Here is a 51284-nt window from a genome sequence, read left to right as displayed (position 1 = left end):
TGGAGTGCAGGTTCATAATTCCTTGAAAGTGGAGTTGCAGGTTGACAGAACAGTAAAGAAGGTGTTTGGTATGCTTGCCTTTATTGAGCAGTGTACTGAGTATAAGAGTTGGGAGGTCATGATGCGGCTCTACAGGACATTGGTTAGGCTACTTTTGGAATACTGTGTTCAATTCTGGTCTCCCTGCTATAGAAACCTGAAAGGGTTCAGAAAAGATCTACAAGGATAATGCCAGGGTTGGAGGGTTTGAGCTATAGGGAGAGGTTGAATAAGCTGGGACTGTTTTCCCTGTAGCATCAGAGGCTGAGGGGTGACCTTATAGAGGTTTATAAAATCATGAGGGGCCTGGATAGGGTCAATAAACAAAGTCGTTTTCCCAGGATAGGGGAATTCAAAGCTAGAGGGCATAGGTTTAAGGTGAAAGGGGCAAGATTTAAAAGGTACCTAAGGGGCAACTTTTCACACAGAGGGTGGTGCGTATATGGAATGAGCTGCCAGAGGAAGTGGTGGAGGCTGCTCCAATTACAACATTTAAAAGGCATTTGGATGGGTACACGAATAGGAAGGGTTTGGAGGGATATGGGCCAAATGCTGGCACATGGGACCAGATTAGTTTTAGGATACCTGGTTGGCAAGGATGAGTTTGGCGTGCTGTACAACTCTATGACTATACATGGTTACATTCAATCTGATGTCCGTACATCAAGTACAAAATGGCATGGATGACAGTGGTGTCATGGTAATGCACTGGTATTGGTAATTCAGAGATCCAGTGTAATGTTCTGGAATCACTGGTTGGAATTCCAGCATGGCAGCTGATGGAATTTAAATTTAATTAATAAATGTGGAATACAAAACAATGGGTCACCATGACAACCATTGCAATTGTAAAAACCCCATCAGTAATGTCCCTTAGGGAAGAAAACTCTGCTATTCTGGCTGATATTTGAGTCACATTCCTAATGAGGGGCTTATGCCCAAAACGTTGACTGCCCTGCTCCTCGGATGCTGCCTGACCTGCTGTGCTTTTCCAGCACACATGTTTAACTCTGACTCTCCAGCATCTGCAATCCTCTCTGTATTTGAGTCTGACTGGCCTAATGAAACATTCACTTCACACTCCATGAAAGAAGAATAACAAACAAAAGGAACTGTCAAATTATACATGTGTTAAGTATTTGGTGCAACCAGTTCATAAAACAATCATCTTTACTCAGTCATCTCTGCTGACAGTGTTTGGACCTGATGTTGACTATAGTGTTGCTTGAAAAGAAGATTGAGAGATGCCAGGAGAAGGGAGGGAGGATAAGTTAATGAGCTCCAGCAGATGGCATCGTTTAGTGCCCCGAAATCACAATTTTGGAGATCTGAAGTTTCAGGTGTAGCTGAAGCAGAGTATACACATCATCATTGAGGCAGTCAGCAGGTCTGGCAGCAACTGTGGACAGAGAAAACGTGTCGAGAAACTAAAGGACATTCATTGGACTCAAAACTCTGCTCCTCTCTCCTGTAGAGTTTGACCTTGCGTTTTATTTCAGATTTCCACCATCCGCAGTGTTGTGTTTTTATCATTGAGACAATCTTCATTTCAAGTTGGGTGAAGGATATACCCATGGCTGATAGATTCAACTGTCGATGCAAGGAGAAAGTTAAGTAATGACTGCTGAGAACCTTGCATAGCATTTGCTGAATTTCACGTGAAACATATGAGACGTGGAAGATATTACAGCTTTGTAAATCTTTCTCTTTAATTATGACATCCTTTAAAACCTAAGGTGAATGCCATCATTGGTGCTCCATTCCAAGATGTTCAGTTATTTTATCAGGAACATGCTACTCCATCTAACCAGACAGAACAAGAACTGCTTGTACTAATGTGGCACCGTTAAACACCCAAAGCATTTCCCAAAGATGTGATTAGACACGAAATGTTCAAAGGGAGACTAACAGCTCAGTCAGAGTGATAGATGTTAAGTGTCTCAGTGGAGGTGAGAGAATCAAAGTGAATTCAAAGGAGAGAGGGCAAGGGTGGTAAAATAGAAATAAATAAGCTATTGTTACAGGAGCATATAATCATCAAATGGTTACAGCACTAAAGGAGGCCATTCAGCCTATAGTATCTGTGCTGGCCCTCTGTAAGAGTAGCATGGCAGCTCCACTCCCCTGCAAATGCATTATTTTGAGATAATTATCCAATTTTCTTTCAAAAGCCTCACTTCAGGGGGTGGGAATCAGAACTACAGATCTGAGGATGGAGTAGCTAGTGAACAGCCAAATACAGCATTCAGAAGGTCTGTCAGGAGGGATAGACAGTTAATAGGGCAAAGTTACAGTCAGTGAGATGGGTTAAAGTCTGTCTATTTTAATGCAAGAAGTATCAGGAATAAGGGTGAGGAACTTAGAGCATGGATCAGTACTTGGTACTATGATGTTATGGTCATTATGGAGACTTGGATATCACAGAGGCAGGAATGGCTGTTGGATGTTTCGGGGTTTAGATGTTTCAAAAGGAATAGAGAGGGAGGGAAAAGAGGTGGGGGAGTGGCATTGCTAATCAGTTGTAGTATCACAGCTACAGAAAGGGAGGTCATTGAGGAGAGTTTGTCTACAGAGGGCAGTATAGGTCAAAGTCAAAAACAGGAAAGGAGCAGTCACACTATTTGGAGTTTTCTACAGGCCCCCCTAATAGCAACAGAGACATGGAGGAGCAGATTGGGAGGCAGATTTTAAAAAGATGCAGAAGAAACAGGGTTGTTGGCATGGGTGGCTTTAACTTCCCTATTATTGATTGGAACCTCCTCAGATCAAATAGTTGGATGGAGCAGTATTTGTCAGGCGTGTCTAGGAAGAATTCCTGACTCGATATGTAGATAGACTGACTAGAGGGGAGGCCAAATTGGATTTGATGATTGGCAATGAACCAGGCCGGGTCTCAGATCTCTCGGTGGGAGAGCATTTCAGTGATGGTGATCACAACTTCATGATTGTTACTATAGTCATGGAGAGGGACAGGAGCAGACAGCATGGGAAAGTATTTAATTGGAGGAAGTGGAATTACAATGCTATTAGGCAGGAACTGAGGGGCGTAAATTGGGAACAGTTGTTCTCAGGGAAATGCACAACAGAAATGTGGAGGTTGTTTCAGGAGCACTTGCTGGTAGTGCTGGACAGGTTTGTCCCACTGAGGCAAAGAAGGGATGATAGGGTGAAGGAACCTTGGGTGATAAGGGATGTGGAACAAGTAGTCAAGAGGAAGAAGGAAGCTTACTTAAAGATGAAGAGGCAAAGATCAGACAGGGCTCTAGAGGGTTACAAGGTAACCAGGATGGAACTGAAGAATGAACTCAGGAAAACCAGAAGGCAGCATGAAAAACTTTAGTGAGCAGGATTAAGGAAAAATCTAAGGCATTCTACACTTATGTGAGGAACAAGAGAATGGCCACAATGAGGGTAGGGCCAATCCAGGATAGTGGAGGGAACTTGTGCCTGGAGTCGGAAGAGGTAGGGGAAGTCCTTAATGAATACCTTGCTTCAGTATTCACTACTGAGATGAACCTTGTCATTTGTGAGGACAATGTGAAACAGGCTGATATGCTTGAACAGTTTGATGTTTAGAAGGACGATGTGCTGAAAATTAAAAAAAAATAAGGATAGATAGTCCCCTGGGCCAGACTGGATATACCCAAGGTTACTACGGGAATCGAGGGAAGAGATTGCCGCACCTTTGGCGATGATCTTTGCATCCTCACTGTCCACTGGAGTAGTGCCAGATGATTGGAGGGTGGAAAATGTTATTTCCTTGTTCAAGAAAGGGAATAAGGATAATCCTGGGAACTACAGACCAGTCAGTCTTATGTATGTGGTGGGCAAATTATTAGAGAGGATTCTGAGAGACAGGATTAATGATTACTTGGAAAACTATAGTTTGATTAGAAATAGTCAGTATGGCTTTGTGAGAGGCAGGTCATGCCTCACAACCTTTATTGAATTCTTTGAGGATATGACAAAACACATTGATAAAGGTAGATCTATGGATGTGGTGTATATGGATTTTAGCAAGGTGTTTGATAAGGTTCCCCATGATAGGCTTATTAGGAAATTAAAGAGGCATGGGATACAGGGAAATGTGGCTGTTTCAATACAGAATTGGCTGGCCCATAGAAGACAGAGGGTGGTAGTAGATGAATAGTATTTAGACTGGAGCTTGGTGACCAGTGGTGTCCTAGGACCACTGCTCTTTGTGATTTTTATAAATGACTTGGATAAGGGAGTGGAAGGGTTAGTAAGTTTTCCGGTGACATGAAGGTTAGTGGAGTTGTGATAGTGTGGAGGACTGTTATAGGTTGCAACAGGACATTGACAGGATACAGAACTGGGCTGATTGGTGGCAGATGGAATTCAACCTGGAAAAGTGTGAAGTGATAATTTTGGAACATTGAATTACAGGGTTAAAGGCAGGATTCTTGGCAGTGTGGAAGAACAGAGGGATCTTGGGGTCCATGTCCATAGATCCATGAAAGTTGCCACCCATATTGATAGGATTGTTAAGATGGCATATGGTGTGTTGGCTTTTGTGAGCAAGGGGATTGAGTTTAAGAGCCACGAGGTTAGGCTGCAGCTCTGCAATGCCCTGGTTACACCACATTTGGAATATTGTGTTCAGTTCTGGTCATCTCCTTATAGGAAGGATGTGGAAGCTTTATAGAAGGTGCAGAAGAGATTTACAAGGATGCTGCCTGGACTGGAGGACATGTCTTATGAAGAAAGGTTGAGGGAACTCAGCCTTTTCTCATTGGAGCGAAGAAGGATGAGAGGTGACTTGATAGACGTGCACGAGATGTTGAGAGGTATAGATAAATAGCCAGAGACTTTTTCCCAGGGCAGAAATGTCTATCACAAGGGTGCATAATTTTAAGATGATTGGAGGAAGGGTTAGGGGAGATATCATACTGGCACTGGAACGTGTCCAGCGGAGATTCACACGGATGATCCCTGGAATGGTAGGTCTAACATATGAGGAACGGCTGAGGATCCTGGGATTGTATTCATTGGAGTTTAGAAGATTAAGGGGAGACTTTATAGTGACGTACAAGATAATACATGGCTTGGAAAGGGTGGATGCTAGGAAATTGTTTCCGTTAGGTGAGGAGACTAGGACCCGTGGACACAGCCTTAGAATTAGAGGGGGTCAATTCAGAACAGAAATGCAGAGACATTTCTTCAGCCAGAGAGTGGTGGGCCTGTGGAATTCATTGCCGCAGAGTGCAGTGGAGGCCGGGACGCTAAATGTCTTCAAGGCAGAGATTGATAGATTCTTGTTGTCTCGGGAAATTAAGTGCTACGGGGAGAATGCGGGTAAGTGGAGTTGAAATGCCCATCAGCCATGATTGAATGGTGGAGTGGACTCAATGGGCCGAATGGCCTTACTTCCACTCCTATGTCTTATGGTCTTATGATCTCATGGTCAGAGGTAGGTTCTTTACACAGGGAGGGGTGGGTGTGTGGAATAAACAGCCAGCAGTGGTTGTAGAGTCACATACATTAGGGACATTTAAGCGACTCTTGGATAGGCACATGGATGATAGTAAAATGTGTGGTATGTAGGTTAGTTTGATCTTAGAGTAGGATAAAAGGTCAGCACAACATTGAGGGCCGAAGGGCCTGTACTGTGCTGTACTGTTCTATGTTCTATGTTCAAGCTGCCTCAGGCAGTGCATTCTAGACTTTAACTATTTGTTGTGTAAGAAGGATTTTCTAAATTTGCTTTTACTTCCTTTACAGGTCACCTTTAATGAACTTCCTCTGGTTCTTAACCGTGCCGCCAATGAGAATGATGTGTCCCTGCACTCCCTTGTGGTTTTGAATACCTCTGCCTTATTCCTTTTCTCTAAGGGGAACTGTTCCAGCCTCCCCAGTTTATCCACGCAAATGAGGTCTGACACCACTCTTATGAACCTTTTCAACATCCTTTTAAAGCCATCATACCCTTTCTAAAGATAAAAACCTAAACATTTTCAACACTGTGATTGAGTTCACACATTGAAACTTGGGTAATTCATCGTGGCCTGTGCCTTTGCAGAATGCAATTGTCCTCTCACTGACTCAGGGAAACACAGTGATGTCAATGTTTTAAGTCAGTGGCCTTTCATCAGACACACTGTCAACTCTTTTGCCCTCTCCACAGATGCTTCCTGATCTGTTGAGTATTTCCAGTACTTTCAGATCTACAGAAATTTCCTTTTTTTTGGAATTTGCCTTTCTGTCCTTATTCACCATATTCCCACTGACCTCCTAAGCCATGTGGGAAATTTGTCGTTAATATAAATGATTTAGATGAGAATATAGACGCCATGTAAGTTTCAAACTTTAGTAAGTTTACGTATGACACCAAGGTTGGTGGTGTAGTGGACAGTGAGGAAGGTTTTCTAAGTTTACAAAGAGATCTTGATCAGTTGGGTTAATGGGCTGAAGAGTGGCAGATGACTTTTAATTTGGATAAATGCAACATGTTTCATTTTGGTAAAACAAACAAGAGCAGACTTATACAGTTAAAAGTAAGGCCTTGGGTGTTGTTGTGGAACAGAGAAACTGTGAGGTTTAGGTATATAATTCTTTGAAGTTTCATCACATATAGATAGTGTGTTTAAGAAGGTGACTAGCTTCATTACTCAGGCCTTTGAGTTTAGGAGTTGGGATGTTGGTGAAGCTTCTTCTGGAGTATTGTGTCCAGTTCTGGTCACCCTGTTATAGGAAGGATATTATTAAGGTGGAGAGGGTTCAGAAGAGATTTATCAGGATATTGCCAGGAACGGAGGGTTTGAGTTATGGGGAGAGGCTGAATAGGGTGGAACTGTTTCCCCTGGAGTGTAGGCAATTATGTACCTTATGTAGTTTTATAAACTCACGATGGGTACAGATAAGGTGAATGGCAGATGTCTTTTCCCTGGGGTGAGGGATTCAAGATCAGGGGCACATTTTTAAGGTCAAAGGAGAGAGATTTAAAACAGATATGACGGGCAATTTCTTTATGTAGAGAGTACTTCATATGTGAAATGGACTTCCAGAGGAAGTAATGGAATGTGGGTACAGTTACAATGTTTAAAGACATTTAGACAAGTACATGATTAAGAAATGTTTGCAGGGCCGAGTGCCAGCAGGTGGGAGTAACTTAGTTTGGGATTCTGTTCAGGATGGACTGGTTGGACCAAAGGGTCTGTTTCCATGCTGTATGACTCTTTGACTCAATAACACAAAACAATTAAATAAGTAACAACAGATGACACCTACACAGCATCGATAACAGCTCAGGATGCTTCATAGGAGCACTATCAGAAATGAAACTTTACATTGAGCCACAAAAAGAGATATTAGGCCAGATGGTCAACAAACCCTGTTCAGTAAAAGCTTTAAAAGATCTTAAAGAGATCTGAGATGGAGAAAGAGTCGAAGGGAATTTCTCGAAATGGAGAAAGGTGACCAGTGGTGTTCCACAGAGGCCATTATTGGGGCCATTGTTGTTTGTAATATACATAAATGATCAGGAAGAGGGCACTGTCAGTATGGTCAGCAAGTTTGTAGATGACGCAAAGATTGGTGGAGTAGCAGAAAGCATAAGAGACTGTCAGAGAATACAAGAGAATATAGATAGACTGGAGAGTTGGGCGGAATATTGGCAGATGGCTTTCAATCCAGACAAATGTGAGGTGATGCATTTAGGCAAGTCTAATTCTAGAACGAATTATACAATGAATGGAAGCGCCTTGGGAAAAGTTGATGGGCAGAGAGATCTGGGAGTGCAGGTCCATTGTACCTTGAAGGTTGCTACACAGGTGGATAGAGTGGTCAAGAAGGCATATAGTATGCTTGCCTTCATTGGCCCGGGTATTGAGTATAAGAGCTGGCAAGTCATGTTAAAATTGTACAAGACATTGGTTCGGCCGCATTTAGAATACTATGTACAGTTCTGGGCGCCACATTACCAAAAGGATGTAGATGCTTTGGAGAGGTGCAGAGGAGGTTTATGAGGATGTTGCCTGGTATGGAAGGTGCTAGCTATGAAGAGAGGTTGAGTAGGTTATTTTCACTAGAAAAAAGGAGATTGACGGGGGACCTGATTGAGATTTACAAAATCATGAAGGGTATAGACAGGGTGGATAGAGACAAGCTTTTTCCCAGGGTGAAGGATTCAATAATGAGAGGTCACACTTTCAAGGTGAGAGGTGGAAAGTTTAAGGGGGTTACACGTGGCAAGTACTTCACAAAGAGGATGGTGGGTGTTTGGAATGCGTTGCCAGCAGAGGTGGTAGAGGCAGGCACGGTAGATTCATTTAAGCATGAGTAGGTGGGGAGCAGAGGAAAACAAATGCTTAGGAATTGACCGACAGATTTAGACAGTACATTTGGATAAGCTCAGGCTTGGAGGGCCGAAGGGCCTGTTCCTGGGCTGTAAAGTTTCTTTGTTTTTTGAAAAGTTTTGGGAGGATACAATTAAAAATGGAGATGTGCAGAGGACCAGAATCGGAGGTAGGTGGACCCCTTGTTGTTATTATAATCAAAGTGTTTAGACATGTTATGTGACATACACCTAGCGACTTTGACCAGACCCTTGGAAGGTTGCAAGGCTACAAGAAGTTACAGAGACAGGGAGGAGACAGAGAATGCAATTGCTCAGGCTGTCGTTTAGAATTCAGTCTGTGAAACTTTCTGCTTTCTACAAGCTGTTACACAGGCTCCTTGGGATATTGAGTTGAGAGTGTGTTGCTGGAAAACGTACAGCAGGTCAGGCAGCATCTGAGCAGCAGGAAATCGATGTTTTGGGCCAGTGCCCTTCATCAGGATATTGAGCCTTGTTGATCATAAGCTGCAGGCAATAGCTGCAGATTCAGAGCAAAGTGGCTGACTCTTAACTGCCCTCTGAGCAATTAGGTTTGGGGAATAAATGCAGGCCCAACCAATGATGCCCACATCCCATAGATGAATAAAAAAAGGCACAGGTTCATAGCCAGGGGAAAATCTTGGAAAGCAGTTCAGTGGTTCTTGTTTACAACAGATGCTGAACTGATTCCTGTGATTCTTGCGTTGGTCTGAATACTGTTTCTCAATTATCCTTCTCTGAATGCTTTTGCTGGTTTACAAGAGGTTGCTCTCTGACTGTTAATTAAAAGTCACAGCTGACAGTAACTCGTGATGGAAAGATAAACTTATTTCCTTCAGGCTTGAAATGGCTTTAACTGCAGAGAATAAGAAGAGCTCCCTACTTGCTGCTGGGTTGAAGGCTTCTCGCTATCTTGTCCTTCGCTTCAAGAAGTTCAGCTACCTGAGAATTAATCATGTAGTTGTTGTTAGACAGAAAACCTTTGTCATTGGTAATTGGTCCCGAGTCCACAACCCAATGCTCCATTTGAACAACTCTTTGGCTCCAGTTTATTTACAACCACTGCTGTGATCCACAGCTGTACAAACCATCTTCACAATAAATACCAGCTCATTTGCTTTCAAGCCTTTCAGTAATCCTGGAAATCCTTGTTTTAAAACAGTTCTTTTCTCATTTCACCACACAATTAAACATATAGAGAAAAGTACAATATTTACACTTGTCATAACCTCAAGATCTGTTAATGTACTTTATGGCCAGTTAAATCATTTTGAGATGTGGTCATGATTGCAATGTAGGAAATATGGCAGCCTATCTACACACAAGTCCCATAAACAACAAGGTGGTAATGCCCAGATAATCTGCTTCTGTGATGTTAGTTTTAGGATAAATATTGACCACCATGCTGCAGGTATCTCCCCCCTGTTCTGCTTCACAATAGTGCTAGGAGGTCATTCACACCTACCTGAGAGGGCAGAAGAGGATATCGTTTATCATCTTATCCAAAAGGCTTCACATCACAGGAAGGTGATGGCCTAGTGGTACTATTGTGAGGCTATTAATCCAGAAACCCAGGGAATCTTCTCAGGACCTGGGTTCAAATCAATATTTGAATTTGAATTCAAAAATAATCTGGAATTAAGAGTCTAATGATGACCATGAAACCATTGTTGATTATCAGGAAGGAAGAACCCATTTGGTTCACTCATGCCTTTTAGGGAAGAAAATCTGCCGGGTCTGCTGTGGTTCCAGGCCCACAACAATGTGGTTGGTTCTTAACTGCCCTTTGGGCAATTAGCGATAGGTGATAAATGCTGGTGCAGCTAATGATGTCCACATCCCATGAGTGAATTTAAAAAGATCTGACAGTGCAATACTCCCTCATTATTGACCATGTAACTGTAGAGTGCTCCTTCAATACTGATCCTCCAGCAGTGTAGTGCTCCCTCAGCATTGACACCATAACAGTACAGCACTCCCCCAGCAGTGCCCTGACAAATGAGCCAAGCTGACAGGTCATGGAAACAAAAGCAAAAGATACTAAGGCCTGCAAAACTGTCCAGACTTAGTACCACAAGCATTGAGAGATGTCCACAGCTGGTTCTGCTAGGATCTTCTCTGGGCATATTTGCTGCCACCAAACCTTCTGGTAATGCAACTGTAAGAGACTTACTGGTATTAAGTGGTGAAGGATTAACCACTAATAAGTTTTTGGCAAAGGAGCCACATACTTAAGTATATGACCTATTATATCTTCCCTTCAGTCAAAGATGTTTTTGGGATAAATATTGGTCACCATGCTGCAGACCATCTCCCCCCTGTTCTGCTTCACAATAGTGCTACAGGGTCATTCGCACCTACCTGAGAGGGCAGAAGAGGATATTGTTAGCAATTAAAGTTCAACCAAAACAATGTCTTCAAACAAAACAATTTCAAGTGCAAGTGATGCAGGGAATCTTTGTGAGACTTAAGATAGGGGCAGCATGGTGGCTCAGTGGTTAGCACTGCTGCCTCATGGTACCAGGGTCCCAGGTTCGATTCCAGTCTTGGGTGACTGCCTGTGTGGAGTTTGCACATTCTCCCCGTGTCTGGGCGGGTTTGCTCCGGTTTCCACCTGCAGTCCAAAGATGTGCAGGTCAGGTGAATTGGCCACGCTAAATTGCCCATAGTGTTAGGTGCATTAGTCAGAGGGCAATGGGTCTGGGTGGGTTACTCTTCGGAGGGTCGGTGTGGACTTGTTGGGCCAAAGGGCCTGTCCCCACACTGTAGGGAATCTAATCTCAAGTTTGTTTTTATAAATTGCAAAAGAGTTAATGTTTTAGTTTGAGATGGAATGTTTATGGTTAATTCAAAATGTTAATTCTGTTCCCCTGTCCGCAAACCCTGCCAAACCTGCTGAAAAGTTCCATCATTTTCTGACTTAGTTTCAGATTTCCAGCATCTGCTGTAATTAATTTCATGTTATTAGAAATTTCCTCTCTCTCTCAATATCATTTAACACGTACTGAAAGTACTGATTATTAAGAGCTCTTGACTCCATTCTTAACATTTCATTATTCCTTATTCATTACCTTAAATGCAAGACCTGATGTACTGATGGAGCAGCACATTTTGCATAGAGGATTGCAGCAAAAATTCTGTAAATCTCAGATTTTAAAATCACAGTTCTCCCCTTTACCATGACTCCCTGTTCAAACTTCACGAACCATTCTTCCCCATTTCAAAATATTTACCCAGCAACTGAATATCTCCCTTTACAAATACTGGCACCGTGGAGGTTTTGCACAAAGATAAATTTAATGTTTGAGAAGCTGCAGTGAAATGCCATTTGCTATGTGCTTTGAAATAAACCACGCTTGGTCTAATCAGACTTTCAATGGCCAATCTGTTCACTGTGGTACCACTAGAGATTTTTCTTCATGTGTTTACACTGTTTCGTGACACAGAAATTGTCTTTATTGTACTCTGATTTATCAGTCTGTTAATCTCTCTTGCTCACAACCAGAGTGCAGAGCATTACTCTCACGGTGTAATCACATGAAAATTTGTTTGTTCAGACAGTGAGAGGTCAGCTTTCAGTGTTAATAGGGCCAATTATAGAACACTGGGCTGGCAGCAGACTGGATTGATGTCTTGGGAATTCTGGCTGCCTTGTATTAATAATCTGATTATTGGAAGGCAATGAGTAAAGAAAACTATAATGAGTCCCTGAGCAAATTTAAATTGAAAGCTCTTGCATTTGTAAGAATTTTTCAGCCCTACCTTGTAATAAGGAATCAGAAAACATAATGCCATTACGTGTCTGTGCACTGGCACTGGGAGCATTGAGCCTTTTCTACTGAGCTGATCTTATTGAGTAGAAGACTAATACCTACACTGACAACATAGGACAGACCAGTTATTGTATCTCATTCTCCAAAGCTGGACAAGATTTAAGGAGAGAAAAATGCTTAATATTTCAGATTAATGACCTTGTTTCATTTTGAAATAAAGTTAACTCCATTTATTTCTCCTTTGTTTTTTAGTATTCAGCAGGTTGTGCTGTATTAATAATTAAATAACAGGAAATAACTGCAGTGAGTAACACGCCTCCTGACTCCCTAAAACCTGTCCACAAGGCACAAGGCAGGAGTGTGATGGAATATTCTCCACTTGCTTGGATGGGTGCAGCTCCAACAACACTCAATAATCTTGGCACTACATCCAGGACAAAGCAGCCCCCCTTGATTGGCATCACATTCAGAGGCATCTACTTCCTCCACCACTGACACTCGGTAGCAGCAGTGTGTACTATCAACAAGATGCACTACAGAAATTTTCCAAAGAAATTCAAACAACACCTTCCAAACTCATGACCACTTCCATCCAGGAGAGAGCCAGGACATACATAGGAACAGCACCATCTGCAGTCTCCCCTCCAAGCCACTTACCATTCTGACCTCAAGTCATAGAGATGTTCAGCACAAAAACAGACCGTTCAGTCCAACTTGCCCAAGCCGATCAGGTATCCTAAATTAATCCAGTCCCTTTGGCAGCATTTTGCCCATATCCCTCTAAACCCTTCCTATTCGTATACTCATCCAGGTACCTTTGAAATGTTGTAATTATACCAGCCTCTACCACTTCCCCTGGCAGCTCATTCCATTCACACACCACCCTCTGTGAGAAAAAGTTGCCCCTGACGTCCATTTTAAATCTTTCCCCTCTTACCCTAAACCTATGCCCATTAGTTTTGGACTCCAACCTTAGCTATTCATCCTAACCATGACCCTCACGATTTTATAAACCTCTATAAAGTCTCTCCTCAGCCTCCGATGCTCCAGGGAAAACAGCCCTAAACTATTCAGCCTCTCTGTGTAGTTCAAATCCTCCAACCCTGGCAATCCTTGTAAATCTTTTCTGAACCTTTTCAAGTTTCACAACATCCTTTCTACAGCAGGGAGACCAGAATTGAATGTAGTATTCCAAAAGTGGGACATAAAGTGCCTTTTCTTCACTGGTGCTGGGTCAAATCCTGGAATTCCCTCCCTAAGGCCATTGTGGGTACAGCACCTGGACTGGAGCAGTTCAAGAAGGAGCTCACCACTGGCTTCTCAAGGGGAACTAGGACAGATAATAAATTCTGGCCTGCCAGTGACACCCATGTCCCATGAGTGAATAAAAAAAAATTGAAGAAACTCAGCAGGTCTGTCAGCATCCACGGGTAGAGAAATGGTGTTAATGTTTCAAATCTGATATGACTCCTCTTCGAGACTGGAGCATGCTGCTCATAAAGCAAAATCTTTTTTTTAAAAATGAGAACAGCTTATGAGTCTGAATGACAGCTCCATTGACAGCCCTTGGCAGACACAGGGATGGGATTGAAAACACTAACATCTTCACCATCCAACAAACAGTATCTTGCTGAACATACTGCACAATCCCTTCAACATGTCTTGCTTTCTTTAGTCACTGGTACTAACCCCAATCCCATCTGAAGACAGTAGCTCAATGGTAATGTCCTTGGCTAATAACCAATGGCTCAGGTTACTACTATGAGTACATGGGCCTAGATTCCACCATTGCAACATGTGAAATGTAATATTATAATACAGTTATTTTAATGGAGTTAGTGACAAAGTCAGGTTCATGGCACCTGGTGGAATTCATGTAATAAATCTGGAACTGATGCTTAGTCTCACTATTGATAATTAAAATATAACTATCATTGTCATAAAAACCAATCTAGTTCACTAATATCCTTTAAGGAAGGAAATCTACTGTCCTTACCTGGTCTGGTCTGCGTTGACTCCACACCCATAGCCGTATGGTGGATTCTAACTGTCCTCTGAAATAGCCTTAATTTTGTAACAATCTCCTCTGAATGATTTGGAGATGCTGGTGTTGGACTGGAGTGTACAAAGTTAAAAATCACACAACACCAGGTTATAGTCCAACAGGTTTAATTGGAAGGACACTAGCTTTCGGAGCGACGCTCCTTCATCAGGGGATTGTGGAGGGCTCGATCGTAACACAGAATTTATAGCAAAAATTTACAGTGTGATGTAACTGAAATTATGCATTGAAAAATTGATTGTCTGTTAAGCCTTTCATCTGTTAGAATACAGTGTTAGTTTCAATTCTTTCATGTGTAAATCACAAAACCCTTTTTTAAAAAGTTTCATTCTCGGGTTAGCTGTTAACAAGCTAACCCCAAAAATAAACAGATAATCTGGTCATTAGCATATTGGTGTTTGTGGGGCTTTCAAATTGGCTGACCCATTACTTATATGACAGCAGTTACTACACTTCCTGTTGGCTGGAGAGGAATTTGTGCTGTCCATGGTCCTGAAAAGGGCTGTAGAACTGCATCTACAGAATAGGATAAGGAGCAGATGCTCTACAGGGTTAATATGAGCGGTGTTTTTGATGGTTGACCTTGGAGGTGAACATGATGTTCAGTAACAGTGAGAACAAGCAGAGGTGAAGCCGTTGGGTCACTTAGCTCAAATTAGCTCTCATCAAACTGTCTCCTGCTATAAAGGAACAATGATATCTCTGACTAAACAGAAGAATTAAAAGGGATCCTGTTGCAGCTTTGGAAAGCTGAGCACACATGATGTGCCCTGGATTTGGAAGCAGACTGAAGTCTTTGCTGTTTTGATATAGCACTTTGGCAGATCCTTTTAATAGCATACATGCACAACAAAAACAGCTTGCATTTATGTAGCAACTTTAAAATGTCCCAAGCTACGTTACTGGAGCTTCATTGGATAAAATTTACAAAAAACCAAATATTGAATGGCGATAGGTTTTTAAAGATGGAATTACAGAGTTTAGGGCCCAGATAGCTAAAGGCTAGTGCACAGCAACAATGGACCAAAGTTCCTTTGATAGCACTTTCCATGGTGGCTCAGTGGTTAGCACTGCTGCCTCACAGCACCAGGGTCCCAGATTCAATTCCAGCCTCAGGCGACTGACTGTGTGGAGTTTGCACGCTCTCCCCGTGTCTGCGTGGGTTTCCTCTGGTGCTCCAGTTTCCTCCCGCAGTCCAAAGATGTGCAGGTCAGGTGAATCAGCCATGTGGAATTGCCCGTTGTGTTAGGTGCATTAGTCAGAGGGAAATGGGACTGGGTGGATTACTCTTCGGAGGGTCGGTGTGGACTGGTTGAGCCGAAGGGCCTGTTTCCACACTGTAAGGAATCTAATCTCACAACCTCTTCCATCTAGAGGAACAAGGGCAGTAGATACATAGGAATACAAGTTCCCTTCCAAGCCACTCACCACTTGAAAATATACCGCTGTTCCTTCACTGTCAGAGTCAAAATCTGGGAAATCCATCCCTAATAGGACTGTGGGTATGCCTGCATCCCATTGACTGCAGCAGTTCATGAAGCCAGCTCACACCATGTTCTCCAGAACAGTTACAGGCAATTTATGCTGGCCTTGTCAGTAACAAATAAAAAAAATGCTGGCTCTATGTTCAAATTCCAATACTTAAGCAATCTCTTTCTGTAGCACACTTTTTTTCAGAGAGTTGAAGATTAAAGTTCCAATGGAATGTTCCAGAATGACACTGTCAGGAGCTGAGAAGTTAGGCCTAAATTCAACTCAACATGGATGGAGAAAGTGGAAAGATCCTTCTGTCTGTAAGGAAGGCATTGGTTCATGAGGATTCCAAAGATATTTGAAATACAAAGTACTGACTTTGCAGTCATCAAATACTAATGTCCTTAAATCACAGAAATAGACCATTTAGCCTATCATGTCTCAATAATGATCATGCTCTTCACTGTTTAACAGACCAAGAGCCATGTAGTAAATTAGGCAGGACAATACTTTTAGAAGTTTATAATGTTTTTTTTTGTTATGGCATGTGCCGTTAAGAAGGATTTATTTTGTCTTGCTTCTTTTGAAAGCAAGTTTTGTAAACATGGAGCTGAACTGTCTGTTCTGACCCCAGCCATCTTTTTTATTAAGAATTTGGAACAATAGAAGCAGTGTGAAGGGGTGGGGCCAAGCTCCCACAGAACCAGGGATTTTAGTTTTAGTTTTTAACTGTTGATGGGGTTCTGAAGCTGGATGTGGAAGCTTTTATTCCTCTCTCTGATACAGCTAAAAGCTGAGGTTCTCTTCCTGCTGCTAGAATTGCATGTGAGACAGTCTATTTTACTGAATGTGCCTTTGACAATGGTGTGTTTATGGGATGTTACTATATTGGAGCAATTGCTGTTTAGTAGTTAAATAGTCCATTATTCTGTTCAGCTTTCCAATAGAGATAAGTCATTCCAATTCTTCTTTCTTTTGCTTATATTTTGACTGTAGTGTCGTAGAAGATAGGGACAATAAGGAAGGGAACGGAATCAAAGTAATGTTGGAGGGAAAGATAATACACTCCACCCTTGCCACTGCACTCCTCCACCCACCACCACTGGTATCCACCCCTCCATTTTGAGGGCAAGGAACCCAGCTCTTAAATATTTAGTCTAATCATCCAATCCAATAAGTGTCAAACCACTTCAAACAACTCTGGAGCTGTCCAATTTGACACTAAAATCAACTTATGTTAATACCACTGAAATTCATAAGCCTCTTCCCATACCCTTTCATCTGATTCAATGAACATTTGGGTGGCATAGTGCCTGCTGCCTCACAGCGCCAGAGACCTGGGTTCAATTCCCACCTCAGGCAACTGTCTGTGTGAAGTTTGCACATTCTCCCCGTGTCTGCATGGGTTTTCTCCGGGTGCTCCAATTTCCTCCCAAATTTCCAGTCCAAAAGTGAGCAGGTTAGGTGAATTGGCCATGCTAAATTGCCCGTAGTGTTAGGTGAAGGGCTAAATGTAGGGGAATGGGTCTGGGTGGGTTGCCTTAGGAGGGTCAGTGTGGACTTGTTGGGCCGAAGGGCCTGTTTCCACACTGTAAGTAGTCTAAACATATCCTTCCATTAATTTCTCCCTTGTGTACCTCCATGATATTCAACTCAACCACTCCTCGTGGTAGTGAAATCTACATTCTCACTACACCTTTGAGTATGGATGCTTTTGTTTTCCTGATTTCCCTATTGGATTATTTGTGACAATTGTACATTCAGGGCTTTTTAAAAATATTCAGCCTATTTTTCCTAATCAATCTGGTCAGAGATGTTATTATACACTGCTGGACCAGGTGTGATTTGAACTTGTTTCTGGGTAGGGAAACTAGCACTGTGACACAGGAGGGCCCTGGTCTAATCTACAACTGGAATCATCTGCCAACCTACCAAACTATTTCATGACTTAAAGGTCTTTAGAATAAAGTGCCCAAAGCAGTTATTTTATTAATCAAATCCTCTCAATATCATTATAGTAAATCATTTTTGTACATTCTCTTGATATCCAGTGGAGACCATAGTTGTTCACAGTACTCCATAGGCAGCCCAATCGATGTTCAATTCATGCTCAACATAACTATCCAGGTCATTTCCTCCACAATCCTTTAGCAAGGAGAACTTTCTTATAATTTCTAAGCTTATTCAAAATTTGCTTCTATATGAAGTCTCACTGTATAGAATCATCATAAAAATTAACTCTCGTGCTGTATAAAGTTCCTTTATTTGTTTACTAGCTTCCAAATCTTTTCCTGTGAAAATTATACCATAATAAATGTATACATGGTCACATTAGTGTTCACTGTATAGAAAATTGTGGCAGAGCATGAATTTGACGCAAACACTGGAACCATATGCTAGGTTGAGATCCCAATTATTTATAAATTTTGTAACTTGTGCTCTAATCAGGCCACAAGTGCGAGACTGCGAGTCTCTCAGCAGAAGTGAAGAAACACTGAGACTGAGCAAAACTCAGTCTGAAATCAATTAATCAAATATTCAGAAGGATAATCTAGGAGTGTGGAATGAGTCATTTGAGTATTCGCATAATGCAGCCTGCATCCCCAGCAGGAGAGTTTTGTTGCAAACCATAAACTGTGAGCTGACAATGTTGCTCCCTGCTGCATATTCTACCATTTAATTGCCAATGCTGCAAACCCTAATGTTACAAAATACGTCATCTCCTGTTGCAATCTCAATCAAGAATTGTCAAAAAAAAGTATCAGAGGATGATAATTATGTGTAATTATATTTATGGAATTCTGTCGGTAATTATATTAAAACCTAAATGATTTTTGTTCACAGGATGAGAGCATTGCTGGCTATTTCTCATTTCGAAAATACCCTGGAGAGGGCGACGGTGAGTTGTCTTCTTGATCCACTACAGCAAATGGAGTATGGACCCTTACAGTGCTATTAGGGAGGAAGTTGCAGGAATTTAACCCAGTAACACACAAGGAATGGTGATGTACTTCCAAAACAGGATGGTAAGTAATTCAGAAGTGAACTTGCAGGTGGTGGTGTTCCCAAATACCAGATGCCCTTGTTTTCCTAGGTAGTACTGAATGTGGATTTGAAGGATGCTTTAAAGGATCTTTGGTGAATTTCTGCAGGGCATTTTGTGAGTCATATACACTGCTGCTATTGAGTGATGTTGGAGGGAGTAACTATTGAAGGTGCTAATCAAGCAGTTGCTTTGTCCTGGATGGTGTCAAGCTTCTTGGAGCTGCATTCAACCAAGCAAGTGAAGAGTATTCCATCACATTCCTGCCTTGTAACTTATAGGTGGTGGACAGGTTTTGAGGATTCAGGAGGTGAGTTACTCACCACAAAATTCACAGCCTCTGACCTGCTGTTCCATATTTAATTCCTGATATTTAATTGGCTGATTCAGTTCAATTTCTGATGGCTGACATACCCCAGCGTGTTGCAGTGCTGGTAACACCATCAAATGTCAAAGGGAGATTATTAGACTCTCTCTTGCTTGAGATGGTCATTACCTAGCACATTACTTATTGCATTCCTTTCTTTAACATTTCTCACTTTGTTTAAATATGCAGACAATATATAGGAATTCAAGAAAACCTGAATCAATTGTGAAAAGTCATTATTTTCAAATTGTAGCACCAAATTCATTGATTGGTGAACAGTGAGAAGTTAGGATTCTTTGAAGCAGTGATCCTGGAGGGCTGTAATCCTTGGTGCGAGACTTTTTGGAATAAAAGCTTGCAGTTATTCTAATATATTATAAAATATCTAGCATAGAACTATCTAAAGTTTTATATATTGAAAAATCCCTCAACTTCCACCAACACACTAAGATTAATGTCTGTTTAATATTCCTCCCTATTCAGTTTTTGCTGCCATGTTATCTAATAGAAACATTTCAAAATATGAATTTTGTAAAACAAAACACTGCAATTTCTTTTAGTGTCAAAGCCCCTGTCTCTGTCCATCAGTCACAGGCAACTCTCTGACCTTTTTTAAAATTTCATTTTAAGTTCAATATTTTTCTTTGGACATTGCGAAACATTTGTTTTTGGAAAATGTATTATGGTGAAATGACAACATTGTAACGCTCCAGATAAATATGATTTTCCTTCCTTTAAATTCAAGAGGTGCCCAGAGCACCATCTAGTGAGCAAATCAGCCCAGTGTCCAAACTGCCTAGCTGCACTGAGTCAGTCAGTCTCCTTCATATCCATTACTGACAGGGGGATCACTCTACAAATCTTTCAGCAATTATTAATGCGACAAGAGGTACTAATGGAAAATAAATCAAACAGACTGAAAGAGACGGACACAACATGGGTTATAGTTAGATTTATTGCTGGCTACAAACACATCAGCCAAACTCTTCCAACGTTTGAATCTGGTTTTAGACATGGGCTTAAATTACATTGCAGGGTCATTGAAGATTATGGGCAACCAGAACTGAACCATTCAGAGAGAAAATTGTGGTGTCGGTATAGGGGAGCCACGTATTGAATAGTTTTCCTATAATGGCGTTAATGTTTCATAACTCTCCAGGAGACTTTGCCCATTTCTCTTACCTTAATTGATAAACAAAAATCTGAGATTTTAAATTTTAAAACTGTTCTAAGCTTATTGCCATTCATAGAAGATAATTTCAATTTTAATGAAGCTCTTGTGTGTGGAAATGTTTCTCAGTTTTACTCCAAACTTTTAGCCAATACTAAACTTTCCTCTGGCAGATTTGGTGCAGCAGGAGAAAAAGCACCTTTATATAGCACCTTTCATAACTAAAACCTTAGGGCATCCTAATCCTCATCATCGTTCAAGACAAAGCAACTTACCTGATTGGAACTACATCCATTAATTGACATATTCACTCTCTCCCATTTTTGTCAATAGACTCTTGGGGTTTGCTGTTTGAGGTGGGTTGGAGTCAGTTAATTGTGAAGTTAATTCTTAATTTGAGCTGGTCTTTAACAGTTTTCCAGGTCTTTTCTGATTATCCATAGAAAGATACAGAGTTGTTTAAATGTAAAGTTCCACTTTGTCAATGGCAAGCAAGGTTTTTAGAGCTCTTTTCGCAAAACTCAAATGAGAAGTTTTTTTCATTTTTTTCAGTCACAGAGTGGTGCTCCTGTGGAATTCACTACTGTAGAAAGTGGTTGAGGTCAAAATGTTATGTATTTTCAAGAAAGAGGCAGATATTGGTCTTGGGGCTAAAGGGATCAATGGATATGGAGAGTGAGTGGGACTTGGGTATTGAGGTCAGTGATCGTAATAAATGGTGGAGTAGGCAAGAGGGGTCAAACTCCTGCTCCTATATTCTAATTTATATCATCTTTCACTTGATCTGTAAATTAGAACTGCATACATTGTTTGAATAGCTGTAGTTCAATAAAGCTGTCCCAGGATGCCCAATTCATGATGATTTTTCTGCTTTCCAAGTCTGCACCTTGAAGACATTGATGATGAGCCTAATGCCCTGAATTTCTTGTCGGCATAAGTTAATAACTGCTCATCTTTAAGAACAAAGACTCTGTAGTCGCTGTTCTGAGACCTGTTACTGATGTAATCACTGTCAGGAACAGATTGTACTCGCCTTTCATTTTCTATATAGCACCATACTTGCTTTGCACTGCAGCACAAAATTGCACAACAACTTTTCTAATTTATTTAGTTTTATTAAGGCAATCTTAGAACTTTTTTTTAGCTTTGAAATAATATGCTTTCATTGAAAATAACTTGGCTGTTTTCTTAGTTGTTAACACCCTATCTCACAGCTTTGTACAGTCGTCTGTCATCAACTGAAATTGATGCTGCTTAATCATGAGAGAATCTCTATTTGCCTGAATTCACTATTGTCCAAAACTGTTGTCTAGTTGGCCTTTGATTAGGTTTTTAAATATCTACCACCAGGATGGTCTCCACTGGTATCCTGGTGTGAGTTTGCCTCTACAGGCTGTTATGCCTGATGCAGCAATACTTATCATACATCTTTTACAATAAGAAACTGCATATGGATTTTATGTGATACATGGTAACTGCAGGAAGTATGTTTCTGATGACAGGGGAGTGCAGAACCAAACATAGGCCATTTAGGTCTGAGATAAGGAGAGGTTTTTTTCACCCAGATAGTGGTGGGCCTGTGGAATTTCCAGCCACAAAAAACATTGAGGCCTAAAACATTGACTATTTTTGAGAGGGAGTTAGATATACTTCTTAAGGATCAAGGGTTCAAAGGGTATGGGAAGAAAGCAGGAACATGGAACTGAGTTGGATGATCAGCTACAATCAAATTGAATGGTGGACCAAACTTTGAAGGGTTGAACGACCTACTGCTTCCATTTCTATACTTCTATGTTCATGGTACTGAAGAATGCAACAGATATTTATTACAGCTAACTAATGTGTGCAAACATTACATGCCTCAGACACAAGATTGTCTGACCTAGCCTTGGTTACTTCCATCAGAGTGCCATGCTTCAAATGAATCGAGACAAGGGGAATATGAGACTGTTATCGTGCAATTATGTCACGAGCATGTTTCTTAAAGGCACTCTGAGACATGACACAGCAGTCCTGTGGTTGCTAAAGCTGTCACACCAATGCAAGTTCTGCTTTTAATGCCATCAATCAGAGATTCTCTCAAGGAAATTTTTAAACCTGGGCTAACAGGACTGAAGTATGAGGAGAGGTTGAATCAGTTAGGATTATATTCGCTAGACCTTGAGGGATCTCATAATATACAGGAATATACAGGGTAGACACAGGAAGGATGTTCCCGATGACAGGAGACTCCAGAACCAGGGGCCAGAGTCCACTGTGATGGGGTAAACCATTTAGGACTCAGTTGAGGAGTTATCGCTTCTCCTAGAAAGTGCTGAACCTGTGGAATTCACTACCAAAGAAAGCAGTCCAGGCCACAACATTGTATGCTTTCAAGGAGTTAGCTATAGCACTTAATGCTAAATGCATCAAATGAGACGGAGAAAGCAGAAGCAGTCTATTGAGTTTGGTGATTAGCACTGATCATGATAAATTGTGTAGCAGGCTCAAAGGGCCAAATGGCCTACTCTTGCTCCTATTTCCTATGCTTCTATGTAAACCACTATTTGTTCCCATACCAGCATTTGTTAATGCCCACCAGCTACCTCTTTCTACCCTACCCGAGAGCAAAGGAATCTAATGAGACCTGTGATATTGGTCACAGTATGGGAAGGTGCCAGGAACTCAGAGGGAATCTTTACCCATCAAGGCTGAGCCACATCAGGGACCAAAAGATGAATCTACTCCCTGATCTGGTTAGGCTACTTAGGTTTGCCTTTACAAGATGGAGCAGTTATGCTCAAGCCCAGGTCTCATTGGAGACGGAGCGTCAGTGTCCACCAATACTCGCCACGCCTTTACAGAGACGCGGGCACCACAGGGATGAAGTGCTTTATTACCCCTCAACTCTTATTTTGATTTCATCCTTACCCAGCCCCTTCACTTTTTTTCACATAAGCATTATCCATATTTGTTGTAACTGATTTCGCTGGTCACATGGGAGTTTACCTGGTGGTGGGAAATGTTGAATAAAATCTTTTGCACATGGTGCCTTTTCATTAAGTCGCTGCACATACACACACAGACACAACACGGGCTTTGTGGGGAGCAAACAAACACTAATGTTCTGAGGGAATGAGGCGGGGGGGTGGAAGAAAGGCAATTGAGGGCGCAGGACACCAGCCGTTCACAATTTACAGCAATTTCGGATAAAACGACCGCTTTCAAACAGAAATTCCACACCCCATAGGGCTCACCAAGACTGAAAGGAGTTACAATCCAGGGGGCGGGGCTTCAGTTCAAGGTTGCCACATTCCAGGGGGCGGGGCTTCGGTTCAAGGTTGCCACATTCCAGGGGGCGGGGCTTCAGTTCAATGTTGTCACAGTCTAAGGGGCGGGGCTTCAGTTCAAGGTTGTCACATTCCAGGGGGCGGGGCTTCAGTTCAAGTTGCTACATTCCACAGGAGCGTGTCCACTGACAGCGGGCGGGATACGTGAAGGCGGGGTCACACCGTGTTTGGGGCTATAACTGGAGATGGATTGCATTTTGGGGATAGGGGACTATAAATCTGAGTGGGGCGACAGTCGGGAGGGGGAGGTGGAAAGAGACGGGCTGAAGGGGGTAGAGCAGGGATATATCGTGTGTAACAACAAAAGCAGAAATTGTTAGAAAAGCTCAGCAAATCTGGTAACATCTGTGGAGAGAAATCAGAGTAAACGTTTCGGGTTCTTAGAATTGCTGCCGGATCTGCTGAGCTTTTCCAGCAAATTCTGTTTTTGTTTCTGGTTTACAGCATCAACAGTTCTTTCGGATGGCGTGGGGGCGGAGCTCCAGTCTAGGGGGCGTGGCTACAGGCCAGGGGTGGGGCTGCAGGCCAAACGCGGGGTTCCGGGCCGGTCAGGGGCGGGCTAGTGCTCCGGGAGGAGCAGGGCGTAGATAAATACTGGAACCGGGTCCAAGGCGGACTCCGTGAAGGCTGCGGCGCTTTCAGGTACTTAGGGAGGGCTATAGGGAAAAGTGTGTCCGAGAGTGTGGATGGGTTTGTGCGGAGCTGGGCCTGAGCGACCGGAATGAGAGCTGCGCCCCTCCTCGGATATAGGGGCGGGGCTACAGTGAGGGGGTGTGGCTGTTATTCCGTCACCAGAGGGAGCGGGGTTACACTGGGGCGGGGTTTTGATAATTGGATTCCGGGAGGGGCGGGGTTACTGTGGGGGCGGGTTTCAGGATTGGCCTGTTTCCCCAGAGTTGGGGGCGGAGAGAGGATGGGGCCCTCCCATTGGCCGGTTTCGGGAGTAGGTAGGGCCTGCTGCGGCGATGGGACGGGGCGGGTATATTGACAGCCTGTGACCTGGAAGCAGAGCCCAGGGGATCCGCGAGCGGCTGTTTGCTTGAAGGCCCACTTTTGACCTGCCCAAAAGAAATCCCAGAGTGGGCAAGGGGCCGCAATCTCCACATGGTCATCCCTTGAGGAAACTAATATGGAATCTGCAACACCTCTCAAATCAGAGCATTGGAAAGATGTGTGAGACAGCACTTAGGCCTCAGCTGGAGTAGTTGTGTTAGGATCCACACTTCAGGGAGGATGTGAGCTAGTACTTCTCAAACCTTATCCAAACAGTGTCAATGAGACCTCTGAGAACGGGGCATGGTGGAGCATCTGTGTAGAAATAAAACTGTCTGTTAGAATAGGAATAAAACTAGAGGGCATGATTTAAAACAAAATCTAAGGGTATAGATTTTAAAAAGTACCTGAGGGGCAACTTTTTCATGCAGAGGGTGTGCATGTATGGAACAAGCTGTCAGAGGAAGTGGCTTATGTGGGTACAATTACAACATTTAAAGGCATCAGGATAGGTATATGAGTAGGTATGGTTTAGAGGGTTTTGGGCCAAGGGCTGGCAAATGGGGCTGGATCAGATTGGGATATCTAGTCCAGGCGGATGAGTTGGACTGAAGAGTTTACTTCTGTGCTGTGTGATTCCAGGAATCTAAATAGTATTGGTGGGCTATGACTCGGACAGTACTGCAAGGATCTGTACTTGGAACACGTCTGTGATGGAGACTTGCAGACCAAAAGGAATATTTCAAATTTTGCATAAGATACAAAGCTTATCAGAAATGTGTACTGTGAGGAAGATGTAAAGCGATTTTTGGAGGATTTGCATAGAAACAACAATTAGGCAAGAATGTGACAATATAATGTGGAAAAATGTTGAGGTTATCCACTTTGGTAGGAAGAACAGATACAGTTTTTTTAATTGGTGAAAAGTTGGAAAGTGTAGATGTAGGATGGGGTATTTGGGTGTCCTTGCAAAATAAATCAGTAATGGCTAACACACAGATGCAGTAAGTTATTGAGAAGGCTAATGGAACATTAATTTTTATCACGAGGTTTTGACTACAGCGTTAGTGAAGACTTGCTTCAATTGTTTGGGAGCTTGGTTAGACCATACCTTGAGTATTGAATGTTTTGATTTCCTTTTTTGTTTCAGGGAAGATATTACTCTTAGAGAGTGAGTGCAACAAAGGATTGCTAGACTTGTTTCCAGGGATGGTGGGACTGTCCAATGAAGAGAGAGAGAGGGCAAACTGGGACTGTATTCTCTAGAATTTCAAAGAATAAAAGGTGATCACATTGAAAACTACGAAGTACTTAAAGCGATAGGGTAAATGCAGATAAGATATTTCCACTGTTTGATGTGTCAAGAACTAGGGGCATAATTTAACAATAAGGGGGATGTCATTAATGATGTTTTTTTCAACTCTGAGGGTTATGAATCTTTGAGCTTCCAAAACACAGAATTTAGAATATATTCATAAATTAGAAATTAAAAAATGTTTGAACATCAGAGGCATAAAAGGTTATGGCGACAGTGCATTGATATGTTGATCAGTCAAGATCGTATGAATGGGGTAGAGCAAGCTCAATGGGTTGAATGGCCTACTCTTGATCCTATATTATAAGTTAGAATTCCTCAACAGCCATCACTGCCTTGGACCTCACAGCCCCACTTTGGATCCTGACCCCTATTTTCAGAAGCTCTAAGGTGAAGGCTTCAGAAAGAATGCTGAAAGGATTCATAAGACAGGTTCCAGGTGTGAGAAACTTCAGTTATGAAGATAGACAGAAGAGGTTGGGACTGTTTTCCTTGCAGAAGAGAGGTTAAAGGGAGTTTTGACAGATATTCAATTTGGACAGAATAAATAGAGGGAACCTGTTCCCACAGGCTGGAAGGATTGTGAACAAGAGGGTTACAGATTGAAAACATTGCTTAAGAAGCAGTAGAAACACAAGGAAACAATTTGCAGACAGCAAGATCCATTCCAGGATCTGGAATACACAACCTGAGAACATGGTGGGGACAGGTCCAACTCTGGCTTTCAAAATAGAATTATATAAGTACCTGAAGGAAAAGAAGGTGTAGTGTTGACAGAGGAGAGGGACTAACTGAGGTGCTCTTGCTGAGAGCTGGCAGAGGCTGGATGGGCCAAATAGTTTCTTTAAGTGCTATAACCATTCTCGAATCACCTTATATTGGTGCCCTCTGGTTGCTAGCGTTGGTAACGTTCTCTGTATTTACTCTATCAAAACTAATCATTATTTTAAACACTTCAAATGTGCTGTCATAACTTGTGCGGTCATAGCTTTCACTGTTAGCTTTCCTTCAGTCCAAGGTGATATGGAAATGTTCAGATCCAGATCTCTCTAGAAGATGTTTCGATTAGGATTGTTATACAGTGGACGGTGTGGGGAACATTGGTTTCCTTCAGCCCTATGCAGCCAAGGAAAGTACAGAGGCTACCTTCAGTTCACAGCCTCCAGTGCACAGCGAAAGGAAAACAGACAGACTGTGGAGAGTCTGAAGCAGCTGTCAGTGGACGTAGCGAGGATTCGTCAGCTGAAAAACTGGGTCTTGCTTGTGAACGAAGTTTATGTCTATGAAACTGCCAGCATTTTAAAGGAAATAGGAGTTGAGGGGACGAAGGTAGCCCTCATTTTGGAACGATATCCTGAGGCCATCCTCTGCAAGCCAGCAGAAATCAGAGCCCAGCAGGAGTTATGGGGCAGATTGTGCACCAATGAGAAGGAACTGGCAAGAATTATTGAGCGCTTCCCAGAATCATTCTTTACAATAAAAAACCACGAGAATCGACAGGACAATATCAAATATTTCCAAGCATTAAACATAAATAACAGGATCATCAGTCGCTTGCTGGTCAGTTCTCCCCAGACTTTCTGTACTGGTGTGGATCAGAACAGGGCTGTGATTGAGAATTTACAGCAGACCTACCTTCAGCTGGGTGGTAAACAGGCTGACATGAGGATCTGGTTAATGAAACTGCTGAGCCAAAATCCTTTCATTTTTTTGAAGCCTCCAAACTTGGTGTGTGAAAACCTGACCTTTCTGCGATCCTTAGGCTTCAGCAATGCTGAGCTCCTAAAGCTCATCTCCAAGCTCAAAGGGTTGATAGCCGAGCTATCCCCCAGTACTATGGAGAAAAGCAGTGCAGTCTGTCGACTGTCATTGCAGTGCACTGATGAGGGATTGAAGATCATCTTCATGAGCTGCCCGGCCTTGCTGTACCTCTCAGCTCCCATATTGGAGGAGCGCCTCACTGCCATTTTGCGGGAAGGGTTTTCAGTGGAGCAGGTCAGAGCGAGCCCTACAGTTCTCGAGCTGTCTCCACAGATTGTGCACCGTCGCATAAGGAGGCTGGTCTCTTTAGGGTATGATGTGAAAAGAGACAGCCTGGAACTGCTCACAGGAACCAAGAAGGATTTTGAAGTCAGTTGTGGAAAGATGAACTGGAGGAAAGAGAGACCCTTGTTTAACCCAGTCGCTCCCTTGAGCATTGAGGACTAACCAGCCAGTAAGTACCAGGGTGTGTCAACCCAAGATGTGCCCTTGAAGCTGGAACATAGGAGCAGGTATGTAGGACGTTCAGCCCCTGGAGCCTGCTGTAGCATTCAGTAACATCATAGCTATTCTGATTGTGGCCTCAATAACATTTTCCTGGCTGCCCTTGACTCTCTTGTCTACCAAAGTCTGTCTTTGCAATGTTGCGGTTCGTATTGTATTCAGATTTTGCACATGCTGAATATATGAGATTTCAGCCAGAGACAGATTGGGGTATTTAAAATGATTGGCTGATTCCATTTGGGCAACTAGAGAAAAAAAGCAACGTATTCATCTAAAAGGTCAGAGAAATCTGAAATTCTGCATACAGCTCCCCAACTCAGGAAATATAAAACAAAACAAAATGTTTACCATGTGCAAATCAGTCATGGTCTAATTGAGTAGTGAAACAGTTTTGAGTTATCAAATGGCCTCCAGTTATGTGCCAGATGTTAATAATTTTTCATAAACAAATCCATCAAGCTTGTGGTTACTTTTCCTGTCAGCCTTCTCACAAGGAGTAGATATGGATATTCATTGCAAGGTCTGATTCTGCCATTGGACAACACTTGCTGAACAATCCAGAGTGTATCATTAGCTACATTAACAACTCACTCCAGTTGAGCCTGTGGCTCAGTTATGTTTAATAAAAGTGATATGCTTTCATAGGAATGGACCCGTGCACTACAAATAAAAGGAATATAGTTAATCCTTTTTTTTTGAGTTACTCACAAGCCTCTGACTCCTACCACGACACCCAAATCTCCCTTACCCTTTAGAATTCTTAGGTTATTCTCTGTTTAAATAAGAGCTTTGTACTCTGTACAAAGTGAGCAACTTTATATTGCTCACATTATTCTCCATCAGCCAGATTTTTGCCCACTTATTCAACATATGTACATCTACAACCTCCTTACGTCTTCCTCACATCATACCTTCTGACTTGTCTTGGTGTCAATGATTAATTTTCCAATGTAACAAAACTTGCTTTGATTAAATGACCTTCTTGGAATTTGTTGAAATTCCTGTTAATATGTGTACTGTCTTTCTGATAGTTCCAACTGTGCCAAATATTGAATTTAGTCTCATAAATCCCACAAATATTCTCTGGGGAACCAAAGTCCATCTCTGTGTTGACTGACAACACTGCCCTAGCTGTGAACGTGGCAAAGTAGAAGGAGGAAACAGTGTTCTAGTTCAGTGAGAGGTTCCTGAGAGTGTAATACTGAGCTATTGATCGGTTGGAATGATTGGACTGCTGCCAAGATCATCTTTAAATTATTGAGAACATGATTGCAGTGCACCATGTCATTGTTTGGATGCCTTCCTATCGTCGTCGTTTAACCATTAACTTGAGCTAGACGCATCCCGATAATATGCTCTTTATTCAAGGCTCAACTTTGTGATGTGGCATTTCTGCCACTATTGGTAAGTTTAGTTTCCGCCTTGTCTAGTCCTTTGAACATTTGCACATGTCTGTCTTGAATTCACTGCCTCCTCTTAAGACTTCACTGTCTTTCTCTCAATTCTTGGCCAAAATGTATCCCTTAACCAACATGAAACAGATGATTTAGTCACCCACATCATTGCTAGATGTATATTACAACAGTGACTACTTTTACTTCATTGGCTTTAAAGCACTTTTGGGTGTCCCGAGAAGATCTGCTAGGGAAGTGTAACATTTCTTTCATTTAAAAAAAATTTGAGCAGGAATAGGGCATCTGTCCCTTCAAGCATGCTCGCTATTCAATAAGATCACAGTTGGAGCTGCAGTGTTCACTTTCACAATTCTGCCGAAGACCTAAAGAAACTACAGAGTTGTGAACGCAGCCCAGTCCATCACAAAAAAATCCACGTTTCTTCCACTGACTCCGTCTATACTTCCCACTGCCTCGGGAAAGCAGCCAACATAATCAAATTCCCCTCCCATCCCAGTTATACTCCCTTCCACCCTGTTCCATTGGGCAGAAGATACAAAAATTTGAAATAAAAGTACCAACAGATTTATACCCCCCGCACTACTGCCATACAGCCATAGTACCCATATTCCTCAGTATCCATGTTGTCTGTATAGGTACAAGACACATGTAGTCCTCTGTTTATATTGGTCAGCCAGGTCTTCCTGATTAAAGTCGAGAGTGGGGTGCTGGAAAAGCACAGCAGGTCAGGTAGAATTGACATTTTGGGCAAGAGCCCTCCATCAGGAATAAGACTTGTGAGCCGAGGGGATGCAGAGATAAATGGGAGGGGGTTGGGGTTGGGGGGAAAGGTAGCTGAGAGTGTGATATGTAGACCGAGGTGGGGTAATGGTGTTAGTTCGGAGTGGATAGGTGGAAAGGAAGATGGACAGGTCATGAGGGCGGTGCCAAGTTGGGAGGTTCGAACTGGGATAAGGTAGGGGGGAGGGGGAATGAGGAAACTGGTGAAACTGATGGCGTGTAGTTGGAAGGTCCCAAGGCAGAAGATGAGGCGTTTTTTGGGTGTCAGGTAGTTAGGGAGTGGCAATGGAGGAGGCCCAGGACCTGCATGTCCTCGGCAGAGTGGGAGCGGGGAGTTGAAGTGGTTGGCCACAGGGCAGTGGGGTTGGTTGGTGCAGGTGTCCCGGAGATGTGTCCCAGGTTAACAACCCCAATCAAGAATCTCGTAATCAAGAAGATCCACCTGGTTCCAATCACTACACACACAAAGTTTAATATCGAGATTTATTCTTTGCAAACCTTTTGAAAGACTTGGAATTTATATTTGATGCCATTTTCCTCTTGGATGTCACTTGGAACTCCAGGAAACCTAAACACAAAAGTATTACATGAAAAGCCATGGACCTGTATGAACATAATCAGCACCACTGATGACCACTTCTGTAAACCACAAGGCAAATAATGAGGGAATGAAATGGTATCAGGGCAAACAAGAACATGGAATTCAGGCAGCAATTAGATTAGCCATGATCTTATCCAATGATCTATTCTGCTCTTAATCTATATGTTCTTAGCTGTTTTCCAGTATTTTTCTGAACTAATTACCATAGACTCTTCCACTATCAAAAAGGCAGATTTTGAGGAATCTTTTGAAGGAATTTTAGGGTAGAATCTCAGAGTGTGGAGACAAGATGGCTGAACTCCCTTTTCACTGAAAGTAAATGGGAGGAAGGAGAGGGGAGAAAGGCCTCTGAAAATGGAGGCCCTTTGAACAGGAATTCCATGCAATGGAGCATACCTCTGATATGGTGGTAGGAACTCAGATGGTGAGAGCACCCATTTAGCCCAATCATCCACAGAAACCTTCCATGGGGATTTTTCCAAGGCTTTCCTTGATCAACCGTAATCTTAGCAGAAGATTTGTGGAAGCCCTTTGACAGCAGGTATCTGGGCTTTGCATCAAAAGTTCTCACAGCCAAATGGGAAGAGACCGCAGGAAATTCTCAATATAATGACCACCCGCCCCACATGGGACCTAAGCACGTCTTAACATAAGCCTTATCTTGAATGTGTACCTGTGTTCCATTATCCTACTAGCTGAACCTGCCCTTGTATGAGGATTAACCATTCCTATTCCAGTTAGTATCATATCTCACTATGAGAGACCTGCCTCAATTAAATCCACGAGCCAAATTATTTACTCTCTCCTCTTCCCTCCGTCTTTGACGGAGGAACTAATCTCACTTTCCCAGTCTCTCCCAACCTCAGAAAGTAAGTTTTCAAAGTATTCCCGAAGACCCGACTGAGATAGTTAATTGAGGGGCTGCCAGTGAAACCACTGTACAGAATATCCTTCAACAAATAGGGAATGTGCCTTGATCAGTCCACTCGCATTGGAGACAGTGTTGTCCTGACTCGCCCATCAATCTCTTTCAGCCTCTCCTACAGGTAGTTCCAAATCATTCATTCTTTGTGAATCATCATCTGCACTCTGGAAAAACAGCCTTAGCATCAATGCCTTTAGTTCTCGTATACCCTGGGACAGCCTGTGAGAGACTGATCCACGAAGACTGAAGGATGAGTCTGAGGGATTTCAGTAGGTGAGCCAACAGAGAGGGATAATGTTGTGATTCAACGCATTAAAATGTCAAAAACGAAAACAGAAGTTGATGGGAAAGCTCAGCAGATCTGACAGCATCTGTGAAGAGAAATCAGAATTGACATTTTGGGTCCAGCAACCCTTCCTCAGAGCTCATTAAATGGCAGCTAACCTCAATCCCCACCCATTCCAGTTTTTAAGTTCCCAAGACAACCCCCCACTGACCCTCCTTCTCATGTTGAAACTGCACCTCCCTCTGCTAGTTCTCACAGACTCCCCACTCACCGTGACCAGAATCTACCTACCCCACTCCCACCCCATCATAACCCCTATCCCCAGATCTTCATTTCTGAAGATCTGGTGACCCCCGACCTGGAACGTTTCTGCTAAAACAAAGACTTTGATGCTCACTCGTCAAGCAGCTTAAACGTGTCCCAGTCGAACTTTGGGAAGAAAGTGTCACAGCTGAATTCAGCCATGATATGTGTGAGGTAGATCCGATCACAGTTTGGATGCTTCATGGCCTCCTGTGAACAGAAAGAGAAAATTGATTAGTGGCTTTGCAACCTTTTTCTTCTTTCCTGAAACACGGGCTGACATTTTGTTGGCCATCCCTAATTACCCTTGAATCAAGAGGATTGCCAGCCCCTTTCAGAGGACAGTTAAGAGTCAACCACATTGCTGGGGAGTCACATGTAGACCAGTCCAAACAACGGCAGCAGGTTTCTTCCCTAAAAGGCATTGGTGTACTAGTCAGACCAGCTTTTAATTCCAGCTTTATTCAGGGATTTCAAATGTCACCTTCTGTTGTGGGAGGATTTGTACCCTTGACTCCAGGGCGTTAGCCTGGGCTTCAGCATTACCGGATCAGTGAAACTGCTACTACGTCATCAGATCCCCTCACAGCACAGGATCTTTTAAAGGGCCTTTACAATGGTTACTATAACATATATAAAGAGAGCTTCCTTCACCTGGAGCAAATTACTCAATGACATGTTGAGTAATTCCTGATTATATAGCAGGAAACAATTGCTCACGATAGTGTAAAGTTAGTTTAGCACAACACTACACAACATAAAAGATCAATTTCAAACCAGTTCCACCTGTTTGGCTGGAACGATGGGGCACAGGTCTATATTGCAGGGAATTATTAGGACCAGGTTAATGATCTTACTTTGTTTTGGATTCCAGTTAGAGATTGCAGGGACCGCATACTCCTGCAATGAAAACTATAGGCAGGTAAGTGTAAAGAATGGGGTAGGTAGGATCGATTGGAAAACTACAATACACTCTGACCCAGATGGAAGGAGCGTACCATCTTTCTCTTGTCCCACTACTCTATGGGCCCCACATTTAATTGTTTCACCCAATTCTCAATAAGGTCAATTGTATGTTTTCACTAGATTTAAAATAAGGGAATTCATCAACCATGTTTCTTCAATCAACTCAAAATTATTGTTGTATCAAAAAACAAATCATATTTCAGTGAAGTTGCAAAAACTGGATAACCCAGTTTGTAATATGAAACTCAAAATGATTGAATATTCCCTTCACAAACACACACACAACTAGTAAAGGAACAGAATGATTTCTCTATGCAGAGTCGTTTGGCCAATATGTCTTAGTTCTTGAAGTTAAAAGGATAAGATGTGGAGTATTTAGATGTTGTATTGAGAAGGTGGATAGAGTTTCTTTCATTGCACCTCAGGGAGACAGCCCTGTCTAGTTTCAGTCTCCCTACCTAAGAAAGAGCATATTTGTCTTAGAGGGAGTGCAATAAGGATTCATTTTCTGCCATGTGGTGATTATCCAAAAAGAAGGGATTGAGTAGACGCAGCTGTATTTATTAAAACTCAGAGAAGGGATCACATTGAAGCTTCTGAAATTCTTAAGGAGTTTACCACACGTCAACATATTCAACCAGCCTGTATCTTGAAATCTATCAACATTATCCTTGCAATTCGTAGTAATTTCAAGTTTTCTGGGGTCTGCAAATTTTGAAGTGGTTCCCTTTACTCAAGCCTAGATTTATTCAATACAGGAAGTTCACAGTTCTGTAGAACAGAAAGAGGGCAGTTGCATGTAAATGGACCAGCTTATCATCAGAGTTTACACATTTCTCCAGGGTGTGGAGAAAGCACTGGTTTCCGTGCAAATCCCATATAACGTGATGGTGTCATCACCCCAAAGAGCAGGAGGGCAACTAAGCTGCAGAACTCTGACACAATTCGATGTGATAAACACTAACTAATATTTCAAACACTTTTCACAGCTTTACCTCAAAGGGTTTGACGCCACCTATAACCCATATAGTTTCAATCTCTTCACTTAGAGGTGGCATTGAAGCAAGTTGAATAGCACTGGGCAGATCCCGGCAGAGATAGTCTGCATTCTCAGGCACTGAACTGATCAAGAAAAAAGTCAAAGTCACTCATGTTCCTGGATACATATATAACTTCTAAATTTAAATCATTGTCGAGCATTCACCTGCTCTTAAATAAATGCCACATAGGATTTTGTTGTCAGTATTCATTTCTTTGATCAATGAACAAAGAATTAAGTAGAAGATGCTTTAGTCTCAGAAGCTCTGGAGAATTAAAGTAAAGGCTTTTTTTTCTTTCAATTAGCAAGTAGATATAAGCTTGTTTTATTTTTGAAAGTAATGTTCGTAATCCAAAAAAATAAATTTTGTTGACAGAGGAGATGAGTTACTGAAGCTCATCAGGACAGATGCAAAAATACCAAATTTCAAAGGGAAGAACAATTTATATGGCATGAGAAAGGATGCTGATTGAGAATTTTGAGTATCGCCAATAAATTCTTTTGGAATGTGTTTTATCCTCTATAGTTTAGATTCTTCCTAGACAGCACCCAAATTCAATTGTTCAATATGCAGGCTCTCTGAGCTCAGATAGTATTTTGGGTTAGGTGCAGCCTCCGGTTCCAAGTTGGCATTTGCTGATGATGAGTCGGCCAATCCAATCCAATGGAGTGCCTCGGTCGATCAGAGCAGCTCCATCTTCAGCAGACCTCTTAAACAGGTTTGATCTTTCATAAAACAAAGAGTTGCCTGGCCATCATTGCGGAGGGAAAGCCCCAGTACCAGGTGGTTCACCACACGTTGTGGAAGGAAGAGTGAATATGAAAAACCTTGTCGATGCCAGGACCTAGCAGGCTTTGGCCTCACTGGGGTGCGGCTTGACATCCACTAACCCCTCACCCCACCTTACAAATCTGCCAACAGCATTTGATTAAACAAATATGTTGGAGACAGTTCAGAGACGTTTACTAGGCTAATACTTGGAATGGGGCACGCTGACTATGAGGAAATGTTGGACAGGTGTTGGAGAGATAGAGGCAACTTGACTGAAACATACAAAATCCTGAAGGGTCTTGACAGGGTGAATGTGGAGAAGAGGTGGAAGAATTTTAGAACTAAGGGTCACTGTTTAAAAACCTGTTTAAAAGAGAGATTAGGTAAGATTGTTGCCTCGGGGGTCATGACTCTTTGGAGCTCTCCCCCTGAAAAGCTGGTTGAAGCAAAGGCCTTGAATAGTTTTAAGAAAGAGGTCGATAGATTCTTGATAAGCAAGAGGCTGAAAGATTATTGGGAGAAAGAATACAGATTTGAAGTTACGATCAGATCAGGCATGACTACTGAATGGCAGAGCAGTCTCATGGGTCCAAATAGTTTATTCCTGCACCTTATCCATATGTTCGTAAATGAACCAGCTGCTGGTTAAACATTGCCAGTCCTCCCTACCTGCAAACAAGATCTACTAGCAATAGCAACACATTGACCAATTTACACAGCTATCCTTTCCAACTTTTGTCCCAGTTCTCCCTTCAAGTTTCCCTCGCTATGGGACTGGGGAGAGCCTGCCCAATGGGTAGATTTCATCTCATTCAAAACCTATCTGTGTAGGACTACAATTGGGACCATAATAACTTCAGACTCCCTGACAGTTCAGAATGCTAGCTGAACATGGGAGGCAATCCTGTGTAGGAGGGTAATCCCTGACACAGAGCAGTTCACCCATTAGTTAAGTCCATGTTAAATGTCAACTTCTTGGGATTGTCCTCTGAATGACAGCCAATTTAGGAAGATAAAGTTTGGTTATTATATCAAAGGGTGATGACAGTCTGACCTATAGCCCCATTTTTCATCATTTTGCATCTTAAAAATGGCTCCTATTTTGCACTTGGAATTTAGGGCCAGGCATCCAGTGGATGTCCAAGAGCTTTGACAAGGAAAGGAAAGTTAGTAATGGGCTGTTGTGTTACTGCTGAGGTGATAGTAGGTAACATTTTAACCAATTAACAGTACAATCCTTTAAGAACATAGCTTGCTAACCTTTCAGGGCTCACACTTCACCTTTGGACTTCAAGTTACCACTTTCCCAGTAAAGAGAATGAAGATTGGATCCTTTATCTCTTGTGTAAGTCCATTTGTCTCTATTTCAAGCCTCGTACAACTTACCACAATGTTCTGCTTAAAACAACACAATAGCAGTTTGGCAAAGATAAACTGTCCTTGACGACACTCCCTTTACCACAGATGATGAGGTTCTTCTTGCCTGAAATTGAAATAATGTAAAATGACATCCACACTCTACATTTCAATCAAGTCAACAGTTTAATTTAGAATGACAGAAGGATCACAGAACCTTCATTCAGCTCATCATGTTTATACAAACACTCTCCAACACAACTAGTCCTACACCCTACCATTACCTGCCCTGCAATTTCTCTCCCTTCAGGTGTTACTTCAATCACCTTTTGAAAGCCATCACTTCATCTTCTTTCACCAAACTCTCAGGCAATGCATTCCAGACTTTAATCACTTGCCGTGTACAAACATTTTTTTCTCATGTGTCCCCTTGCTTCTTCTGCCACTCACCTTAACTCAGTGCCATCTGATTCTCAATCCTCCAACCAATGGAAGCATTTGTTTTCTATCTGCTCCGTCTAGACCCCTCATGATTAAGACAACAAGACCACAAGATGGAGGAGTAGAAATTGACCAGTCCTTTGAGACTTCTCTGCCATTCAAATGAGATCTCGAGCAGTCTGCTAATCCTCAACTCCACTTGCTTGCCTTATTCTCATTACACTCTATTTCCTTTCTGATTAAAAACCTGTCTATTTCAGCCTTGAATATACTTTAATGATCCAACCTCGTCAGCTTTCTGTGGCAAATAAACAGGTCGATTAAATTGCCTCTCACCTTTCTTTGAGATGTACAGCCCCAAGATTCTCCAATCTATCCACTTGAGTCTTTCATTCCTGGAGACACTCTTCTGTGTCCTCTCTGAAACCTTTACAACCTTCCTGAAGTGTGATTCCCAAAACTGGACAATACCCCAGTTGAGGCATAAACAGAGTTTTATAAAGGTTCACCATAATCTGTTAGCTTTTACACACCGTGTCCCTATTTATGAAGTGCAGGATGCTAAAGACATTACGAATTGCCCTGCTATCCTCAATGATTTAATGCCATAGTCCAGTTGTTAATTGATTTGAGATGTTCCTACTTGTCATCTCAGCTTATCAACCCTGCTGTAGAATCTGCACCTAACAACCCCACCACCCTGTGGCTGACCACTTCGACTCCCCCTCCCACTCCACCAAGGCCATACAAGTCCTGGGCCTCCTCCACTGCCAAATCCAAGCCACCCAACGCCTGGAGGAAGAACATTTCAAGACCCTCCAACCACAGGGGATCAATGTTGATTTCACCAGTTTCCTCATCTCTCCTCCCCCCACCTCATCCCAGATCCAAACCTCTAACTCGGCACCACGCTCTTGAACTGTCCATCTTCCTTCCCACCTATCTGCTCTACCTTCCCCTCTGACCTATCACTATCACCCCTCACCTGCATCTACCTGTTGCCATCCCAGCTACCATCCCCTCACCCCTGCCCTCCTATTTATCTCTCAGCCCCCCCTTGGCCCCCACCCCACTCCCCACATTCCTGATGAAAGGCTTATGCCCGAAACATGACTCTGCTGCTCCTGGAATGCTGCCTGACCTGCTGTGCTTTTCCAGTGCCACACCTTTTGACTCTCCTCTCTCTGCTGTAGAATAGCCCATTACTACCCTTCCGTTCCTCATCAAGGTTCTTGAGAACAATGGCACTTCCTGGATCCCCGGCTGCTGTTCTAAACTCCAAGTGTATTGTAGCAGCTATTTCAGAGGAATTTTGGATCAAAGTTGGAGAAAATAGGTCAGATGGTCATCACCCTTTTGATGTGTTAATAACTTTTGACCACTACCTTCTAGAAAAGGATAAGGGCAGCAAACACATTGGAACACCAACACCACCTGCAAGTTCCCCTCCAAGCCACTCACCATCCTGACTTGAAAATATATCTCCATTCCTTCAATGTCGCTGGCTCAAAATCCTGGAACTCCCTCCTTATCAGCATTGTGGGTGTCCCTCTACACCAAGACCTTTAGCAGTTGAAGTAGACAGCTCACTGCCACCTTCTCAAGAGTCAAGTGGATGTACTGGTCCAACCAGTGAAGGCTACAATTCCTCAATGAATTAGTAAAAACATTTTACCTTCTCAGTTTGGAGAGGAGTTTAAAAATGTCGAAGCTTAGTATGAACTCAAACAATGGGTGAACGACTGTCTTCAGGGATAATCCTGTGCTCTGACACCCATTTTAGAATTGTATCCTTTGTTTTATGTTTCCTTTCCTTGTTCTTCCTTTCATAAGGAGTCATTGCATTCCTCTGTATTAAATTTCATCTTCCACATGTCCTCTCATTCCACCATCTGGTCTCTGCCTTCTTGAACTCTATCAGTATCCTGCTCATGGGTTCTCAATGCTTCCAAATTTTGTGTCACCTGCAAATCATGAAATTACGTCTTGTACACACAAATCTAGGTTATTAATATAGATCAGCAAGTCAGTGGACCTAATACCTATTCCTGGGGATCCCCACTATAAGCATTCCTCTTGTCCAAAACAATCTTTCCTTTACACAACTTTGTATCCATGCTGCCATCCATTATTCCACAGGTCCATTTTGCTGATACACAGCACTATCAAATGCTTTTTGGAAATGCAGATACAAAACAATCACATCAACTTCATTATCCTCATCAGTCCTTCCAGTTAATTGTAAAACTCAATCAAATTAGTTCAACACATTTTACCCTTATCAAACTTTTGCTGGGTTTCCTTAATTAATTCACATTCGTCCAAGGGATAGTGAATTTTATCACTTCTAAAAGCTTTATACACTGACTTGCCAGCAGTTGCTGGATTTATCCTTACACCTTTTTTGAGGGAGGTGGTTGTGTATTCATCATGTAGCAATCCAGAGGTGAATACTCTGAGGATATGGGTTCGAGTTTCACCATGGCTTGTGGCAGAAAATAAATTCAGTAAATCTAGAATTTAAAAGTGGCTGGTGATTGTCATAAAAACCTATCTGGCTCACTAAGGCCCCTCAGGAAATAAAATCCAAATCTAATCTGATCTACATGTGACTTTGAACTCACAGAAATTCCTTCATTATGAAGGGTTCTCCTTCACAACCTTTCCCCTTGCCTGAGGTGTGACGACCCTCAGATTAAATCACCACCAGTCATCTCTCTCTCTCTCTCTCTCTCTCTCTAATGAAAGAGTAAGACTATGGTGACTTTACCTTTGAGTAACTAGCCTTCTATGGTAGTTGCCGCATATTCATTGGCCAAGAGTATTCAGACAAGTGATTGCCAGAGTAAGTGACCTGTCCCTTGAAACAAAATAAAATGACAAGTCAGCAGGGGCAGAGAGTGGTCCTCATTGGGCAACCCTTGGAGGTGGTGGTCCTTATCAGGGAGCTGAAAAATGTTGCTGAAAAAATGCAGCAGGTCAAGAAGCATTCAAGGAGCAGGAGAATCGATGTTTCGGGCATAAGCCCTGTCTTGTCCAGACAGAAGATTGTCCAGTAGTGGAGGAGGCAACCCAGGGAAGAGTTCCTAACATTTCAGCCAGAAAACAGGATGCAGCCTTCAAAACTTTAATGAAACCAACACGTTCTATGCCAACAGTCTGTTTGTCCTCTGGTATCAATGAACCATTGATAATTGTCATGGTCGTATACTTTGACTTATCAGTGGCATGATGGCTCAATGGTTAGCAGAGCTGCCTCACTCAGGTGAGTGTCTGTGCAGAGTTTGCATGTTCTCTCTGTGTCTGGTTTCCGCCAGGTGCTCTGGTTTCCTCCCACAATCCAAAGATGTGTAATGTAGGTGGATTGGCCGTGCTAAATTGCCCATATGTTCAGGGATGTGCAGGCGAGGTGATTAGCCATACGAAGTGCAGGGTTACACGGATAGGGTAGGGGGTTGGATTGGTGTGGATCTGCTGGGTCAAATGGTCTCTTTCTACACTGTATGAATTCTATGATAGTCTGTGATAATTAATACATTCTATCTAAACTGCTGACTCTTGACAAACTCAATAAACTATCTGAAAATTGCTTATAAATGGCCGGCTGTCTATATTAGGTAACTGTGACCATGAAAATCTCAAATTCAACAGTGCTTCCTCATGAATAACTTTGTGGTCCCTAATTAGTTCCATCCTCCTTTCAACTGCTCTTTCAATATTTATATTTATCGTTTGAATTCTTTTTCATGTTAGCTGACAGTCCCTTTTTATACCTGCTCTTTGTCTATTTCTTATTTTTCATTGCCCTTTGGATTTACAGCATTCAGCCTGATTCTCACTGTTATCATCAACTTGGTATACATTACATACATCTTTTGTGTTTGGTCTGACTCTCCATCTCTCTGTCACTGAGAGCGCTCTGGTTTTATTTACCCTTTCTAGCCACATTGTGGGAATGTATTTAGTGTGGCACAGTGGTTAGCACAGCTGCCTCACAGGGTCAGGGACCCAGGTTCCATTCCACCTTGGGTGACTGCGTGGAGTTTGCAAGTTCTCCCTGTATCTGTGTGGATTTCCTCCCAACAATCCAAAGATGAGTTGGACCAAAGGTTCTGTTTCCATGCTGTACATCTCTTTGACTCTGTGTGCAGGCTAGGTGGATTGGCCATGCTAAATTGCCCTTGGTGTCAAGGGATGCGCTGGTTAGGTAGGTTAGCAATGGGAAAATGCAAGGTTACAGGGTAGGGTGGAATGCTCTTTTGAGGGTCAGTGTGGACTCAATGAGCTGAATGGTCTGCTTCCACACTGTAAGGATTCTATGATATATCATTGCGAGACCTGAATGATCTCCTCCCTTTTTTAAGAGGCAGCTCGTTGTTCCAAATCCATTTTGCCTATCATCTTTGATCCCATGGAACAAATAAGAAAAAGCCATTCTAGAACATTCTCAACAGTCTGAGAGATGATAATTCAAAGATGTTAAATAATTTGCATCATGAAATTGAATGTTACTTTTACATTAGATTACAGTTAGGAAAGAGGCCCTTCGGCCCAACAAGTCAACATAACCCTACGAAGAGCAACCAGCCCAGACCCTTACATTTACCCCTTCACCTAACATTACAGGCAATTTAGCATGGCCAATTCACCTAACCTGCACATTTTTGGACTGTGGGAGGAACCCGGAGCACCCGGAGGAAACCCGAGCAGACAGGTGCCTGAGGCGGGAATTGAACCCGGGTCTCTGGCACTGTGAGGCAGCAGTGCTAACCAGTGTGCCGCCCAGTTTGTAAAGTTGCTGAACTGGTCACCTGGTTTGTTTATAGAATGAACTGCCAGAGGAAGTAGTAGACGCAGGTACAGTTACAACATTTAAAAGACATTTGGACAGGTACATGAATAGGAACGGTTTGGATGGATATGGGCTAAACACAGGCATATGGGGCTAGTTTAGTTTGGGAAAACTGGTCGGCATGGATGAGTTGGACCGAAGGGTCTGTTTCCATGCTGTCCATCTCTAACAACCATGAATCTAGAAGTTGTCAGCATTCACCAATTCTCTAATGTCAGACATCAGCTGGGAATATTTCACCTGCAGTCTCTATGGGTTCTATCCTTCAGCTCAGCTTTGTTTACTGGGGGAAATTACTTTTATTCCAAACTAATCAAACCATCACTTGTAACTTCAAACTCCTTATTCCTCTGTACATTATTTCTCGGCATGTATCGTCACATACCTGGATCAGAGACAGTAGTTATCTTCGAAAGAAAGTAATTAAGTTCATTCCTGCAGAACAGAATCCACAATATAATGAACACTCATGATATAATGGACAGGATCTTAACCCCATTGAAGATAATCTTGGGTCAGAACAATCTTTGGGTCTTGATCCCACACTTGCCATCTGCATATCTCCAGCATGACTTTATAGTTCCCCAATCAGCCCCTTTGAGCCTTAAATATTTACACTGGCTAACCTGGTGAAACATAATTAGTACAAAAATTTCCTATCAAAACAACATCATTGGGAATGGCAGCAATTCGTGGCAACAGTTTACCAGGTAGACACACCCATGAACTGCCAGTGATGTTAGACCCATGTATATTTTTAGAACAAAGACTAGAAAATGGAAGTTTCAGATAATGTCTGGGATATGGGGTGTTTACTACATGATTTTGGAATTTTTGGGTCAAAAGTACAACTCTGTTTTGGTTCACTTATCATTTACAAATAGTTGTGTACTTTGGAAAAGCAGAAATGTTCAGAGAGACAAGATAAATTCTGAAATTATTGGAAGAATCATGAGTTGAAGGTTGCCCAGCAATAGGTTTTGGACTGTTTGTTCCTATCTTGCCACAGACTAGGGAGGAGTGCAGTTGAAAGGAGACTGTCAAGAGAAGCTGAGAAAAACCCTCTCAGTTGTGGAGAGGTTTTTAAGGAAGCAGGGCTCCCCTTTTGCTCTGTGAGAAAAGGGAAACACTCATAGGGCTCTGTAAATTGACCTCCTAACTCAATAAAAAGACTCGCTCTAATTGATCAGCTACCTGAAAGAAGGATCTTCCATTGGCCTATCTTGTCAACAGAAACCAAAAGGATTGTAGTCATCTCATTCCATTCTTAATTCACAGGATTCTTTTTTGCACAACTTTACCCATCCATAATATCTCTGCGGAGGTGTGTACCCTATCTATACTAATGTGTGCATGTTTAGATTTAATTGAGGATGTAACTTAAGTTACATAACAGTAGTCATTAATTGCTTTTGCCATTTTTATACAGCAAGTTTGTTTATAATAAATAAGTTTTCATGTTTACTGATAAACCTGGTGGGAGACTCTGATTTTATCCTTGATAACAGTAAAAGTAAAGCAATGCAACCATCTTAGTGATTTAGTAAGACATTTACACTTATGAAATGTTTCATGGAATAGTGGGGCTTGGTTACTAGTGCACTCTTCCCATCAGTGGTGTAACAATAACTTCAAGGTAAAAACAATGACTGCAGGTGCTGAAAACCAAATACTGGATTAGTGGTGCTGCTGTACTCTTCCAGCACCACTAATCCAGTAACAATAACTTCAGACTAGCATCATGCTAGTCTGAAGAACAAGACACTGACAATGAAGGAAGCAACTAACAATGGCATGGTAGCTCAGTGGTTAGCACTGCTGTCTCTCAGTGCGAGAGACCTGGGTTTGATTCCAGCCTTAGGTGACTGTCTGTGTAGAGCACGTTCTTCCCATGCCTGTGTAGATTTCCTCCAGGTGCTTTGGTTTCCTCTCACAATCCAAAGGTGTTCAAGTTCGGTGAATTGGCCATTGTGTTCAGGGACGTGTAGGTTAGGTGCATTAGTCAGGAGTAAATGTAGAGTAATAGGGTAGGAGAATGAGTTTGGATGGGATACCCTTCGGAGGGTCAGTGTAGACTTGTTGGGCCAAAGGGCCAGTTCCCACACTGTAGAGATTCTATGTATGTTAAAGACTGGTTAAAGACATGATCCAAACATTGGGAAGACTATGATCAGATATGATACTTGATACAGCATTTAAACAAATTCATTTCCAGCACTGTGAAAATATGATCTTCAGGATACACTTATTTCCAACAGCATAATGGTGAATGTTAGTAACATTTAATTCTGCCCAGCCACAGGGGAGGGGAGTTTGCAAGGTTTTCAATAGGTCACTCAGGACAGTTTATGAGTCACTGAAGAGACATGCTAGCATTACAGGCAGGAAATGTGACTGGAGAGAGAGAGAAAAAAAACACAGACTCGGTGTTAAGAATGCTGCAGTTAGCTATATTTGCGAACAATTGAACCATATGGATTCTGTGTGGGGGAATTCAATGAGGAATCAACAGCAGTTTGTTTTTAAAAAAAGGAAATCATTCAAAGGATGTAGGTGTCACTGGCTAGGCCAACATTTATTGCCCATCGCTAATTACCCAAAGCACAGTTAAAGGTTAACCACATTGCTGTGGCTCTGGAGTGACACGTAACCAGAGCAGGTAAGGGCAGTCAGTGCCGTTCCTCAAAAGGATATTAATGAACCAGATGGGTTTTGGAAACCAGTTAGTTGGCTCTGTGCTGTTAGAAATTGTCCTAGGAATCAGTAGGCAGCTAAGTATTGGAGTCCAAATTCAGAAGAGGTCTAAGAGAACTAAAATAAAATGAGAATGTTGTTGACTCTGTATATGTGGAAACTAATGAAAGGCTTGAAAGAGGACTGTGAACATTAATACTTCAGGGCAATGGAGGGAGTTGGGATTGAAAAGCTCATAATGAGACAAGTTTGAAGTTCAGGAAAAAACCGAGGGTTAGGACCAACTCAGTGATGTTGACGAAAAGCTGGAGTTACATTATGAATGAACAGTAAAGTACAGAATTAGAGTGCAGAGGAGTGTAAACCCAGGAAAAGAGACCAGACTGAGAACAGTCAGTCATCAAGGCAATACACGACAGAACACCTAATGATTGGGAAAAGTGAAAGATTGTGATCCCTTATGATGTTTAGTGAGATTTGGTGATTCAATTCTATTATTAGTTTGAGGGGTAGGTAGTTGCTAAGACAAAATGTCACCAACACATTTGACATTTGACATGGGGTGTTGGCTCACAGTCTAATACCTATATTTACCACGTTAATTCTGGCTGTTATAAACAAGTTGTTCATGTATTATTGTTTTATGTGTACCAAAGTTTATTGTTATTTATTTAAAACTGTGGAACGGTGTGACTTGTTCTCACATGTTAGTGGTCCCTAACAAGATAACATAAATTGGGCAATCTGGACTGGGATCATAATAGATAGCAACACGTGTATACAGCACTGTCAGCTTTCGCCAGATTCAGTTTGAGACGGGAATGTATTTGGTCCAAGTCCTGACACCCTCGCAGTACTACCATCAAATTCACTTTGGTGGGAACGGTTAGAGTGTTAACAGTGAAGGAGTAGAAGTGCAACTTTATCAGAAAAAGGTTTGCAACCAATTATGCAGAGAATAGTTTTAAGAAAAGTGCACTGACTTTACATAGGTCATGTTGCTGGTCAGACCACTTTTGGAATACTATGTTCAATTCTGGTCTCCCTGCTATAGGAAGGATGTTGTTAAACTTGAAAAGGTTCAGAAAAGATTTACAAGGATGTTGACAGTGTTGGAGAGTTTGAGCGAGAGGGAGAGGCTGAATAGACTGGGACTATTTTCCCTCAAGTGTCAGAAGCTGAGGTGACCATATAAAATCATGAGGGGCATAGATAAAGTGAATAGCCAAAGTCTTTTCCCAAGGGTAGTGGAGTCCAAAATGAGAAGGCATAAGTTTTGAGTGAGAGGGGAAAGATTTAAAAGGGACCCAAGTAACAATTTTTTCATGCAGAGGGTGGTGCAGGTGTGGAATGGCAGTCAGTGGAAGTGGTGAAGGCTGGCACAATTACATTTAAAAGGCATCTGGATGGGTATACGAATAAGAAGGGATTAGAGGGATAGGAACCAAGTGCTGGCAAACGGGACTAGATCAGTTTAGGATATCGCGTCGGCATAGAAGAGTTGGACCAAAGGGTCTGTTTCCCTGCTGTGCAGCTCGATGGCTCTACTTAAGGCAGTAAAGTAGCATTACGTGTTTATTTCAAGTTATATTGCCAACATTTGATAACATTAACAGTCGCATCAAAGACCATTAAATTCCAATGCAAAGAGAGAATGAGTTCAAGCTTTAATCTGCAAAGTCCAAATTCCTCATTCTGATTGATGTTTCCCCTCCCGGGAGGCCACAGTGGGGGTTAATATCAAAGCCCATTATGGGACGTAAAATTTCTTTAATATTTCCAGAAAACATTATCTACTCTGACAATTCCCTCCATATCCAATTCTAGAAGCCCATGAAACACGTCTCTTCCCCCTCCCTCCCCCACTCCCACTGTATGGATGCCGTGGAGATATAGAATAACACTATCAGAACATTTAGGTTGATTGTAGCAGTGAAAACTCACGGTAGGGACCAGGGCAAGTTCCCAGAAATGCCGATCCCCATGTTACGATCAGCTGCCGCAATTAAATGCAAGGGTTTGTGATCCATTCTGATCTTACGGGCGAGAAAACTGGACACTGAGTCAGGGTGTGCCTGCCCGAACCACAGAATCAGCAAGTGCAGAGTCTAACTCCGCTTCACTGAAAGCTGCAGCTCAACCCAAAAATTGCACGAACCATTATTTTCTTCCGCAGAGAGGGTGTGGTCTTGAGCGCCACCCACAAATTGTCACGTCTACTTTTCCGTTTCACTTTTAAACGCCCGCAAAGTTGAACCTGGATAATTGGGATATAAATCTGGTCCGGAACAGTTAATCATTGTTGCCAAGGACCCTCCCCTTGGCAGCAATCTGATTCAGACATGTTAATGACACCTTGAGGGTAGGTAAGACTTAAAGCTGGATCTTCTGGACCAGAGATAAGGACGCTGCCACTACGCCACAAAACCCTTAAAATGCTATGAGGTTGACTTGTTGCGAGTGTGTTAACGCTTTGTTGTAGAATCAGATCAGTTATCATTACTGCGCAAGACCATGTTTTTAAAGCAACCCGTTTGGAAGATGAAAGGTAGTACTGAAACATGAAATCAGGATTTCCTTTTTAATAGGACGTCACTTTAACCCACTATGAAACGTCAAATCTTTCCATGGTGGTAAAATCGTATCAATTTTTCTAAAGCTTGTTTATCCTTGTTATAATATCCATGCGATCATCTACTTCACTGTTTGGCAATTTAAGTTGAAAGCGAAGGATATTGAGGCCTGAATTTTCAGTATGGGGAAGAGTCTTAGTGAAATGAACATGTTTATTCGGTTTCTCTCTCCATAGATTCTGCCAGACCTGTTGTTTCTTGAGAAATCTCTGTGCTTATTCCAAATTATCTGGTCTCCAGATAGTGGAGATGTACAGTATGCTAAACTATAGTCAATACTTCTTAGAAGTCCCATTGAGTATGTGGGAACTGCTGAGGAAGCTGAAACTTATCGAGCAATTACAGAGCATCTGGGAGAGTAAGGCATTGGAGGATTTCAAATCTCTTTCTTTATAGTTAGCCAGGAAACTTTACAGGATTAAAATCTTCTCCAGCTCCTTGCTAACTATAAAACTGACTTTCCAATCTCAGCTGCAGACACTCAATTCCCCTCTGAGCAGACCTCACTTGCTCCTACTCCTAGGCACTTGACCCACCCTACCCTCCACCTGTACCACTTTACACATTCGGTACCTTACTGCTCCAGCTGCCACCCTAGTCCCTTCCCCATTCGCTAGCCACTATACCTCCTCATTTGCCTTTTCTCAGCAGCTGACAAAAGTGGCTGAGAGAACTTTAAACACATTACCTATGGAGATACAGCCATAAAAAGCAGAAATGTTCAGGCCTACAATGCTGATCTCAGCTGCATAGATTCCTGGTTAGTTTCCCACGATAGAGGCATCCTAGACAGGCCGGACCCAGATGCCTGGCCATAAAATTCACTGACAAGTGAACAATCTTCAATAGGATTCCGAGCAGTTGGATGCATGTGTGAGTATCTTCTAAGTGGTTGTCCATTTCTTGCTGATACTGCAGCTGATGTTGATCTTGTGTCAATAGTTCAGCCACAAGCACCAACCAACTGCAAAATTTGAGTCATTTATAAATTGCTTCCTTTTTAAATGATCTTTTAAGTGTGAATTAGTTGTGTCCCTTGGGGCACACTTGTAATTTGGGTTGAATTCACTGGGAATAAATCTTATAGTGGGAGAATGGAACAATTCTGGCCCCTGATGCAGCAATCTTGATGAGGTTGAACTGAGCTCAATCCAGTAGCATTCCAAATATAGCTAGTGTTGTTGAGCTGCATTCTTGAATTGTTGCAGGTTGCATTTTTATGCGTGGTGCTGCTAGGGAAGAAACTCCAGCTCACAAGGGAGGTGTGGAAGTAATTTGGGGAATTGCTATAAAACATCCTATTCTGGTGAACCAAGAATAATGTCAATTGAGCCCATTTGTTCTCACCTAGGTTGCCACACTTTTGTTCATTGTAGCTGGGACTTGTCCCAAAAAGTAGAAAATACTCCATCAAACTACAAACTTGAACCTTGTACACCACAGATCAATGTGACCTTGTAGATCACATGCCTGCAAATATCATCATCAGAGCCAACCATGGCATAATCGGAGAAAATTGCTTGGAACACTGTCAATTTTATATCTCTTCAGCTATTTATAGTATGAATACTATAATTCATATGGTATTTAAATTGAATTAGGAGAAAGTGAGGACTGCAGGTGCTGGAGATCAGAGTCAAAAAGTGTGGTGCTGAAAAGCACAACCCATCAGGCAGCATCAGAGGTGCAGGAGAGTCAACATTTCAAGCATAAGATCGTCAAGATATTTGAAAAAAAACATTATTGAATAGCTTTACTGTGATCTCTTAATTAAATATGTAAGTAAAAATTAAAATCTTTAACACAGACAGAAGGACTGGTTTCATGTTCACAATTGCAGAATTTTAGTTTTTTTTTATTCCCCATTTCCTAGTCTGCTCTCCTAATACTCTTCCACTTGGCCTACCATACTGGCCCAATCCCAATTTGGCTACATGTGAACATTAAAAAACCACAATTAATGCATATGAACAGAGAACAAAGGAACAGAAACAAACACTTTAGTATAATATTTTATTCAATTTAAAAATAAACATTTTCCAGTTACTAGAACAGCTGGAGAAACTCAGCAGGTATTGTGGAGAAGGGTCACCGGATGTGAAATGATAACTTTCTAAGATACCACCAGACCTGCTGAGTTTCTCCAGCAATGTCTGTTCTTGTTTCGGATTTCCAGCATCCACAGTTCGTTATACATTATTTTCCAGCTTGTGTTTTGACAGTTTCACCAGGTGCAACACAAATATTTAAAAGACAAAGACAGTGAGAGTTTGTGTTCACCCTATGCACATTTGGAGAGTTAGTGTGCATTATAGCATTAATTTTTATATATAGACTGAGTGCTATCTGAATACTCCCCCTCTCAATCTGTCCACTCTGAATTGACAAACTTCCTGTCTGACAATTAGTCATAGATGTGTATAATCTTTCCAATCAAGGGAATGGGTAGGAAGTGGACAAATTGCTCAAAGTCAATGCTCCACTAAAGCATAATGGAATGTTTTACTGCATTGAACATGCTATATAAATGCAAATTGCAGCTGCTACTCAGTTAGCTAAATCCATGTTTCATGCAAGCAATTGTGATTATACATTTCTTCTCCTTGATCTTTTAAACAAAGATGTTCCTACGAGTTTCATGAACCACTGTCAGACTCGTACAGGGGTCAAAAGCCTACATAGCTTGTGGCCTGTCATTTTCCTAAAATGTCCAAATAATAAAGAGAGAATGAGCTTGTCCAATAAAGGACACTGGATAGACTTGGAAATGGAGGGCGAACAGAAGGTTGTCTCTGCAATATTTTAAAAATCATTGAGGACCAGCAGGTGGGCCACCAGCCTAATCACTTCAGCGAAATCCAGGTTTTCAGGGAGGTATCCAAACTTGCCAGTATGGTGTGTTGCTGTATCGCCCCCACCAAACTTTGCTGTTAGGCATCTGTTGACTGGATGATTTTCCACCACTTACACAAACCCGGAGGGCCAACTGGACAATTGCAGTCAGCCTCTGACAGCAGGCCTTTATAGACCTTGACCAGAGTGAACTAGCTATCCACTGTATGTGGAGAGGCAGTTCACATAATGTGACATGTTGCTCAAGGCTAAGTGGGAATATTTGCATATATCTGCTTGTCTCCACTCCTGAGTGGAGTTAGATATCTTGCCCTGTATTTCCTGCATTGAACTCCTAAGGCAAGTATTTACAGCATGTCTTACAATTTTGTGTAAGTTTATACTGACTGGTGCATACTCAATGCCTTCATGTGAATACCAGCCAAGTGCTGGCTAGTTTCAATTAAAAAAATGCCAGCCAGTTGGACCTAATTGAAGTAGGAGGGGGGAACACAGGAAGGAGTGGGTCATCTATAAGAACCAATGTGAAAAAAGGAACCAAAGCATTTCCCAATCAAATACTCTACTAGCAGCATCACTTTTAAAAAGAAATTATAGAAATTAATGCTGTTATTTAAATATTGTTTATGAATATATTATAAAAATAGATGTCTATAACTAAACATGCCATCAATAATTCAGTGTTTAACTTCAGAAATTCGAATTAAATATTTACAGCAGGATTTAATATGACCTTTCACTCCAATCTTCCGACAATACATTTTTGTCAAATTGACTCAAACATTTATAGAATGTATTTCCCAATCTTTCCTTCCCATATTTCAGATAAAGTTTTTCTTAAAAATAAAAAAGGTCCAGGTTGCTCAATGTGTACTCTAACCTTTCCCTCTTGTAATTCGTCCTTGTATTCTTTTATTTTTCCCTTGTTTCCAAGTGCACTGAAAGAAAAATAAACATGAAATTTAGCAACGTGTCCAGCTCAACTGTTCATTTTGTCCTAAAGGACATCTGAAAGTAATTTCTAAAATATTTAATCTGGAACTTTAATTCCTTTATTAGATTTTACAATAGACATTACAATGGTTACATGAACAAAGAGATATTGGAATAGGCTGGGAAAAACTGTGGCCACGTGCTGATAAAGAAGGTAAAACACCTTAAATGAACCTAATGGTCTCTCATCTGTCCTTTGTGCCTAAAAAT

At 42.0% G+C, this 51284-nt stretch overlaps 3 protein-coding genes across 4 annotated transcripts in view; 1 reads left to right on the top strand and 2 right to left on the bottom strand.

Annotated features, from left to right (window-relative positions):
• Nucleotides 1-24107: 24107 nt before the first annotated feature.
• mterf2 (mitochondrial transcription termination factor 2) lies at nt 24108-29253 on the top strand. Of its 2 annotated transcripts, none has more exons than XM_072551788.1 (2): nt 24108-24234; nt 26913-29252. In XM_072551788.1, the coding sequence occupies exon 2, from the start codon at nt 26957-26959 to the stop codon at nt 28106-28108; it is 1152 nt and encodes a 383-aa protein (XP_072407889.1). In that variant the 5' UTR covers nt 24108-24234; nt 26913-26956; the 3' UTR covers nt 28109-29252. The 2 variants fall into 2 exon arrangements, with proteins under 2 accessions (XP_072407889.1, XP_072407890.1); XM_072551789.1 differs by lacking the exon at nt 24108-24234 and adding an exon at nt 24500-24827 and having other exon boundaries at nt 26913-29253.
• A 1571-nt stretch (nt 29254-30824) lies between these two features.
• Nucleotides 30825-46763, bottom strand: LOC140457938 (dihydrofolate reductase). The gene is made up of 6 exons (XM_072551786.1): nt 46540-46763; nt 42287-42336; nt 36639-36735; nt 34437-34563; nt 32570-32685; nt 30825-30928 (listed from the first exon to the last, which is right to left on the bottom strand). Exons 1-6 carry the CDS (start codon nt 46623-46625, stop codon nt 30844-30846), a joined length of 561 nt encoding a protein of 186 aa, XP_072407887.1. The 5' UTR covers nt 46626-46763; the 3' UTR covers nt 30825-30843.
• A 2464-nt stretch (nt 46764-49227) lies between these two features.
• Nucleotides 49228-51284, bottom strand: part of cry1b (cryptochrome circadian regulator 1b) — a 26202-nt gene continuing 24145 nt past the window's right edge. Inside the window, exon 12 of the mRNA XM_072551787.1 lies at nt 49228-51019. The gene's annotated coding sequence lies outside the window, so the exon portion shown is untranslated. The remainder of the gene's footprint in view (nt 51020-51284) is intronic.

The sequence above is a fragment of the Chiloscyllium punctatum genome, chromosome 32 (assembly GCF_047496795.1).
Source record: "Chiloscyllium punctatum isolate Juve2018m chromosome 32, sChiPun1.3, whole genome shotgun sequence".
In the NCBI taxonomy this organism is placed as follows: domain Eukaryota; kingdom Metazoa; phylum Chordata; class Chondrichthyes; order Orectolobiformes; family Hemiscylliidae; genus Chiloscyllium; species Chiloscyllium punctatum.
The sequence above is the reverse complement of the archived record's forward strand: the minus strand, read 5'-3'. Positions and strand labels throughout refer to the sequence as shown.

What these genes read in the sequence shown, in the direction of transcription:
- mterf2 (XM_072551789.1), top strand. Translation starts at nt 26,957, where the DNA reads ATGTTTCGATTAGGATTGTTATACAGTGGACGGTGTGGGGAACATTGG.
- LOC140457938 (XM_072551786.1), bottom strand. Translation starts at nt 46,625, where the DNA reads ATGGATCACAAACCCTTGCATTTAATTGCGGCAGCTGATCGTAACATG. An exon ending in AACTTGCCCTGGTCCCTACC is followed by an intron (nt 42,337 to 46,539) that starts GTGAGTTTTCAC and finishes TCTGTTCTGCAG; the next exon opens with GAATGAACTTAATTACTTTC. An exon ending in GTGGCGTCAAACCCTTTGAG is followed by an intron (nt 32,686 to 34,436) that starts GTAAAGCTGTGA and finishes TTCTGTTCACAG; the next exon opens with GAGGCCATGAAGCATCCAAA.